The sequence below is a fragment of the Lithobates pipiens genome, unplaced genomic scaffold, assembly GCF_037356315.1.
Source record: "Lithobates pipiens isolate NorthernLeopardFrog02 unplaced genomic scaffold, aLitPip1_a1.2 Scaffold_8, whole genome shotgun sequence".
In the NCBI taxonomy this organism is placed as follows: domain Eukaryota; kingdom Metazoa; phylum Chordata; class Amphibia; order Anura; family Ranidae; genus Lithobates; species Lithobates pipiens.
Window position 1 is genome coordinate 560,880,745 of NW_027507903.1, and position 72,089 is coordinate 560,952,833.

General features: G+C 45.4%; 1 protein-coding gene across 2 annotated transcripts; it reads right to left on the reverse strand.

The window, feature by feature from the left end:
• Positions 1 to 849: 849 nt before the first annotated feature.
• On the reverse strand, positions 850 to 59,770 carry MAP2K7 (mitogen-activated protein kinase kinase 7). 2 transcript variants are annotated; one of them, XM_077470055.1, is made up of 12 exons: positions 59,599 to 59,770; positions 44,997 to 45,044; positions 42,297 to 42,435; positions 39,103 to 39,169; positions 34,208 to 34,321; positions 30,778 to 30,897; positions 24,063 to 24,170; positions 18,915 to 19,094; positions 18,727 to 18,807; positions 18,478 to 18,620; positions 15,314 to 15,359; positions 850 to 2,835 (listed from the first exon to the last, which is right to left on the reverse strand). In XM_077470055.1, exons 1-12 carry the CDS (start codon positions 59,714 to 59,716, stop codon positions 2,698 to 2,700), a joined length of 1,302 nt encoding a protein of 433 aa, XP_077326181.1. In that variant the 5' UTR covers positions 59,717 to 59,770; the 3' UTR covers positions 850 to 2,697. The 2 variants fall into 2 exon arrangements, with proteins under 2 accessions (XP_077326181.1, XP_077326182.1); XM_077470056.1 differs by lacking the exon at positions 44,997 to 45,044 and having other exon boundaries at positions 59,599 to 59,766.
• Between the last annotated feature and the right edge of the window lie 12,319 nt (positions 59,771 to 72,089).

Sequence of the window (72,089 nt, forward strand, 5' to 3'; positions counted from 1 at the left end):
GTGCCACTTTGTATTGGTCTATCACATAAACACCCAATAAAATAAATTTATGTTTTTGGTTGTAACATGACAAAATGTGGAACATGTAAGGGGTAAGAATACTTTTTCAAGGCACTGTAAAATGCCTTGCATGGCTCCTCACACTGTCCTGAAATAAAGAACCATCCTTTTATTTTTTGAATATGATGAAATGAGACACATGGATATCTTCTGTTCTAAGAAAGCTTTAGCCCTTGTACACACGGTCGGAGAATCCGTCGGAATGTGTCCCATCAGACCGTGTTGTCGGATATTCCGACTGTGTGTGGTATGCATCGGACTGTTTTAGTCGGAATATCCGTCGGACCAAATTTTCCAACTTGTTGGAAATATTTTCTGACAAACTGGTCCGATAGGACATACTCCGATCATGTGTAGAGAATTCCGATTGGACAAAGTGCCACGCATGCTCAGATCAAATTCCTACATCAAAGCTATTGGCTACTAGCCTGAACGTAGTCCCATCGTAACGAAATTACGTCATCACGTTCTGAAAGATCAGATTTTTCGACAACTTTGTCCGACGTGTGTATGCAACAGTTTCGGACACAATCCGACGGACAAAATCGGATTTGGTTGGCAGAATGTCCGACCGTGTGTACAGGGGCTTACTGTGCTGTGCTCCGATTCAGTTGGAGGGTTTTTGGATTCTTTCCGTAGCTTTCTCAGCACAACTTGTAGAGTTATACTGTCACCATTAAAGTGACTACTCCAAAGAGGAGCAGTAAACAAAACAGTAAAACAATTATACCAGCTGAATGTTTTAAAAAAAAAACAAATAAAAAATCATCAAACCCAAAGTGCACAGAGTGTTGTAGCAGAGTTTATTTCAAACATGGCTTTACCCACAGAAAAGCCAGCTGGACACATGCAACAGGAATAGTAAAGAGGATATACGGAAGCAGGATGGGGGGGGGAATAGAGGATAAAGTGGTGGGGATAGAAAGAGAGGATCAAGCAAACACACATACACACACCCACACTACAATGCGGAATAGCAGAGTGCCCGCTACACCGCAGAATATATCATTACAGACATTAAAACCGGTGGGAAATCCCCCAGCAGCCCCCCACCCCCCATTTCACCATGTAGCTTTGGTACAGTCATATTAAGCCCCTCCCACACATTGAACCACTCCTGGCTCCACCCTTATAGAGAAAGGGGGCAGTCACATCATTAACGTTTAATTAACGGATAATGCATTAAAACTGCATCTATAGACCCATTTATAAAGAATTCTGAAGACAGGCAGAGCATCGCTTGACTGCTTCAGAGAAGAGCAATGAATTGCAGATACTTTCTCCTAGGAACTCCTCTTCAAACATACATACGCCCTTCTCGACTCATCTCACTTCCACATGCACTTAAACTCCTCCTGGCAGGAACAGAGTTGCTCCTGCCCCTCCCTTTTTCACATGCAAACTTCCCATCTACCATCTCTAAGGGCAGCATATAAAAAAAAATGCCCAAATGTCCAACAACATACCACTGTCACCAACTCATTGGAGTTCCAGAGAAGTCCCATTCTTCATGGGTTTTCAGTCTTAAGCTTGCTCCCACTCCCTCACCGTGTGCCAAGCCTTGGGTGGTTCTTCCACTTCATCCTGAGCCAGCAGAGGACCTTTGTGAAAGCAGTTCCTCTACCTCCATTGTAGTCTGTGTGGTGGAAGCACCAAGGAGTCAGCTTGACTAGATCCTAACATCACCTTAGGTAGATGTCTCCGATAAGTCCAGCAACACGTCGTTCCCACCACGGAACAGATCTCTGGAGACTCCCTGCCGAGTTTTGTGACCATGCTCCAAAGCTTGGATTCTAAGGTGCCATTTAGACAATCATTTTAACAATGCTGGAGGAGAAATCAAAAAGTCCTGGTGATGGAACTAAGCTCTAGTGTTCCTTATCCATGCATTCAGGGACAAAACTTGTTTTAGAGCACTGATCATGAATTCAAGTCCCTGACAGTAGCCGTAGCTACAGAAAATAAGTGAGAACTTGATTGGTAAAGTCAAATTCATCTTCTTGCTGATTCACTGTGTGTTGTCTAAAACTTTGTGGTTATTTTCTTGAAACCTCTTTCTGATCACAAGGCTGCCCTCCCCATCAAGACGTCAGTGACAATATGTGCTGGAGGTATTCAAAGTGTACAGGAAACAAGCCAACTATAGTGTGACTTATTATAACACTCTAAGCATGATGAAAATTAAATACAGTCTCCATTGTGAACCATGATGGTGCTACCACATGACTGAACAGAGCTAACAGTAAACAGTTAACAGAACTTGGTGTAGGACAACTTGCATACAAGATGTGGTATATTCAGGTCTACAGTAACCATAAAGTCTGATGGACATCTCCAACTCTGATGCAGAGTCCTAGTTAGAGGAGGGCAGTAATGTGCTGATTGACAATCTCTCGTAACAATAAGGGAATTATGCAGTATCGGGATCACATGTGAAGGATAATGAAATATCTCCAAAAGAAGAATGGTGAGGGAGTGGGAGTTGACCTCCCCTTGCAAGGAGAAATGTTCAGAAGAAGCCCCCCTCCCGCCCTCCCCATACACCACGTAATACACGATTATCCACTTTTGAGTCTGAAAGCCGCATCTGCAGATAATGTTGGGGAGGGGTATGTCCTCCCCCTCCCTTGCCAAATGCTACCTGCCGAAGAAAGGAAGATTCTGAGGACTGAGGAGAGTGCTGCTCCTTGGAGACTCTGTCCGAGCCATGACATCCTGAAACCACGAGGCTACATCTACCTCTTGTGTCTCGTATTGACGCAAGAACGAATGTTCCTACAATGAAAGGACAACGTGTTACAAAGATTTCATTCATAACTGCACAAACTAAAATCTAAAACAGATCCTGAAAGACACATACGTATATACAGCTTTTACTAAAACAGCCAAACAGTAGCTAGCTTATTTTAAAGTGGTAGAAAAGTTGTATCTGACATTTTTATTTACATGTAAGATTATAATAAAGCTAACCTGTAGGTAAAATTAATATCTCCTAAATATGCACCATTTAGGAGATATTCCATGGAGCAGCAGCAGGTGATGTCACGGTACGCCGGTCTTTCATAAGTCTGTCCTTTAAATGTGACTCCTGTGCACATGCACAGGAGTGACTTCTTTGTGGCTCGGGCCAGTCAGATGGCTAGAGTCCGCAAACACGCAAGGAAGATGGGGTGGTGGTGGAAGCCCTGTTAGCGGTGACAGTGCTTCGTTTTAAGGCAAGTCTTTCAAAATGTGTTAGTATGTAATTATGACATTGCCTTGCAGGGTGATTTTCTTATTTTACAAACTTTACATCCGCTTTAATTCAGGGGGCCCGTTTATCTAAACACACCATATGTGGGTATTTTCTCCTACACTGCCTCTGAACAAGGTTGAACATGAGGGTATCCCTTTCAATTTTCCCACATAAGGGAGCAGATTGGATAGTTCCTCAGGTGTTGGAAGATTTCACTTAATCTCCTATTCCAGTAAAATTAGTATTAGTAAAAATATTTTTACTTTTAGTAACATGTTAGACCCCTTTTACACCACACTGCCCTTTGCGTCGGCTGTAAAACGCCGCTATTTTTAGCGGCGTTTTACCGCTGGATTTGCGGCGCATTTTGTCCGCTAGCGGGGTGCTTTTACTCCCCCGCTAGTGGCCGCGAAAGGGTTAAAACCGCCAGCAATACGCCGCAATAGCGGCGTTTTGCTGGCGGCATTACAGCACTGCCCCATTGATTTCAATGGGGAGCAGCGGTGGAGGAGCGATAAACACACCGCTCCTTCACCGTTCCAAAGAAGCTGCTGGCAGGACTTTTTTCTGACGTCCTGCCAGCGCACCGTTGTAGTGTGAAAGCCCTCGGGGCTTTCACACTACACACAATGGTGCAGCTTCTTTAGGGCGGATTGCAGTTCGCTATTTTCGAACATCTTCTTGTGGGGTCACTCGTTTGCTATCTTGTCTTCTCCTCTTCTGTGTGTACACCCATAGAAAGAGACGCTCCATAGACACAGAGACTGTGGGCACTTGGTGCCATTCCCTGCTTCCTCCTCACTGTGTTTAGTTGACAGCAGCAGGAGCCAATGGCCCCTGCTAGAGTCCTTGTGTGAAGAGGAAGAGGGGAGAAGAGATGCAGCTGTGCACAGTGCTGGATCTCTTCTCTACTCAAAGGGAAGGGGGAAGGACAGAATTCTTTAAAACATTTTTTTACTTTAATGCAGGGTATACAATTAACCTCTTCACACCAGCGGTATGCTTATATGTAGCCTCTATGTAGGGGGACCTTAACCCCGAGTGACCTTATAGATGCATACCAGAATGTAAACAAATCTGTGCCAAGCATGTGCCCTGCGTGCTCCCGGCACGGTTAATGGACAGCTCGCGGAGATTTCCAAAAATGTGACCGCCAATCGCGGTGGTCCCATGATCAGGGGCCGCCCCTGGCACCAGAAACCCTGGCCAGGAGGTACCGGCGTTAGAGGGTTAAAAAGGGGGGGGGGGGGGAATTGGATTTTTTGATTTACCGTAAAATCTATTTCTCCAAGTTCAATGACAGACACAGCACTCCATTATTCAGAACCCCCCTCTCTTCTACACACCTTCAGTTTAGTAACAAGCAGTGTCAGAAGCATCAAAACTCCTTGTAGGGGTGGGTGCAGTGTCTGTCAATGAACTCAGAGAAATGGATTTTACAGTAAGTCAAAAAATCCAATTTTTGTCTTTCGTTCATTGACAGACATAGCGCTCCATTATTCAGAGCCATAGGGATGTCCCAAAGCAGTGCCAAACATGAGGGGTGGGACAACGAAAAATCCCAAGACTAACACAAGAGCCAACCAGATAACAGGCATTCAATACAGAAACAAACTGGAGCCCAACCTGAACAATACCCCTTCAAGAGGGAATAGACCCTCTAAACAGCAGCTTGCAACACCTTGTGGCCAAAAGAAGCATCCTTAGATGCCAGCACATCCACGTTGTAGAATTTTGTGAAAGTGTACATTGACGACCAAATGGCCGCCTTGCAGCTGATGCCTGATGATGGAAGGCCCAAGAAGCAACAAGCAGCCAAGTAGAATGCGCCGTAACGGGGAAAGGAGGAACCCAACCCCTGATAGAATAGACCAGAGTCATCGTCTGTCTGATCCATCTAGAAAAGTCGCACAAGCAGACAGCCTCTTTTTTGACTCCTCTGTGCTCACAAACAAACAGCGAGTCTGATCTCCGAAAAGGCCCTGTGACTGCCAAGTACACCCGAATCGCCCAAACACATCCAGGGTATGCAAGGTAAATTCCCTTAGGACATTTTCATCAGGGACACAAGGAAGGCAATACAACATCCTTAGTGAAAAGGAATTATGAGGGAACAACAGACAAAGGGCGAAGAAACACTTCATCTTTGGGGATCACCAGGTAAGAAGTATGACATGGTAATGCCTACTGTCCCGACACTCTACGAGTAGAGGTGATAGCAACCAAAAAAGCCACCTTCTGGGACAGAGCAAGCAGAGGAACCTCGCAAATAATTTCCAACGGGAGGCTCCTCTAGAACCGAACGTACCCAGAGTAAGATGCCACGGCGGTAGAAGTGACCGCACCGGTGGAGGCAGATGTCTAACCCCTTGATTAAGAGTTTGCACCATGGAGTTTGAGACCAGGGGATGCCAAAGAAAACCACCAAGACCGACACCTGGCCATTGATGGTACTCAAAGCCAAGTTCTGCTCAAAAATCCCACCGTGAAGTAAGGTCGAAATCTGAGCCACCGAGAAAGAACGAGGGTAAATGGTAAGCGCCTTACACCAGGATATGTATACTATCCATGTCTGGTGGAAGGCTTCCTAGCCTTCAGCAGCGTTGTTAACTTCTGCACCTGGCCAGGCCTTCAAAACCAGCGACTGGAGGAGGGAAGATCAGCCCTTGGGATAGAAGAACCTCCCTGAGAGGCAGTCGCCAAGGGACGTCAGCGACCACGAGCACCAGGTCGGCGTACCAAGAGCGACAAGACCATCTGGGCCCATTAGAATGACCAGAATCCAAGCCGCGGCAGAATCTTGAGAGGAGGAGTGGCGTAGATCTGGCTATACCGGCCCCCACGGGGCAACCAGACCGTCTGCAGTGCCAGAAACCTCAGTACCGTTAAGCTGGTATGCCAGCAGGTCTACCTCAGGGGGTGCACCATCGGAGACATATCCGATGAAGCATGTCCTGGTGAAGTGACCACTCCATGGAACAACACTAGCTCTTTTTCGACTACTAGAATGCATACGGCGGAGAGGGCTGGAACAAGGCATTCTGCCCACCGGAGGATGCTGGCTACTGCTAGGGCTAACACTCTTCACTCCACCCTGGTGATTGATATAGACCACTGCAGTGGCATCATCTGACTGGATCCATACCATGAGCCCTCAAAGTCAACATCAATGATCCATACATAGTCTGATTGCTCAAAGTCCATGATATTTGTTGGCAGTTTGGATTCCTCCAGCATCCAACGACACTGAGCAAAAACCAGTCCCAGGACACCTCCCCACCCGGACAGACCGGCATTGGTGGTGACTACTGTCCAATACAAGGGGAGAAAGGATGTGCCCTGCCGAAATCCCGGAGAGCGAAGCCACCAGACCTGGGACTCCCCAGTTTTCTGGCTCAGACGAATCGGATAATCCAGAGACCTTGGGCACTTTATGCCAGGATCTCACTTGAAAGAAGCTCATATGGAACTGTGCAAATGGAACTACCTCGAAAAGGTAGATAGCAGCAGGCCCAACACCCACATGCAGGACCACAGGGGGGCCCACCTGTGAGACAACAGTAGTTGAAACGCAGCATGCACCTTCTGGAGTTTGTCCAGAGGAAGAAACACTCTGGCCAGAGATGAAACCAGAGTGAGGTGCTGATAATCCAATTTTCTGGAAGGAGCCAGAGCAGTCTTCAGGTAGTATAGAAGCCAACTGAAATCGAAAATCTGTATAGCGCGCTACGTCGCCCCTCAGGGTAGCTGAGGAAGATTGTCCAAGCAGCCCAGGACTCAAATACCCCGCTGACGTAACCATGCCAGAACTGGGGCAAACAACTTTGTGAGTACACGAGGGGTGGAGACGAGACCAAAATGTCAACACCCCAAGCTGAAAATGACCAGTTACACTTACCGGTAACGTCTTTTCTAGGAAATCTTCCAGGACGGCACACCTGAGATGACTGGTCCACCTGACAGGAAACACAATCAACAACAAATTTAAAAGTCCCCACCCCTCCCTCAGACCCCCAGTTATGGTAAAGAAAATCCCACACCAGTGTCAGAGGGAACATTCTGTGAAGAATTAATACATCACACCAATAAAACAAGGGTAGGGAGTAGGCCTGCCGTCCTGGAAGATTTCCTAGAAAAGACGTTACCGGTAAGTGTAACTGGTCATTTTCTCCAGTCATCTTCCAGGACGGCACACCTGAGAGGATAAGCAAGAAGTTCAGGCCTACCTTTAGGGCGGGACAACCGCTTGTAGGACCTTCCTGCCAAATGCCAAATCCTGAGGGGACAACAGCTCCACTCTGTAGTGCCTCAGAAATGTTCTATGGCTCGTCCATGTTGCTGCTTTGCAGATCTGGTCGATTGAGGCGCCTGCCCTCTCTGCCCAGGAGGTCGCTAGGGATCTGGCTGAATGCGCCTTAAGGCGGGTTGGTACTGGTTTACCTGCCTGTCTATAAGCGATGGATATGGTTTGTCTAACCCATCTAGCTATCGTAGACTTAGATGCTTGAAGACCCTTTTTCTTCCCTGAAAAAGTGACCAATAAATGACTGGATCTCCTAAAGTCTTTCACCCTTTCTAAATAGACTAGGAGACAACGCCTGACATCTAAGAAATGAAATCTTTCCTCTTCCTTATTCTTAGGGTTCTGGCAAAAAGACGGGAGAATAATCTCCTGTGTTCTGTGAAATAATGAAGCCACCTTTGGCAAATAAAGAGGATCCTGAGTGAGGATTACCCTATCCTCTAGGATGCGCAAAAACGGCTCTTTAATCGACAGAGCCTGTATATCACTCACCCTCCTGGCCGTAGTGATAGCCAGGAGGAAGGCCAACTTAAATGACAAGAGTTTAACCGAAATTTGAGCCACCGGCTCAAAAGGCCCCCTTGTTAGGGCATCTAAAACCAGGGACAGATCCCATGGAGGGCAACTGACCGACCTAACTGGAACTACCCTTTCCCTGGCTGACAAAAATCTTTTTATTAGCGGCACCTGTCCTAGCTTCCTATCAAAAAACACGGACAGGGCTGCCACCTGGACCTTTAGGGTGCTAACTGCCAAACCCTGGTCCACCCCCTCCTGAAGGAAGTCTAGGATGGTAGGTATCATCTGGAGAGCCCCCTCCTTAGACTGTAGCCAGTGGGAGAAGACTTTCCAGACCTTTGCATACATTTTTCTGGTGACGCCTTTCCTACTGAGGAGAAGAGTATCTATCACTTTTTCCGAACAGCCCCTGTCTCGGAGTATTTCCCTCTCAATAGCCATGCTGTCAGAGAGAGACGACCCGGGTCGGGGTGAAGGATTGGACCCTGACTGAGTAGGTCTCGTTGCACCGGCAGACGCAGTGGGGGAGCTATCGCGAGACTCTGAATGGTGGGAAACCAAACTCTCTTGGGCCACCAGGGTGCTATCAGTATCAGGTCTGACTCTGAGTAGGTTAATTTCTGTAGGACTCTGGGAAGGAGAACCAATGGGGGAAAGGCATAAGCCAGCCTGAAATCCCACACTTGTACAAGAGCGTCTATCCCTTCTGCTTCTTGATCCTTGTAAAGGGAGAAAAACCTGAGAACCTTCGTATTCTCCCGGGAAGCGAACAAATCTATTTCTGGTTTGCCAAAATTTCTGCACACCAGGAAGAAGATCTCTTTGTTCAATCCCCATTCCCCTTGAAGGATGGGCTGTCTGCTTAGAAAATCTGCTTGCAGATTGAGTGAGCCCTTTATATGAATCGCTGACAGTGAAAGTACCCTCTTTTCTGCTTTCACAAGGATCTGTTGTGCTAACCGTCTTAGCTTGTCTGACCTTGTCCCCCCTTGGTGGTTTAGGTATGCCACCGTAACCAGGTTGTCCGAGAGGACCTGAACCTCCTTGTCCTGCAGTTCCTCTCGGAAATAGTCTAGGGCTTTGCCTACTGCCAGAAGCTCCCTGAAGTTGGAAGACTCCCTGGCTTGGCTGTGGTTCCAGGACCCCTGGGTATATCGGTCTCCCAGATGAGCCCCCCAACCCCAAGCGCTGGCGTCCGTGGTTAAGACCAAAGGGTTTACCTGAGACCAGGGGGCGACCATTCAACAAATTCTGTGGGTCGAGCCACCACCGCAGAGAACGAGATACCTCCTCTGTGATGGCTACTCTGTTCTCTAATGTTTCTCTTTTTCCTCCCCATGAGGCAAGTAGAAAAGCCTGAAGCTCCCGAGAATGGAGTTGTGCCCAAGTTACTGCCGGAATGCAGGCCGTCATGAGACCCAGCAGTCTCATTATACATCTCAGAGAGGCTTCTCCTCTTTCGAGAAGGGTGACAACCGCATTCTGGACCTTCGTTACCTTCTCTGTTGGTAAGAATACCTTCTGTGCCTGCGAGTCTATCAGGTAACCTAGGTATAGTTTGGACTGAGATGGAGCCAGTGAGGACTTCTCCCGACTGACCATCCAGCCCAAAGTCTCCAGAGTTTCTAACACGATGTCTCTGTCTATTACTGCTTGCCTCTGGTCCACACTGTAGATCAGCAAGTCGTCCAGATAGGGTATTAACCCTATCCCCTGCAGGTGTAGGTATGCTACTACTTCGGCTAACACCTTTGTGAATATCCTTGGACTTGCCGCCAGCCCAAAGGGAAGAGCCCTGAACTGCCAGTGTTGTATCCTCTGCTGTATGCAAACTGCGAAGCGTAGGTACTTCTGGTGTTCGGGAGCAATGGGTACGTGTAGATAAGCGTCTTTTAGGTCCAGGGTGACAATAAAGACTCCTCTCTGCAGATGCTTTCTTACTGAGTATATACTCTCCATCCTGAATCTTTTGTGAAGCAGGTAACGGTTGAGTCTTCTCAAATTTATTATCAACCGAAATTTCCCTGAGGGTTTTGGAACCACAAATACGTGTGAGTAAAAACCCTGGGTAAGCTGATTGGTTGGTACTGGAGTAATAACCCTTTGCTCTGCTAGCTCCTTTAGATTTTTCAGTAACCCTTCTGCCTTGGTTGGGTCCCTGGGAGGAAAAGTAACCAGAAATTCCTGTGGGGGATGAGTCTGAAATTCCAGTCTGTACCCCACTTCTAAAAGGTTTAAAATGTACGGACTCTGCGTAATCCTTTCCTACTGTGGAAGGAAATCGCTGAGTCTTGCGCCTACCTTTACGGTGGCGTCATTTGCCTTCTTTCTGAGAGGCTCCGGAGCTGGAGAAAAGAATTGCACTTTTTTCTTTTCCTTTTCCCAAGTTCCATTTCCTCCTTTGTTCAGCTTTCCCCTTATGATGGGTCTTTGAATAGGGGCCTCGAAAAAATTTCTTACCCCTTTCCTTCTTGGGCCTTACAGGAAATTTCTTGCCTTTCTCCGTAGATCGAGACAAAACCTGATCTAGGCCTGAACCAAACAGCAAGGAACCCTCAAAGGGGATGCCGCATAGGCGAGACTTGGAAGTAAAATCCCCATCCCAGGTCTTGACCCATAGAGCTCTCCTGGCAGAGTTCAAAAGTGCTGCTGCTTTAGCTGTGGTCCTAACAGTCTCTACTGCTGCATCTGCCACATATGCTACTGCTCGACTGATTACCTCCAGCGAGTCTACGATCTCTTTAGCCTCCCTACAGCGGGAAACATGATCCATTAATTTGCCAAGCCAGGTATCAGCATTTCTGGCTACACAGGCGGAAGCTAGGGCAGGCGCCATTGCTGCCGCATTCGCCTCCCAGGCTCTTTTGAGTAAAGTTTCCGACTTTCTATCCATCTGATCCTGGATATTTCCGGAATCTTCAAAGGATAAATCGGACCTCTTAGATACCTGCGCTAAGGCTGCATCCAAGCGAGGAGCTTTAAAAAATTTTTCCTCCTCCTCATCTTTAAAGGGACACCTCCTTTTCCAAGCTTTCAGTTTGAGAAGCTTGCGTTCAGGTTCCTTCCATTCTCTGAGGATTATCTCCTTCAGAGACTGGTGGATGGGAAAGGTACTGGACTGTAACCTTCCTAAACCTCTATATACTCTATCCTGAGCTGAGACTTGAGCAGAGGGAACCTGAATATCTTCTGAGGTGTAAATGGCTTTTAATAAACCTTCCATGTCCTCACTCGAGAACAAAAAACCCCCAAGCTTAGCCTCCCCCTGGCTATCTTGGTCTGAATCTTCCTCTCCAGAACTACAATCTGGGACCTGGCCTTCCTCCACCTCCGATAATAGGGAAACTTGGCCCTGGGAACTTTCCGCATAAGATGTGGAAAAGTTTTCCCGTAACTGAGAAGTCTCTCTCTCTGATGGTACTTCCTCCAAACCCTTCACAAGGGTGGATTGAAAAGATTGAAGGGTAGCCAACATTTCTGCTTGTAAGGCCCTACATTCTTTCACGACCTGAGCGGTCTCCTTGCCTGCGAGTTTGATGATACAACGATCGCAGAAAGGTTTGGAGTGGTCTGGTGCTAACTTAGAGTTACAATAACCACAACGTCTGGACTTTGAAGTAACCTTCCCCTTAGACCTAGCAGCTGACCCCTGGGCAAAGCTTTCGGTCCCTGGGAATAGTCAAAAAATAGACAATTTAGCTACACAAGTCCTAAAAGGGGCACAGGAGCTCTTCCCAGAGAACCCTGCCCCTAAATAAAGTTGGATCACTCACCCCCAGTGGCGACCTCAACGACTGTCTGCTCAGACGGACCTTCCTCTTCCATGGCGATTTGCTGCCCTGCAGGATCGCTGGATCAGGTCTCGAGCGTCCCCTTGTTGTCTCTTTTTTCCAAGTGCCGGGAAAGCGTCTTGCCGTGCGAGGAGACAGGGTGTATCACAGCACCCCCGTTCTATTTGAAAAACGCGCCGATCGGCGCCATCTTAAGGAGGTCCGCCGCCCGGAAATGACGTACGGCCTCTTCCGGTCCTGCGCACTGAGGGTGGAACGCACGCCGGTGCGTCCAGCCGTCCCACTCCGGAACTCGATACCCGGAAGTGACGCCCCTGGACTTCCGGACATGCGCTGTGGCGTTGGAACGCACGCCAACCGCGTTCCGCATAGGGAAAAGGCATCACCTCACCACTCCACCAACGAAAGTGCAGGTAAGCCAAGACAACAGGGGAATAGCCTACTGGGACAACTCCCCTGTCCCACGAGGCTCATACAAGGCTCCCTAAGGAGACCTTGAGTGAGGAATACCCCCCAAGATTTCTCCTGGGGGTATACAAGGGAGCACCACAGACCCTGTCTGTTTAAGTCCCAGGAAAGGAACCTCACGAAAAAAAACACGGGGTCCCAGACCCCAAAGAAAAAACTTTAGAAAGAAACTTGGTTTCGCTGCCATCCTGTGGGAAACACAATCAAGAACTGAGGGTCTGAGGGAGGGGTGGGGACTTTTAAATTTGTTGTTGATTGTGTTTCCTGTCAGGTGGACCAGTCATCTCAGGTGTGCCGTCCTGGAAGATGACTGGAGAAAATGCTCTTTTTCCACAGTAAATGGTCAGTGTAAGGCACATATTGGAGTGCGTACTGTGCATCCTTGATGTTGACAGAAGCCCGAAAGGGCCCATAATGAAGGGATGCCACCACCGTGCGGATGGACTCCATTCTGACATTTTGCACCCACTGGAACCGGGACAAGCACACCCTAAAGCAACAGGGCTTGCACAGCCCCAAGGAGAACTGCCAACAGTCCAGTGACAGATGCCAATTGGGAGGAAAAAACATTTTCGGGGTTCAAGGCCGGAATACTAGGACATAGTTGAGGGCATGCCTTCATGCTGAAGGGGCCTTGTCTGTGGGTCTAGGGAGCCTTGTTCTCGGTTCGCCAGACCAGGTCCATTGTGTGCCGAGAAGGACTGCATTCGTTACAAGGGCCTTTTCCCCATTTCAGATCGTGGAAGACATGTACACTTCCCTCCTGTGATACTCGTAACAATGTCATCCAAGGTAGCCCCAAACAGACATTGCCTTGAAATGGTAACCCAGTCGGAGCTTTTTTTTTTTAGAAGCCAAGTCCGCAGAACAACACTTAAGCACCAATACATGTCTAAGCCCCACTTCCAAAATAGAGAGCTTAGCAACCAAGGGAACTGCATCCAAGAGCATCGCATACAAACTGCAGCCCCCAGACCAACTGGTCCACCAAATCAGTGAAATCAGAGGAAATCTGCTCCCCATCCAGGTATGTCAGCCAGATCCTTAAAAGCCAGAGACTCCTCTACCAGAGTCATGGTCGCCTTGCGCAACCTAGAGAGAGGGGGATCCACTACTGGTGGACCAGTCTACTCTTTAAGGAGGGACCCCACAAGGGGTTCTTCACAGCGGAGCGCCTTTGGAACCACAAAGGGACGCTTTGGACACTCCCAGTCTATACGAACAAATATTCCAAAATAGGAGGGAGAAGGGAACGCTTTTGCCGTGCGAGACAGTTTATGGGTGCCAAGGGGACTGGCACCTCTGCCACAACCACATACTTCATCTTTAAAGTTTCCCCCACAGATTTAATAAGGGAGAGCTTCTTGTGCACCACTGCAGTTGTGGAGGAAAAACCTCACTGATGGGACAGGGAGTGTAGCCACCAACCCCACAAGGTGGGCCACATCCACGACAGCAGAGCCAGACATAGAATCAGTTGAGACCGATGAGGAAGGCGAGAGCGGGGTGCACCATTTACTAGACTATATGCCTAACCGCCACCTGTGAAAAACACAAAGAACCGCACAGGGCCATCACCAAGGGCCAACACGGGGAGCGTTGACCGAAGCACAGGGGGCACCATTGGACCCCTAACAGGGGCACTGGCTGAGACACCGCACATTGGGCACCACTGGACCCCCCTCACAGGAGGGCATCCACTAAGGGCCACTCAAACATCCCCCCAAAAAAGGGGTCGGCCTCAGAGCCCCCATAGCCCCATCCCTCTGGAAGAAGGCGTCCGGCGTGGCCGTGCGGCCTAGTAGGCCACAAAAGCCATGACCTAAGACTAGGCTAGAGCTGGGGAAGGAGGGCTGATACCCGCAACAGAAAGCGTCAGCCTTGCCGTCCCACACGTCTCTTGTTGGTAGGCCTAAAAAATTTCAGCTGCCCGCCGTAAGTGCTCGGTAAGACGCAAAGCCGCAGCCTAAATTACCTTTTTCCTTGTCACCCACCAAACCATCCAGCAGATGCCAAGGTGTACCCCCCCCCCCATAGTGACAACCCTGGAGGGGGAGGGGGGTGGCGGGAAAGAGTGACTGACCACCCCAGGGAGTACCTGCGCCCCACACCACTCCAGAGAAGGAGAGGAGGGGGTTCCTTACCACTCCAGCAAGTGCACGGGTAACACTCCCAGACAGATCCTCCACACCACCCAAGTGTGTGTGTGTGTGTGGGGGGGGGGCTGTTGGCCATGAGGAACGCTGCGACAAGCCAAGACCTAGTCATATGTGACCTCAACAATAATGGAGGACTGTGTGTCAATGAGAAAAAGAAAAAATGGTTTTAGCTTTAGAACCACTTTAAGTTTCCCCTCACTTTCTGTCTAGGAGAGAGCAGTACAGATAAAAAAAAACACAGCAAAAGTTCAAGAATATTTTTTCATCGCAGAAGTCCAAAAACAAGTTAGGTTAGTTAAGGGGTAATAGGGATCTACACAGCTGCTGAAGCATGCTTTTGTGTATGCGTTTTACTTAATCTCTTCCCGCCCGCCACCCGGGTGGCTCGACTCTCGTTCTGGGTGGACGTCATTTGACGGCTGCCCAGAAGGGCCGCGCCTTGTTGCTAGGATGCAGCGCGGGCCCCAATCTGTGTAAAGAGCTGCAGCTCTTTAACCATGTGACCTTAGAACTAGACCTTTTTTGATTATCATGTTGGTTTTAAACAAATAACTTTATTGTTCAAGATGTACATTTTTGTAATAAAATGTATTTAAATATTTTACATATGACTCCATTTCAGTTGTTGTACAGTACCACTAAAGTCCATATAGCTTCTCCCCCTCAATTTCTTTCTCTAAGTTTTTGTGTTATTTGGATCAGAGGAGTACAATCTAGATATAGCTCTAAAAAAGTGCCATCACATCATCTGACTAGAGGACAACATCCAGCTACTTACCAAAAGCTTATTATACTTTGGCCTTTTTCTGTGATCCTTAGTGAGACTACAGGGGGGAGAACAAAAACAAGCATTAGAAAGAACAGAGCTATTGTCAGGTCACAAATCTAGTTCAAAATCATGGTGCAACAGTCATAGTCTGCCTCTACAAAATGTGTCTTTATTTACAAAAGTGTCTAAAGCGGCCGTACATTACTCTGTTCTTTTTCCTTCGGCCAGCTGGAGGAATGAAAAAAAAAACAAAAAAAAAGACAATTTCTCCATCCACACACACTTTATGTGGAGGAGGGAATCCCCCCCACGGGGTCTTTGTTTTTTGACCCGGAAGACTGTGCGGACATTCACTGCAGCACAAGCAGATCAGCGGGTACCGGTCAGTGATTTATGGGCGGAACCTACCAATCAGCTGAGTGAACAACAGAAGAAAGCAACAACATATGCCTTTTTTTCCTCCTACTATAAGTCTCTGATCGTTGTTACTAGTATATAAAAAAAAAAAAAAAATTACAATTCCAGTATCTATACCATAGAAACAGAAAAGTGAAGGCAGAAAAAGAAAGGAGTAGGAGTAGTCCATCGAGTCTGCCCTTTTTTTTTTCTGTTAAATCTAGGTTTATCTCAAGCATGTTTGAAGCCATTTACTGTTGACTGTACTACCTCTGCTGGTGGTTTATTCCAAGCATCAACTACCCTTTCAGTAAAAAAAAAATACTTTCCAAGATTAGTTTTAAACTTCTCTCCAGTTAGTTTGAGGTCATGTCTTGTCATGGAATCCCATGATTAAGTCTGGTATGACGAAACATGTCGGGGCGTGGCTATCTGGCAACTAACATTGGAGAGACTAAGCTTATACATGGTGGTGGAAGGTGGTGCTGGACGAAGGGGATGGTACAAGCAAGCTAAGGCGCCCTATTCAAATCACGGACCTGCTGTGTGGGACCAGGCAGGAAACGTGAGGAAGGGTGAGAGAGAGCGATCCCGTTACCTGTTAAAGAGGTCCGCTGTGACCACCAATGCCCCGGCGTATTTAAAGCACTTGTTGAAGTTGGAGTGTGGAGTGATTTGACTTTCTTTGAAGTGGCTTTTTTTCATATTGTTCACGTGAGTGCATAAAGAGTGAATTATTTTAAGATTAAAGTGTGTTTACGGTATTACACTATTGGAGGTCTCCTCTGTGATTTCTTTTGAGGCACAGATACAGAGATTTCCGAGTGGAGAATATCCAGTGATCTGCGACATAGTACTGAAACCATTTCCTGAGAGGTTTAAAGCTCTACTAGCCTAGCATGCGAGTGCAAGGCTCAATAGCTTGCGAGTGCTCTCACGAAGGGTGGGGGGGGGGGGGGCACAATCACGGATGGTGTGGTGTAGGAATTAAGAAATTGTTTTGGACACTGAAGACTAGTCCCGCACTTATAGAAGGACTATTGCTGGAGTGTTTTAATTATAATCACTTTTTGGTGATGGACTATTTCACTTTTTGTTAGGGGATGATGAATTTATTTCAATAATTCTTTTTTCACAATGTTTTACGTATAAGTGGATACGTATACCATTTTCATATTCACTTAAAGGTGGTGATATATGTAATTGATGCGATCTGTGTTCACTGTATTAAGCACATTGATTCATGTAAAAGTTATGAATAATTTTATATTATTGTAGGTAGATTGTGGGGAGTAATATTCACACAGGATTAGCGCTACAGGGTATTATTTGTTTACTATTAGCTACAAATTTTGATGCACCTATTTTTTGTTAAAAGCAATTTTAGCAGCCGACGAGCCGCTGGATTGCTTTTACAAGAAGCGAGAGGGGACATTCTCCCCCCCCCCCCCCTTAAAGATCTCCCATCCCACCCGGAGTCCCTATCGACCAGTCGGCTAATCGGAGAGCCAAAGACTAGATCAGCTTTTATTCAGCTCTTGGCTATGGTAACCCAGAAGCGATAACCTGACATCACTTGCAGTTTATCTGGATGTCATCGGCACCATTTTTAAAAAAATCAAAAGGCATTCCAACACATCGATCTTGTGGAGGGAAACAGTACCTGTCACCATGGATGTTTACAATCCTTGCGACATCAATAAAAATGAAAAAAAATAAAAAATCTCAAGCGACAATGTAAAAAAAAAAAAAAAAAAAAACACCCAAAAAAAAAAAAAAAGGTGAACACACGCATCAGTCCTGCAGGGACACAAACAGCCATCAGCCTATACATGAGGTATCCCCACGAACATTAGATCACAGGCAGTAATTCTAGCACCAGACCTCCTGTGTAAATCTTAAGTGGGAAGATACTTAAGATTTACACAGGATAGTCTATGGCAGTGATGGCGAACCTTGGCACCCCAGATGTTTTGGAACTACATTTCCCATGATGCTCATGCACTCTGCAGTGTAGTTGAGCATCATGGGAAATGTAGTTCCAAAACATCTGGAGTGCCAAGGTTTGCCATCACTGGTCTATGGATAGTAAAATGTACGTAGTTTGTCACTGCTGCACAGGCGTGCTTAATTTTAAAGCATGACATGTTTGGCGTCTATTTACTTGACGTAACATCTTTTATATTTTACCAAGAAAGTGGGTTATGTATGATTTCTTTGCACTAAAATTATAAAAAAAAAAAAAAAAAACGTGTAAAAAGAGAAAAAAAAAAAATTGCGTTTGAAAAACCACTACACAAATACCATGTGACATACAAAATTGCAAAACCCAAAATGTTTGGGGTTTCCAACTAATTTTCTAGCAAAAAATACAGCTATATACACGTAATCAAAAAGTGCCATAAAAGGTCTGGTCTTCAAGTTGTTAAAAATAGCCTGTGCTGGATGTGCAGTGCAGTTCACATTTTGAATCCCTGTTCAAGCATGGGAGTTACATCAGTGGCCTACTATGAAAGGAGAGGAAACCCAGTAAACCAGAAGAGAAGAAGCATTAATGCATGGAGCAATGAGAAACAAGGAAGAAAAGGCAGAAAGTCTGCCACTAAAGTTTCACTTTATTGAGGTATGTGAGATTTCAATTGACCGTAGATCTATGGCCGAGATACAAGAGGTATAAACCAACTCCTGGTCCATGGCTTTACAAGTTCATTAATTAGTTAGCCACTACATTAATTTCAGTTCAACAATGGAAAAAGAAAAATCTTATTTAAACTCACCAATCTTTGACAAAAGACTGGAAAAGAGGCGAGAATCCCATATTATGAGGGAGAACCGGGGGTTCTTCTTGAAGGACTTTGGTGAGAACTTCAAAATCTGTCTTGCAGTTCTTGTAAGGGAACTGACCTGTGGCCAACTCCACCTAAGAGATATCAGGCATGAAGAGAAGACAAAGAATACAGTAAGTGCTAGTGTGAGTAAAATCATCGTAGACTGGTGGGTAATGGAGTACCGTGGAAATGGCTCACCAATGAGATCCCAAGACTCCACACATCTGCTCGGATATCATAGTCTGGCTTAGTGGGATCTGGAGGATCAATTCGCTCAGGCTGAAGAATACAAGATGTGTAAGCACCAATCACATTCCCATGAATAACACTAAATCTCATGGTTATCTTCCCCCATTCTTTTTACCAAAATCACCCAGTCTACTTACAGCCATATAAGCAGCACAACCCGCACTCCTGGTTTTGGCCTTTGAGTCCACAAGACGCCCACTGATTCCAAAGTCACATAGCTTTATCCGTCCACTAGCATCCAAAAGTATATTCGAGGGTTTGACATCCCTGTGAATCACCCCATGTTTTTCTTTCAGATAATACAAGGCATTTACAATCTGTGAGGATCAAAGAAAAAAAAAAAAAGAAAAATCAGGTTGCAGGAAGTTTTTTCAGACTACTATACTTAAAGTTTATGTAACCCCAAACAAAGAAAATATCTCATTTCTGTTCCTATTGGTCTGCTGACAGAACATCTTTTAGGGTGTTCTGTACTCCAGTCCTTAGAACGTTGCCCCCCCCTACAACAGGAAGTGTGTCACTGACAGGGTATTAGTGATTGTTGCAATTAACCAGCAGGTGATTGGCGATTAGAAAGCCGGGCAGTCGTAGCAACCAATCACCAGCCTGCTAATATGAAAAGTTAACACTGGCAGTTCCCACTCCTGCTCTCCATCCAGTACTCTGCTGCCTCCCTGCTCTGCTGTACACCTTACAACAGTTGGGAGAATGGGCAGAGGACACTGAAATAGGGGTGAAGAGCAGCAGACACTACAGTAGGGGATATGGTGATGCGAAGCGGGCGGGGACACTCCTATAAAACAGAGTATACTATAGTGGGGGGGGGGGGGGGATCTTTAATTTCCTCTGAATTGTCCAGGTAGATGTCAACTTCTATAAAAAAGGTTGCCTATCCCTGGGGTAACCATTGAAAGAGAAGGGAAATTTTTTTTTTAATAATATATATATATATATATATATATATATATATATATATATATATATATATATATATATATATATATATATATATATATATATATATATAATCACACACACACACATTTTTGTATTGTATATAATAATATAAATTGTTTTGCACAGAGCAGCCCCAATTTTCCTCTTCTTGTGTCCCCAGCCAGTGCTCCTGGCTGGCTCTGTTCCCCTGCCAAGTGCCCCCATAGCAAGTCACTTAGCCCTGGATGCACTCATATGTCTCGGCCCCACCCCGCTCACTCCTTAGTGGCTGTGATCGACCGCAACAGGAGCCAATGGCGAGAGCCGAGGAGGTAGAGAACTGAGAGAGCCCTTGTGCACATCAACATTGGCTTAAATATAAGGGGGAGCTGAGGTAACCCGCTGCCACTTCAGCTCGGATTGCCTAGGAGATCCAAGCAGAAATTCTCCTCTCCCCCCTTCCTCCCTGCAGTCACTTGGGACACATCACTGGTCCCAGAAGACTGCGGGACCATACACAAGCTGTCACAGCCAGGTGCCCACAGATGAGATGCCAGCAATGGGGACAGAAGACCAATGGAAGGGATGGCTCAGGTGAGCACATCGCTGGATCCTGGGACAGGTGAGTGTCTGTTTATTAAAAGTCAGCAGCTACCATTTTAATAAATACAAAAATTACTGGAGCTCCGCTTTAATACAAAAAAATGCATTAAGGTTTAAAAAAAATTAAATAAAAACCCTATGCCTACACAACAACTTTAACCAAGTTGTGTAGAAAAACATGAGAAAGTCCATACAGTGAGGGGGGAAAAAAAAAGTATTTTATCTCTGCCGATTTTGTAGATTTGCCCACTGACAAAGAAATGATCACACATATATACATATACACATATACATACACAGTGCCTTGCGAAAGTATTCGGCCCCCTTAAACTTTTCAACCTTTTGCCACATTTCAGGCTTTAAAGATAACATTTTTATTTTTTGTGAAGAATGACCAACAAGTGGGACACAATTGTGAAGTGGAACGAAATCTATTGGATATGTTAAACTTTTTTAGCAAATAAAAAACTGAAAAGTGGTGCGTGCAAAATTATTCGGCTCCTTTACTTTCAGTGCAGCAAACTCACTCCAGAAGTTCAACGAGGATCTCTGAATGATCCAATGTTGTCCTAAATGACTGATGGTGATAAATAGAATCCACCTGTGTGTAATCAAGTCTCTGTATAAATGCACCTGCTCTGTGATAGTCTCAGGGTTCTGTTGAAAGCGCAGAGAGCATCATGAAGACCAAGGAACACACCAGGCAGGTCCGTAATACTGTTGTGGAGAAGTTTAAAGCCGGATTTGGATACAAAAAGATTTCCCAAGCTTTAAACATCCCAAGGAGCACTGTGCAAACGATCATTTTGAAATGGAAGGAGTATCAGACCACTGCAAATCTACCAAGACCTGGCTGTCCCTCTAAACTTTCAGCTCAGACAAGGAGAAGACTGATCAGAGATGCAGCCAAGAGGCCCATGATCATTCTGGATGAACTGCAGAGAACTACAGCTGAGGTGGGAGAGTCTGTCCATAGGACAACAATCAGTCGTACACTGCACAAATCTGGCCTTTATGGAAGAGTGGCAAGAAGAAAGCCATTTCTCAAAGATATCCATAAAAAGTCTCGTCTAAAGTTTGCCACAAGCCACCTGGGAGACACACCAAACATGTGGAAGAAGGTGCTCTGGTCAGATGAAACCAAAATCAAACTTTTTGCCCACAATGCAAAACGATATGTTTGGCGTAAAAGCAACACAGCTCATCACCCTCAACACACCATCCCCACTGTCAAACATGGTGGTGGCAGCATCATGGTTTGGGCCTGCTTTTCTTCAGCAGGGACAGGGAAGATGGTTAAAATTGAGGGGAAGATGGATGCAGCCAAATACAGGACCATTCTGGATGAAAACCTGTTGGAGTCTGCAAAAGACCTGAAACTGGGACGGAGATTTATCTTCCAACAAGACAATGATCCCAAACATACAGCAAAATCTACAAAGGAATGGTTCACAAATAAACGTATCCAGGTGTTCGAATGGCCAAGTCAAAGTCCAGACCTGAATCCAATCGAGAATCTGTGGAAAGAGCTGAAAACTGCTGTTCACAAACGTTCTCCATCCAACCTCACTGAGCTCGAGCGAGAGTTTTGCAAGGAAGAATGGGAAAGAAATTCAGTCCCTCGATGTGCAAAACTGATAGAGACATACCCCAAGCGACTTGCAGCTGTAATCGCAGCAAAAGGTGGCTCTACAAAGTATTAACACAAGGGGGCCGAATAATTTTGCATGCCCCACTTTTCATTTTTTTATTAGTTAAAAAAGTTTCAAAAATCCAATAGATTTCGTTCTACTTCACAATTGTGTCCCACTTGTTGGTGATTCTTCACAAAAAATAAAAATTTTATATCTTTAAGTTTGAAGCCTGAAATGTGGCAAAAGGTTGAAAAGTTCAAGGGGGCCAAATACTTTCGCAAGGCACTGTGTGTATAATTTTTAATATATATATATATATATATATATATATATATATATATATATATATATATATATATATATATATATTATATTATATTATATATATATATTTTTTTTTTTTTTTCCTAAATTGGTGGATTTTAACAGCGAGACAGAACAACAAAAACATCCAGAAAAACGCATTTCAAAAAGTTATAAATTGATTTCCAATTTATTGAGTGAAATAAGTATCTGATCCCCTATCAATCAGCAAGATTTATGCATCCCAGGTGTCTTACATACAGGTAACGAGCTGAGATATGGAGCACTCTTGAAAGGGAGTGCTCCTAGTTTCATGTTACCTGTATAAAAAAACACATCTGTCCACAGAAACAGATTCCAATCTTTCCACCATGGCCAAGAACAAAGAGCTGTCCAAGGATGTTGGGGACAAGATTGTAGACCCACACAAGGCTGGAATGGACTACAAGACCATCGCCAAACAGCTTGGTGAGAAGGTGACAACAGATGGTGTGGTTATTCGCAAATGGAAGAAACACAAAATAACTGTCAATCTTCCTCGATCTGGGGCTCCATGCAAGATCTCACCTTGTGGAGTGTCAATGATCACGAAAACGGTGGGGAATTAGCACAGAACTACATGGGAGAATCTTGTCAATGATCTCAAGGTAGCTGGGACCATAGTTGAAGAAAACAAATTGGTAACACACTACGCTGTGAAGGACTGAAATCCTGCAGCGCCCGCAAAGTCCCCCTGCTTAAAAAAGCAGGGGGACGTCTGAAGTTTGCTAATGAACATCTGAATAATTCAGAGAACTGTGTGAAAGTGTTGTGGTGAGATGAGACCAAAATTAAGCTCTTTTGGCGTCAACTCAACTCGCTGTGTTTGGAGGAGGAGCTGCCTATCACAAAGAACACAATCCCCACCATCAAACATGGAGGTGGAAGCATTATGCTTTGGGGGTGTTTTTCTGCTAAGGAGACAGGACAACTTTAAAAAAGGCACAATAGACAGGACCATGTACCATCAAATCTTGGATGAGAACCTCATTCCCTCAGCCAGGGCATTCAAAATGTGTCATATATGGGTATTCCAGCATGACAATGACCCAAAAAACACAGCCAAGGCAACAAAGGAGTGGCTCAAGAAGAAGCACATTAAAGTCCTGGAGTGGCCTAGCCAGTCTCCAGATATTAATCACATAGAAAATATGTGGAGGGAGTTGAAGTTTTGAGTTACCAAACGTCAGCCTCGAAACCTTAATGACTTGGAGAGGATCTGCAAAGAGGAGTGGGTCAAAATCCCTTCTGAGAGGTGTGCAAACCTGGTGGCCAACTACAAGAAACATGTGACCTCCGATTGCCAACAAGGGTTTTGCCACCAAATACTAAGTTATGTATTGTGATGGGGTCAACTACTTATTTCACTCATTTAATGCAAATCAATTTATAACATTTTTGAAATGTGTTTTTTTGGATAGCTTTCATTGTTATTCTGTCTCTCACTGTTAAAAAAAACCTACTATTAAAATGATAGACTGATCATTTGTCAGTGGGCAAACGTACAAAGTCAGCAGGGGATCAAATACTTTTTCCCTCACTGTACCACTCAAATATGAGTTCCTGTTCCTACATCCTATAATCCAACAACCGCTTCAGCCCAAGATCTTCTCAAGCCCGTCTTCTCTTCACCTCCTCAGTCTAAGCAAACTCTAGGGAAATCTGACAGCCAAGTAAAGAAATTGGGATGTAGACCTACAGCTACAGATACACAGCAAAGACATTTAGAAAAGTAAACCAGCTGAATAAAAACAAAACAATTTTACTCACTGCTACAGTCATCTTTCCCAAAATTCTCTCTGGTATGGGACCCTGGATCCTTTTCTTCAGTTTTTCTGCACAGGTCCCCATCAGCTCCATGGCTATGAACACATCAGTCTTGAATTAAAACAAAGAAAAAAGGTCATTTTTTTTTTTTTTTTTTAATCAAACACCAGAAAATGACAGCTCAATGAACACAGAGGCTCCAGTCTACTTTTTATTGCACTAACCCCAATGAAGAGTAATCTTACAGCATGCAGGTCATACCAAGATAAAGAGACGAGTGTGAAAGGGAGGCAGGATTAAGAGAAAATCCAGCTTATACCATGTTTTTATACAAAAGAGTCCACTCTCTTTCCAAATAGAGTGGAAGTTTAATCTGATTATATTTTGCCTTTCTTGGTTCATTCCCACCCGAGTATTCAATATGCTAATGAAATGTTGAAGTAAAACCATTCCGTTCTCATAAAATACCTTATTTTGGACCCAATGATCTCAACATTATGATGTGGTTGTCTCTGTGCCTCTGTACAATGCAAGCAGGATCACGGCTGGTGGGGAGGGACTGCATATAGTTAATTATAAAAAGAAAGGGAATTTGGCTCTGCCTACAACAAATATTTTAAAAGCGCATATAAAATTTTAGCTGTGGTGTCAAATACAAAATTTTTTTTATATAAAATATACGTGAATAACCCTAATCTCATTGTATCATAACTAAAAGCAAACTGAAAAAATGATGAACTTGTGTCTGTTGTATAAATCAAGTAACATAAAAAAAAAAAAATACACAAACCAAAACCAATGTAACCCAGCCCCCCCCCCAATAAAAAAAATATATATAATATTATATATAATATATTAGATATACATCTAGATATCTAGATATATATCCAAATCTGTGATAAAGAACTAGCCGCAATAAATGTCCACAATTCAAAAAATCTCAGCAGAAGTCCCACCTTACGTGCGTCGAGACGACCAATGACGAAACGCGCAAGTTAGGACTTGGCACGCTATCACATCACTTTCCGGTTTTTGCACTGTGGTCTGTGGAACGCACGGCGTCCAGAACCCAGGAAACTGTTGTATGCCTATACGAATTGGGGCAATTGGAGCTCCTTCCTCTTAAAAGATTTTACTTTTGGAAAATAAATTTAGTTAATACCGGATAGGAGCTATAAGTGCCCGTTTCTACTATTAATTTTATGTGGACATGCTATATTATACAAGCAACGCCACAGAGTAGGAGGTCATATTGATCATGGGGACACCAGGACCAGAGGCATATCTGACTGCATGCTCTTCATGCGTGCAGGGGTAGGGTTTTCTGGTGAGTGCATAAAACAAAGGAGGAGCATGGAAAGGTCACCATATTTCTCTGCACAGAAATTGTGATAAAGTGTCATCTGGATTCTGCACAAGTCACGCTGGGATTTTTTAAAAATAATTATGGACATTTATGCAGATAGTTCTTTATCACAGATTTGGACTTATTGTGTGTGTATATATATATGTATATATATATATATATATATATATATATATATATATATATATATATATATATATACACACACACACACACACACACACACACACACACACATACACACATTTATATATTTGCATTGGTTTTGGGGTGTGTATTTTTTTATGTTACTTGACTTAAGGATTTTTTTTTCCCAGGTATCATATACTGAATACAGACACATGTTCATCATTTTTTCAGTTTGCTTTTAGTTATGATATAAGGAGATTTGGGATATTCATGCATATATTTTATATAAAAAAAATCATTTGTGCCAAATTCTTTTCCTTTTATAATTAGCTACAAACTGCAGGGAGGCTGCAGCTTAGCACACACCTAAGCGTGGAATTTTAGTTAAATACAGGAATGCATATTTAGCTCATATTTAGCTTCCTAAAAACAGCAGAGCACCCTCGTTAACACCCACATGTGTTGCTGAGCCTCCATGATTGGCAGAACTGAAAGCCAATGAATGAAACGGGCAGGTAAGGAGCAGCTTAGCAAGGGATGAAACAGTTAGATGAAGCTGGATGTTCTGCAACTAAGAAAAAAAAATGCCAGGCTCTGTCTGGCTTACTGTAAATTCTAATGCACATTGTTAGACGCTAACAGTGTGCAGGAAAATCAGAGTAAGGGTTTTAAGTACAGGAGAGGAGTCTGTACAACTGTACAAGACTGAAGATAAGGCTGCAGACATTGTACTGCTGAGTATACACTTCACACTGAGCTAAACCAAGCTGGGGTTCAACTGTGCAAGGCTAAAGGCAAGTTGGAGCACAGCTTTAGTTTACAAAAGAGCTGGCATATAGAAAAACTGTATAGTTTATGAAGGCAGAACTGTTTAGATATAGAGCTATGACCCATCACAACTGTGTTTCTAAACTAGAATGATACATCTGTGCCCACTCTGCTTTGAAGTTAACCTACTAAAGAATATGTAAACGCAACATTTCATATTTATTACATGTGCCTGCTTTACCATGCACTTGTATGAAGTATCCTGTTCTCTTTGGATTGCTTCCTTTGTGTGAAACACCTGATGTTCCTGCCAGCCCCCCTCTACCTTCCAATCAAAAACTGACCACACTAGGCATGAGGGCACAGAGTGGTCAGACAAGACAATGTGAAAGACTAATGTGTTGCTGTTTCGCTCGCCTCCCCCAGCTCTCGGAGCTCCTTAGAAACAATTGGTCTGTGATGTTTTTTTTCTATTTGCACTAACAATCAATTTTTCAGGACAAGCTTTTGGTATGTCCCCTTCTACAGGCTGGGGTCACACTTATGCAAATTGGATGTGGCTTTCTCCGTATCCAATTTGCATGACAGGAGATTGTGACCGGTTCTCAATGGAGCTGGTTCACACATCTTCGGAGACGGCTGCGGAGTGGATTTCACAAGAAACCTGTGCGCCTTTGGCTCAGTTTCAGGTCAGAATTCAGGTAAAAATTTGGGCCCAATTCGTCCCCGAAACAAAGCGGCAACGCACCGGACCCCTGCTGTGAGCCGCATCCAAATTAAAGTAGATGTAAACCTGAATTGTGTTTTTTTTTTGTCTGGCACAATATAGAGTATGGGATTTCAGATCAGCTGTACCCAGTCTTGCCACAAAGAGTTAATCTAGCTCTGAGGAATCCTCATATCTTTTTTCAGTGTGATTGACAGGTGACTTACATATCTCGTGTACTAGCCTAAGACATGCCTAAGACATGCATTATTTTTTAATTCATACCCCCACTCCTTTCTTCAGCAGCTCTGCAAAGATTGGCTGTTCCACACTTCAGAATGATATGGCATGCTAAAGTCATGTGGGGACTTTTCTGGGTTTTGACTGGATGTTAGTGATCATAGCAGAAGTTCAGTGTAAGAAATACACAGGAGAAAATGCATGTTGATAAGGGGAGTGTAGAGGTGGGTGGGGAGTCTGATATCACGACTCCACCCACTGAGCCCTGGAAAACAGACCCACCCACAAAATCTCTATTTTTCGGTCTCATAGCAGACAGAGGGGAGACATTTGACAGATAAGTATACATGCAGGAGGCATGTATATCCTTCTAGATAACCAATATTGCAGTAGTTTAGAAAGAATGAGAGTGGGTTTACATCCACTTTAAGTGTGAACCCAGCCTCAAGATCCGAGCAGTACTTGAAGGGGCCACAACCCAAAAGCTTGTCCTAAAAAATTGTATATTAGTGCAAATAAAAAAAAAAAAAAAGTAAAAAAATAAAAATGGATCATGAACAGTACTCAATTGTTTCTGTCGCAATTGCACCAATACGATTACAATCACCTTGAGGGCCTTATGCAGCTGAGAACAGAGGGAATGTGATCACTTATAAAAAGGGAAAACAAGGTATTTATAAATGTTTATTACATCTATGCACAAATGTTTTGCTTTTTACTTCTATTTTAAAAACTTAATGTTTTTTTGTATTACAGGGTGACAGTTTACATCAACCTTAAATCTTCACAGAATCCAAAGAAATTAGATTGTGTAACAGGAATCATAAGGCGCCACATTCTACCTTAAGGCTGGGTTCACACTGCTGCGGGGGGAGATACGGATGTGATTCGCACCGCAAATCACATCCGATCTCCGTAGCGATGCGAGTGCAGCCATACAGATAGTATGGCTGAATTCGCATCGCTCCCGCAGCAAACTCGCACGGGACCCTTTTTTTGGTCTGCAACAGAATCGGATCGCATGGGTGTTCACACCATGCGATCAGATTCCTGTGCGAGTCGGCAGATCGCACTGCGATATGCGGACGGATCTGGGGGTGTCATTAACATATCATTGACACTCCCAGCCATCCGCATAGGACAGTGTGAACTGCCGGCGGGAGTAATGTGATGCGGGAAAACGCCGCGGATTCGCGGCGTTCCCGCATCGCAGCGGTGTGAACCCGGCCTCATAGTGTCAGCCTGTCTCCACAGAACACTCACTGACAGTCATCAGGAGCCAGGCTGTATCATGACAAATTTAAAAGTCCAGATGTTGCAAAAATAAAATAAAGACACATATGTTTGCAGAAAAATAAAAACGTGCATTTATAACTTTTTTTGCAAATGAGTGGATCGTGGGTGCAAGGTCAGGCTCTTCCTCCAGATCTGTCTATACCAACGTACATATCAGTTAGAGAGCCGAGGGCAGTGTCAATGGACTACGAGTGCAGTAATCACAATGGGTGGAGAGCAGCTGCAGGGGAGAAGAACCCCTACTAGCTGTCAGAGAGGCTGTTTTGGGATTGTAGGGGTCTGCTTGGCACCATGTTATACCCTAAATATGAGTTTAACATGGTCTTAAAAAGGAGGAGGGTGAATTTACAAATCAACGAGAAATATTGACAGAGCAGGGACTGCATCCTATCATTTGCAGTCACCATTTAACAGCACTGATGTAGGCACCACAGCTGCTTTAATACAATAGCCAGCAGTGGAGTTTTTTTTTTTTTTAGACTGCATGCCGCCTATTTCTGAACACTTTTAGGAAGGCTCTTTTTGCTCCAGAATGACAGTGCTGGAGTACAAATCAGCTCCATGAATGGTTTGTATTAGTTTGGTGTAGGAGACTGCACAGAGCCCTGACCACAACCCTACTGAACACCTTCAGGATGAACTAGAATGCCAACTTTGAGCCAGGTCTTCTGATCCAACATAGAAGAAAAATGAACAGCAGAGCGCTGAAGTCAGGATCAAATAAAAATCACTTTATTAAAATAAGCAGCACACTTATATTGAAGTTAGCATGAAACAGCATGGGTAGGGAACACCTGGGACCAAGCAGCTGTGATCAGTGTGATGATGAAGGCATCAGTGAGCAAACAAAACGGACAGGGAGCCAGCCAGCTCAAGGTATGGATATTAGCGACGCTTTTCTCAGTTGCACACAAGGATGACAGCTGTCAAAATGCCTGGTGGATGTCGGAGAGGGGGTGTTTATGATGCATTTCTAGGGACTTTGTCCTCTTATTTATATGCATTTGAATAACTCCAATGTAAGTGTGCTGCTTATTTTAATAAACATTTTTATACCTCAGCATCCTGCAGCTTCTTCTACATTGAGATGTATCCCGATCTTCTGCGGAAGCTGCAGAGGTTCCAGTAGCGGTCCCTTCTGCTCAGCCATCCATCCAAAAATTACCCTTTCATCCATGCATCCATCCAGCTGCCTCATCCCTGTTGATGGTCTACAGATACAGATGAAAGTTCCAATGGACCAAGCGACTCCGCACTTCTCCTAGGAGTGCCATTTGTACGGTGTATCTGTACACTCTTTGGATTTGCTACACTTCTGACCCAACATCAGTATTTGACCTTACACATGGTCTTTGTGTTTAATGAACAAATCCCCCCCAAAACACTCAGAAATATTGGCAGGTTTTAGTTGGGGGGGGGGGGGGGGGAGAATAAAAGCTGTAATATCTCCAGGGAGGAGGGAGTTTTAACCCTTCCCTGTTCAAAGCTTAAAAACAAAAAAAGTATCTATAGATCAGCCGCTAAACGTTTTTAACATGAAGAACCCCTTGAAATAACTTTCTGATCAAAGGGAACGCCTGCTAATAACTACTATATCTACAGCTCACTGCACAATAGTGGTATTGTCAGGTAAAAACATTCATATCTTGTCAGTGGGAATAATTCCCACCTTTCCCGATAGCTTTAGGCTGCATTCACGCCTGAGCGTTTTCAGCTGGTAAAACGCCCGAAAAAAAACACACACAACAAGCAAAATCCCATTAATTTCAATGGCACTTGCTCACATCTGATTGTTCGGTTACCTGAAGTAAAATGCCTGAAAAATGCCCCAAGCTCAAAAAAATTAAAAATAAAATGAAAATCAGCTTCTTGGGGCAGATCACAGGTGTTTTTCTGCCTTTTACATTGGTGACCTGAGCAAAAACTCAGCAAAATCAGCCAAGTTTGAAACGCTCACGTGTGAATGCAGCCTAAAAGATCATTGGTTACTTATCTGAGAGATAGAAATTGCTTCCTGCTCAATAACCCCCAACAACCTCTGGAGGTACACTAGGGTTACACAGAACCCTTGGTGAGAAAGGCTGCTATATATACACATTTTAAAAAACTGGAGACAATGTGAACGCAATCTGGATCATTGTTCACAACACAAATGCACTGCAGATTCAGATGAGCTCTGCTCCAGGGTGTATACATTAAATCGATAAACTTACATTTGTGATGAAAGTGCCATAACATTGTACTATGTATGGGCAATCATGGCTCTTAAGTACAACATCCAAATCCATCAAAATACGTTTGTTCTCCTCTTTGTTTCCTGAACGCCGCATTTGCTGAAAGACAAAAAAAAAAAAAAAAGTTATTAGGTTTTCAGAATTCAATCAGATATTACCATGCTCCCTGTAGGTCTGAAGGAAAGACTTAGGTCAAATCTTGCAGTACATCCAAAAGCTGTAATCTATTTGTTTTTGTTATTGATAGCATTTAAACCCCTGATAAAGTCACGTGAACGTGACGCAACGCGTAGGGCTGGAATGGAGGCAGATACGGACTGGAAGCAACCAAGTCCTGATATCTCGTGGTTTATATTTGATTTGTACAAGTTTTAATACTCAGAGTGCATTTCTTATATAATAAATTAGGTTATCTGGTTTTACTATACAATGTGAAGCTTGTTGTATGTATTTTCCTAACATGGGTATGACCGCATGAGATTTGGAAAGCCTTAAAAGGGACCTTACCCCTAATATATTGGTGGATATTGTGCAAGACGGCAGGAGAGTCCGTAGTGAACTGGAGGCTTAAGACTAGTGCACACTGGGAGGCAACACCCCCTGCCCATTGCAATTAATGGGCTGCACCGCTGGAGCGGGCGTTTTTAACCCTTTTTCGCCCGCTAGCGGGGGATTAAAATTGCCGCTTAAACGACTGGTAAAGCCAACGCCTCAGTGTGAAAGTGCCCTAAGAGTGTCTGTAAAAGTGAAGATACCTTGCTGAATATTGAGCACAATTGTTATTGGAGGTGAGAGGTGTTTTAAGAAAAAAAACACACACACACACACACACACACACACACAAAAGTGATTACAACCCTCACATTTTTGTAAATATTCTATTATATCTTTTCATGTGACAACACTTCATGTGACACACCCAATTAGCCATTTTCCCTCTCTGGTGGCATGTGATTCGTTAGTGTTACAAGGTCCCAGGTGTGAAAGGGTAACGGGTGTATTAAATTCAGTGTTATCGCTCTCACTCTCTCATACTGGTCACTGGAAGTTCAACTTGGCACCAAATGGCAAAGAACTCTCTGGGGATCTGAAAAAAAGAATCTGAAAAAGCACAAGAAAACCTGCAAACAGTTTGCTGAAGACAAGCAGACTAAGGACATGGATTACTGGAACCATGTTCTGTGGTCTGATGAGACCAAGATAAAACTTATTTGGTTCAGACGGTGTCAAGCGCATGTGGCCGCAACCAAGTGAGGAGTACAAAGACAAGTGTGTCTTGCCTGCAATCAAGCATTGTGGTGGGAGTTTCATGGTTTGGGGCTACATGAGTGCTGCCGGCACTGGGGAGCTACAGTTCATTGAGGGAATCATGAATGCCGATATTTACTGTGACATACTGAAGCAGAGCATGATCCCCCTCCCTTCGGAGACTGGGCCGCAGGGCAGTATTCCAACATAACCCCAAACACACCTCCAAGACAACCACTGCCTTGCTAAAGAAGCTGAGGGTAAAGGTGAAGAACTGGCCAAGCATGTCTCCAGACCTAAACCCTATTGAGCATTTGTGGAGCATCCTCAAACGGAATATGGAGGAGCGCAAGGTCTCTAACATCCACCAGCTACGTGATGTCCTCAAGGAGGAGTACTCCAGTGACAATCTGTATGTGAAGCTTTGGTGATCTCCATGCCCAAGAGGGTTAAGGCAGTGCTGTAAAATAATGGTGATAGAGAGAATAAATTTATATATATATATATATATACACACATACACACACACACACACACACACATATTATATATATATATATATATATATATATATACACACACATACACACATATATATATATATATATATATATATATATATATATATATATATATATATATATATATATATATATATATATATATATATATATATATATATATACATATATATACACACACACACATACACACACACACACACATATATATACATACACACACACACATTTATATTCTGTGTCTATTTAATCATCACTATTAGCGTGTCCATTATGAGATTTTGAACATATTTATTGGTCAATTCATGGTGTATATATTATACCACTGGTACACATAGTGTGGTGCACTTTTCAGTCTTTTATGCACATATACATTTATTCACTCATTAATATTGTTTAATATCCGTTTAGCGTCGCAACACCCATTTCTTTGTAATTTTGCTAGCATAGCAAAGGGTCAATATGCCAGTTTTTTTTTTTTTTACTTATTTTTATTTTTTTAAGACTGTGTTCTCCAATGTGAGGGGGGAATCCCCATTAAAGCTGGCCATATATGGATCGCAATTCAGCTGGTTCAGCAGGTAACGGACGAATTTCAATCAACGTATGGGCATCTTGGTTGTACAAAGTCGATCTACCAAATCGATTTCTTTATAACCAGCCTGTTGGGTTTTCCCAATCAAATTGGCTATAGGTGGCGGGACTAATCATTGTATTCTGACAGCGGGGAAGACTCCCCACCATAAGAACACAATGGCACAGCTACAGGGATTCCCCCCCATCCACCTTGAATGTGTGGATGGGAGGAACCTGCTGGTTGAATGAAAAAGAAAATAACTCTCTCTCTCTCTATATCTATATACACACACACACACACACACACACACACACACACACACGGGCTGCCTTAAGCTGCTGTCACCTGTTCTGGGGGTTCACTCATCTCACCAGGTTACACCCAGTATAACTAAAATTAAGGTAGCCGGGATGGATTTGTGGAATGTACCGCTTTTTCAACGGCAAAAATTACCTTCGCTGGAATCTCCTAATAAACCTCGGCCTATGTGTTGCTGGAATCTGGGTGGCAAAAAAAAAAAGAAAAAAAAGAAGGAGGGCTGACATTGACCTGATGGCTCCTCAGCCAGGCTGTAGAGGACCAGTAATGGCAGGTGTTCCATGGCTATCAAATACCTTTGTGTGTGGGCCAGCGGGATTGCAGTGGTGAGATGGACTGGTTGTTGAAGTGGAACATAAGCAAAGACCTTTTTTTTTTCCCCCTAGTAATGTTTAGTTTGCAATCTCTAAAGTGTAATACCATAAACTGAATTGCATATAATATATTCCACATACTAATAATCCTTCTATGCCTGTTTGGAATGTTTTTATTGCAACTATAATCAAGCTAATTTGTGCACAAAAGTGAGAATTTGTAGACAAAAAAAAATAAAAAAAATGTACAGACCAAAAATAACTTTTCAGTCACTGCAAAAAGTACTCCTATATGTACTGTGTTGATTATATCATGAAAAAAAAAAATCATCATTGTAAGGTCAAAGATAAAACTGTCCAATATTTTCTGTGGTCTTTCAGATTAGTCATAAGCATATTATTCGCAGTCCATACAAAAAACAATCACATACCTTTACAGCGATGATAGGTCCGGTCTTCTTAAACCTCATCTTCCAGACTTGTCCACAAGTTCCACTGCCTATTTCTCCCAAATTCTCCAAGTCATTTATATCTGCCTGGTATTTCTGAGAAAAAGAATATGGCGAGAGCTGTGATTAGGCAACTGTCATATATAATGTACAAGGTAGGATTTAATTATTTTTTTTTATATACTTCTAACAGGCAGCAAGAGTACAGAAAATGTAGTCACGTCAAATCCATACAGTCATCACAGGTCCTTCATACAATAATTAGTCTGCATCAGAATTATGATCTGACCCCAGTCCAAGCGCCTTTACTGTCCCATCCCACTGATAGAGAGATCCTATCCATCTCTATAGACACACACACACACACACACACACACACACACAAAGGTGGGGCTGAGTCGCGGCTCCTTGTCTGAAAGGACACACACAGCATTGGCTCCGCTTGAGTGCCCCCAAAGCAAGCTGCTTCCTGTGGGGGTACTCGACAGGAGGAAAGGGCCAGGAGCACTGGTGGGGGACCCTAGAAGAGGAGGATCTATACTGCTCTATGCAAAACCACTGTTCAGAGGCGGCAAGTATTCCAGGTTTGTTATTTTTAAATTAAAAAAAAAAGCAAGACTTTAGTATTTCTTTAAGTATTACAAAAGGTTTTCGTTTGTACTTTCTTCTCTCTCTTTTTACATTGTACTGAAAGCGGAGTTCCAGGCATTTTATCAACTCCCCCCTGTGTTCATCACAACTGCCTGCAATTTTTTTTTTGCAGCGAAAATATATTTTTTTTTTGTGGTTATCCTCCGCTTCCGCCTACATCATGTCCGGCCATGCAATGGCTCCTGGAATATAGGATTGTCATCAATCCCAGGAGACAACGTGCCAGCGCTTGCAGCATCACTGTTTATTCACATGCATGCAATCGGGAGGTGCATGCTGGGTATCCAGCAGCACCATATCCGGAAGGACATACCAGTGGGCTTCGGCTGCCCACTTCAGTGGGGACTGCCAAGTAAGCATTTTAAAATAAATAACTCTTAAAAAAACTACATATAATAATTCTGCTTGATATAGTATTAGGTGCATACAACCTGGGAGCATTTTTAAAGAAAAAAACAAAAAAAATTCACCTTAGGAATTACCGGTAACTTGTCTTCCAATAGTCTTTCAGGACAGCAACTGGGAGATTATGGCTCCTCCCACAACAGGAAAAACCTCATCAAAATCTTTAAAACAGGAAGCCTCCAGCCAGCTTCCTTCAGTTGTCTGTAGAGAACCTCTAGTCCCAGCTGAAACATATAAGCAAAAGTCACATCATAGTATACAGCAAAAAAAGGGCAGGTCATTGCTGTCCTGAAAGACTATTGTAAAACAAGTTAGCGGCAAGTCTAACTTGAATTTTCCCAAAACGACTTTCAGGACAGCAGCCGAGAGGATAATCGAGACCTACCCCATTAAGATGGGACGCAAGACTTTCCTAGTGAAAGCCTGGGCCCCTGCTGTCATGATGTCAACCTATAACGACGGGCAAAGGTCGTCAGACTCGCCCACGTAGCTGGTTTACAGATTTGTTCGGGGTGGCACTAACTTTCTCTGCCCAACTCACTGCGAAAGCTCTTGTAGAATGAGCACAAATACCAACTGGACTATCTTAACCTGAAAAGGAATACGCTTCTGCAATAGCCATTCTAAACTATCTGATAATGGTTCCCCTGGTAGCTTATAATACGTCTGTATGAAATTCTTCTTCTTTCGTTCCCAATGGATTACGTAGGAAGTATAATCTCCTGAGCACAATTTTGGAGCGAAGCAACCGTCGGTAAAAAATTAAGGTCTATTTTCAGAACAATTCTATCTGTAAAAAGAGTGATGAGGATTACTGTCGTATCCACTTTCTGGATTTTTCTTATGACTTTAGGAATAAGCTGAAGGGGGGGGGGGGGGGGGGGAGGTGTAACAGAGGTGAAACTTCCAACTGTGTGCCAGAGCATCTAACCGCAGGGATGGGCCGGTTCTGTTCAGGGAGAAGAGAGGCACCTGTGCAGTCTCCTGAGTCGCAAAGAGATCCACCTGTGGCTGCCCCAATTTCTTGACAATTAAAGCTCTCTGGGTTCAATTGCCACTCTGCTTTGTATACTTAGTTTCCACTGAGAAAATCCGCTACCTTGCTTAGAGTCCCTCTTAAATGGGCCACGAACAAGGATAGATTTTAGAGCCCTGCCCAATTCCAGAATACTTCCTGCTAGACCCTGAAGAACTCTGCTTCTGGTGCCTCCCAGTACGTTTATGTAAGCCACCGCTGTGGCATTGTCCCACAAGATCTGTACATGAAATCCCTGAACTTCTTCGGTAAAGGTCAGCATGGCCATCTCTATTGCTTTCAGTTCCCTCCAACTTGAGGATCTTACTGCTTCTTCTGCGGACCATGAGCCCTGTGCCCATTGACCGCTCATGTGAGTCCCCCCAACCGCAGGAGCTGGCATCTGTCGTTATCCTTACTTGGACCAGGATGGACCATAACAGACCCACTGAAAACCTTGTCTGGTTCTTCCACCACCAAAGACTCCTTTTTACAGAGATTGGGATCTTTACAAGCAAGTCCAGAAAATCCTGCTAGGGGAGCCCAAGCTCTCAATAAGAAACTCTGCAGAGGTCTGAATTGAAGTTTTGCCCACTGAATTGCAGGTATTGAAGAGCTCAGGGTTCCCAAGGTTGACAGGACCTTCTTGACCGTAACAGAGACACTACTTCCAATAGCTTTTTCTCCTTTTCCTCTGGGGAAAAAAAAAAATCTTTGCTCCACTGAGTTGATACGGTACCCCAAGTATAACACCTTCTGCGAGGGAATCAGATTTGACTTCTGAAGGTTTAAGATCCATCCTCTATGACAACCAGCTTATCTCTGTAATATACCTGAGGCCACTACAGCGGATGCACTATTACCTCAATAATCCCACGTTAACACAAATGGTTATATTTTGTAACTTATTGTTTGTGCTGCCTACCAACTAGCCTATGTTTTTTAGAGCTGCATTCCCTTTTCTTTTAATGCTCAAAATCGACACCTCTGTTATGTTATGTTATGTTTTGTATTGAAAACTCAATAAAACTAACAAGGAAAAAAACCCTGGGATTCTTCTCCGGCTCCAGCCATTTTTTTTTTTTAATCACACCTGCTATAATCAAATGGACCAGAAAGTTGAGGCCTTTGGAGTCTCTTAGACCTGCGTACATATGGTCATGAAGGAGAGCTCCCTTTTCTCTTCCTCTATCCACCAAGGTAGCGTGCATTACTTTAAGGAATCACCCCCCCCCCCCTTCAAGGAACATGTTATACTTAGGGTATGACTGATTTCAGAAGAGGATGAAGAAAAATCAGGCAGATGCCACCTCAGAGGGGGAAAAAGGTTCTTGGGAAACATCCTGATACAGCCGGAAGCCCGGCTTCTCAGAGAAGCATCCCGAGACTCTGGGGTCAGCTGTAGTGTAATGGATTCCCCTGAGGACCCTGGCTCTTCTCTCAGATTTGACCAGAAAAGTAGCATGGAGTTCATCCTTAATGGTTGTAAAAAGATCGCCACAATTGGATGATATAATCAGCACAAAGAGGCTTTGTCCAGGATTCGCCTAACTTTTCTTTGCAAGCAGGACACTTTCTTTACTGGTTGAACAGAGCTCTTAGCCTGGACAAAAAGAAGAAACACAATAGAACTACACTGAAAACTGCTGAACACAGCAGGTTACAAAATGTAAAAACACCCAGGTGCACTAGGAAAGGACCTCCTAACTTCCCTGTGCCCAAGCAAGCTCCACAACAAATTTATTTTCTTAAAGAGGGACTGATAACCCAGAGGAGGAAACGGCCCGCAGTGAAACAGAAACCCAGCCCCTTACCTTGGCCTTGCAGGTGACTATGCTTGCCCCCTTATTCGCCGTACTTTCCTCCATTGCAGAGCACACTATGTTCATGTGGCTGAAAAAAAGCCGGTTCCAGAATATAAATGCCGCCGCAACCAACCCGGAAATAAAGGCACCAGGTGACCCTGCCCCCCAATTTGATGCGCGCTCGACCCGGAAGTGCCGCCTTTTCCTGTGCACTGCACGTGGTCAAAGGCTCTCCCTGGCCACTAGAACAATGGCGGTTGCTCAGCATTACACCACCGCTGTCCCACGACACGGGAGGCAAACAGGGGGCTCCCATGCGGCCACCATGTACTCCTTGGCTTGTTTGAATTGGAAAAAAAAAAAAAAAAGGAGAGCGCCCACAGACACAATCCAACAAAAGGCAATTGAGAGGATCACAGTCTCCTTGAAACAAAAACGGAAAAACACAAGCGAGAACCTGTCTCCCAGGATAGCCTGGGAGACAGTTAATGGCGCTCATCAGAGGTGTTCCTACCGGCTGGAGAAAATATAAACAAATAAAATAAAAATAAATAAACTGAAGGAAGCTCGGTGGATGCCTCCTGTTAAAGATTTTGATGAGGAGTTTCCTGTTGTGGGAGGAGCCATGGTCTCTCAGATGCTGTCCCGAAAGACATTTTGGGAAACAATGCTGGAACTCTGCTTTAAAGACGTCATCCAGGTATAGAAATGTTATACATGGTCGTATCATATGTATGTCGTAAGACACCACTATGCCAGTGATCTCCACTTGCTTCCAGTCCCACGCCGTGTAGCTGCCTTGCTGCATTCTGAACACAGGAGGGCAACATTTAGAGAATGCTTTGCATTTTCTGAATAGATGCAAAGTATTCTCCGATTGGATGAGCTGAGCTATGAACATGTAATAACCAAGTTATTCTGCAACTAATACAGTTCTATGGGCTTCCTAACCTACAAGTAAAGCAATATCTATAACAACGATCTTCACGTCTTTATCTCACCTGTCCATCAATTAACAGATACCCAGTCTGCTTAATGATTTCTTGCAGCTTCTGGTCAATTTCAGTGCTGAAAAGAAAGAAAAAGGATTACCATAGTCCCAATACCCTGGCCATCACAACCTATTCTGTAGTCCGATGCAGTTTGTACATAAATATACATAAAAATTGAAGATCACAAATATAAAAAGGGCAGGGATATAAAGTTTCAGAAGAAACAGTGATCTTCAGCAACAAAGACTGAGATATATAGTAGATTTGTTTTCTCCATGCAGGTTGAGTCCCAGGTGGGATTCAAACTCTGGTCCCAAATCTCAATGAAAACCGTAATAGCCATTTAGATAATCACAATGTTATCCCCCCGCAAAGGTTAAAGGTTTATTTTTGTCTGGGGTACCATTATAAAGCACTTTTACTAATCTTATCTTTCACACCCTCAGCAGCCAGCGCTTTCCTGGAGAGGGGCTGTAGGTATTAGATGTGGATTATGCAGAAGGGGAAAAAAATAAAAAAAAATGTGGCTGGAGTTTCAGAATCAGACATGGGCATGATTCGGTGAATCGGACATTCAAACATGAAGGCGACGGATCTTCCTGGTGCATGTGTATGAAAGACACTAATTTATCACCACCAATAAATGTTTGATGAAAGTCACATTCACTGCTTTATAACCAATGTGCCCCATCGTGTCTTGCAAAGCTCAGTTGTATTGGCATATTTGCCAATTGAGCCAACTTACCATTAGCTCATCTAAGGGACAGCGGCTAAAAGATTTGTGAACTTTGGTTCTCAGATGCGGGGAATGCAGAAGTGAGACTTAACTGGTGGGTATAGAAAAGGGAACTCCAGTGTCGGTATTTTGATTCAAAGTCTCCAAAAAAAAATGAAGCGGGTGATTTAGCCAACCAAATTCACACCAAAAACAGATTAACTTTGGAAATCAGACTTTGTATTTTTTTTTTTTTTTTTTTTTTTTTTTTTTAAATGAAGGAGTTTTTTGCAATTTAAAGGGTTGGTTCACTCATAGTTCTCTGAGCAATAAAGGGACCCCAGTATTAAAAAAAAAAAAAAAAAAAATATAATAATAATAATAATAATAATAATAATAATAATAATTGTTCAGCAGAGACAAACTCAGTCTATTTTAACCACTTGCTGACCACCCTATAGCACTTTTACTGCTACAGGGTGGTAGCTGAGCACAGGATCGCATTTATACACACGTGATGCCACACTTCCGCCTGCAGGGGGCACGTGTTGCTGCTGTCATAATTCTCTATCAAGCATCAAAACACAGAGAACGGAGATATATCTCATTTCTGACAGCGGGGAAGGGATATATTCTGTGTCTCTGAAAAGCAAAGGCTAGAATCGATCCCTTCCCCTATTAAAAGCAACACACTGCGTACACAAAAAACACTGGCTAGGCACACTGTTAACCCCTTGATCACCCTAGATGTTTAACCCCTTCCCAGCCAGTGTCATTAGTACAGAGAGAGCATATATTTAGCGCTGATCACAATATTAGCGTCACTGGTTCCCGCAAAGTGTAAAAAGCGCCCGATTGTCCACCGCAATATCACAGTCCCGCTATAAGTCACTGTTCGCCATAATTACTCGTATAAAAGAAAAAAAATCCATATCCCATAGTTTCTAAACACTAGAACGTTCACGTAAACCAATCAATATAGAAATATTACCAAAAATTATGTTGCAGAATACATATTGGCCTAAATTTAAAAACGCAGTAGTGATCAAATACCGCCAAAAGAAAGCTCTATTTGTGGGGAAACAAATTTACTAAAATTTTATTTTGGTACAGTGTGCCACAACCGCGCAATTGTCAGTTAAAATAACGCTGTGCAGTAACGCAAAAAATGGCCTGGTCGTTATACATTTACCTGTAGGTACAAGTGAAAAAACAAGCTTTACTACTGCTTTACCACCATACCAGGGCTCACCAACCCCCAGGCACCAGGTCGCAATAGCAACAAGAAATTTCATCCTGGCGCTGAATGCTCCACACACCCTGCGTGCACCCCCACTATGTGTATCCCAGGCTCAGCTTGCCCATTTTGTCACCATTTCACGGGGAACACAAATTTAAGGTTTGACATGTTGGGTATCCCATTTACTTGGTGAAACCTCGGCTTTTATATTTTACCAAAAAAAATAGTAATTAATAATGCTATTTTGCAACCTTTGTGGTAAAATACGTGTGGCATAAAAAAAAAAAAAAAAAAAAAAAAAATTGGAACTACCACCATTTTATTCTCTAGGGCAGTGGTCATCAACCTTGTCCTCAGGACCCACTAACAGGCCAGGTTAGCAAGATAATTGAAATACATCACAGGCGATATCATTTGCTGCTCAGTGATTGCAGTATTCTAGTCTGCATCTCCCCAAGGTAACACATAAAACCTGGCCTGTTATGCCGCGTACACACGATCAGATTGTCCGGCGTACTTAGTCCGCCGAAACACATTTCAGCGGACAATTCGATCGTGTGTGGGCTTCAGCTGACTTTTCCAGCGTGAAGTCTGGCGGACTAAAAGTATTTTTGCACTCCAATCTTCCCGTCGGACTTGGGTTTCAGCGGACAATACGTTCGTCAGTATGCTAGTACAGCGGACTAAAAATGACGCATGCTCAGAAGCAAGTACGAAAAAGGAAGCTATTGAACTTCTTTTCTAGTCCCGTTGTACGTGCTGTACGTCATCGCGCAAGCGAACGTCAAACTTTGTGTGTCCGTGTGTGGCCAAGTCCGTTCGGTAGAAAGTCCGCCAGACTATCCGCCGGATTGTATGTTGGACTAAGTACGCCAGACAATTCGATCGTGTATACGCGGCATTAGTGGGCCCTGAGGACAGGGTTGATGACCAATGCTCTATGGTGTCCGCTTTGAGAAAATATATAATGCTTGGGGGTTTTATGTAATCTTCAGGCCTAAAATTATTTTTTACATTTGTTAAGCCCTGGTCATGCACGTTGGGAGCTCATGAAGAACATTACAAGGTGCCAGAAAAACAATTTCATAAAAAATTCTATTAAAATTACAGGGACAATAAGTAGTGGATGTGTACAGATTGTTTTTCTGGAGAATAAAGATATTGTTTAGTGTCAAGGTGTCTGCACAAACAATACAATATTTAAACAAAAGAGAGTTACACCGCAGTGTGACAAAGGCATGTTCTCACCTCTCCAAGCTCCGCTGCGTCAAGTAGTTGGTTTGCGGTATGTTTAACATGTGCCGTGGTCGGACTGGCAGTGACGGGTGAGGATTTGCGGAGCTGTCGGAGCGAATGTGTCCATCATTGGCCAGAGGAAGTTGTAAGGCTGGACGAAAAGAGGGTGGTACACAGAGAAGGGACAAAGATTGGGGAACAGAGATAAGCTACGAGCAACAGCAGTGCCCCATTATTCCCTGAACACCCCATTCAAAACCCAATACCTTCTCCTTACAGTAAAGCAAACCTGTCACTTCTCTGAATTTATTGATTTGGCCCGAGATCTTAAGAGCAAACATCTAGAGGCATCTGCACAGACATGTACTTCTGTTAAGTCTTTAGCGCACATAAGGAGCGTCCAAAACATGGAGGACTCAATATGAAAACGGCAACTTCCCAATTAGGAATCAGAATTTGGCTCCAATGCCCAATCTTCAACAAAACATGCTGCGTCTGACCAACATTCCAGAGCCGAGTCAGAGCTGGCACCTTGGTTTTGGGCTCCCAGGGAACTCTGGAGGCACCTCTACAATCCTGCTCTTAGCTCCTCGTTTCAATTCAATAACTTTAAATCAGATGACAGAATTACTAAGCTCCATATCTTACAAACTGAACATCTCTAAGTCAGTAATTTGCATTCTGGATCCTATACAGCAAAGCCCATTAACTTTGTTATACCCCATGCAATGTGCCCTGTGCACATCTGTCGGCTTGTTATTGATGTTGCAGCTCTGCTTTCCAGGCAAAGGTTGATCTTGTAAGGCATGACAGTGAACAAAGGAAACAACTTTGTAGATTTCTTATTCCCTTGTGTTAGTAGAGGCTCCACATCATCCAAAATAAATGTAGAAGTCTAAGCCTACTCAGAACTGGTGACTTGGGTGAACACTAATGGGATCGATCACCATTTGATTTCTAATAGCATTTTGGGTTCCCCAAGGTAAGACCTCAACTTCAGTAGGTATAACTTGGCATGCTTGGCTGAAGCCGGTTACTACGGGGGCCCTTGTGCAGGCTCGATCCTGAACCAGACTCAGTGTGTTCATTGACAAACATAGCATGGCTCATCCCCATCCCTGCTGTCTTCCTACAGGCTGTGATTGACAGTAGCAGGAGCAATTGGCTCCCACTGCTGCCTCTGTGCCCTCTGTGATGGGTGAGAGCAGAGAAACACTGCTCTGACACAATGCTGGCTCAAGATCAGGCTCCAGGGTGTTGGGGATCTAAACACAGAATGGCATTTACCTTATTGTAGAGGATGCATTAAGGTAAAAAAAGCCACATCCAGCAAAACACAGTTTGGGCGTGCACAAGCCCTGTATCAATAGATGCAGAAAGACTGCGTCACTCTTCGTATTCTCAGAAAATTCCAAAACATATCTTTATATAGAAGTTTCTATGTCCTCTCCACCTGCCATATCAATTTTTAAATTTTAAAGGAAGCCCCGTTTTCTAACAGAATGAACACCTTTAGTCCAAGGGTTTATTGACATCCATTCATTACACCTGAGTTTGTTGGACATCCTAATAAGGTTATACCCCACCTTTCTGGCTATACCAGCCTCTACTCTTCTAAGAAGGCTTTCAGCAAGATTTTGGAGTGTGAGAATTTGTGTCCAGCACAAGAGCACTGGTGAGGTCAGGTACCAACACTGAACGAGAAGTCCTGGTTAGCAAATTAGCATTCCAATTCTATCCAAAGGTGTTTTAGTAAGGATGGGCTCTGTGCAGACCACTTGTGTTCCTCCATACCAAACTCATCAAACCATGTCTTTAAGGTGCTGGCTTCATACACAGGGCACAGTAATGCTCAATCAGAAAAGGGCCTTCTCCACACAGTTTCCACAGGGCTAGAAGCACACCTTGTCTAAGGTGTCCACAAACGTATGGCAATATAGTGAAGAGGGAGCTAGAGGCAAGAAAATGGTTTAGCCCATCAGTATTCACCCAATTTATAAGACCAGCAATTCGGAGTAGGTAAGGCAAGATGTGTACATTGCCACAGGGCAAGATTTAGGCTCAGTTCTCACTAGTGTGACTTGTCATACGACTTTGTGTCCAACCCATTTATTCCAATGGCCCCCCAATCCAATCTATGCAACTTTACTCACAGCATCTTTCAAAAAAAGGTTTCTTGCACTACTTTGTTACGACTTCGAGACTTGAGTGCAAAAGAAGCATGAAAGTTGCACTTCAAAGTCACACTGGGAGTTGCACTAGTGTGAATTGAACCTTAAGAACATATCTTTTAATAGTTTCCCCCCACAGGTAGAAACCTATAAAGACATAAAGGAACACAATACACATATAGTAATTCTTAAGCCATCTCTATCTTACCTTACAGTACCATATTTGCCATAAATACTACCTTTTGTTCTCTAGCCTTAACCGGTTTGTTAGGTTTCCCTGAGCTCATGCTCCATACAAAGTCTACATGCCAGATCCACACTGCATGCAACATTCCCCATCCCATGCACAAAGACAGGTGGGAGAGCAATGCCAAGCATGAGCAGAAGACTGAGGGAGAGGGGCTGTAGATACACATGAAGGGGCAGATTAAGAAAACACAGTAAAATTTATTTAAAGGGAAGGGGTGCAAGTTAAGAGTGACATAAGGGGAAGTTAGCTGCGCCTGGAGCAAGTAAGGAGTTGAGAAGGGCGATCTGATACCTGCTCGCTGGGATGGAGCGGGCGTGGGGCTTAGAGTGATGAGAATAACTGGGGGAGAAATAGGGGAAAAAAAATAAAAAATCAACATAAAATACAAAGCAACCCAGGAGAGAACAGGAAACGAGAGGAGATTATGGTCTGAAGAGGAAAAAAGGATATATGAACAAGAGAACACAGGAAGGAGTCACATGGGAGGGACAATGACAAAATAAAGAATACAGCAATGGAGACTGGATGGCAGGGAAAAGGTCAAATGAAATGGAGAATATGAAGATATAAAAACACATTTCCCATACACATAAAATGAAGAAAAAAAAAAAACAATTCTCTAGCTCAACACAATGCTGAAAATACTTCAGGAGCCACCTTTGTACTCCTAAAATGAACATGGCTCCTGCCGAATTTTTTTTGCCTTGCGTATCATTGTCAAGGAATGTACGTGATCCTTGGCTACATAAAGACCTTTTGTAGGTGGGTCTCTGAGGAGCACCAAGCCCACTGAGCTTTACGTGTTACTAAACCCTACTGAAAATCCACTAGAGCAAGTGGTATCCACTCGCATCAACCCAATTCCCCCTGTGTGCCTACATAAACAGCAGGTGGACAGCCTTTCGGCTAGGTTCACACTGCTGTGATGTCCAAGATCGGATGTGATTCGCACTGCACTGCAAATCACATGCGATCTCTGTGCAATGCGAATTCAGCCATATAGATAGTATGGCTGAATTTGCTTTGCATCCGTCCCAAACTCGCACAGGACCCTTTTTTTGGTCTGCAGCAGAATCGGATCACATGGGTGTTCACACCATGCGATCCGATTCCTGTCTGAGTTTGCAGATCGCACTGCGATATGCAAACTGATTTGGAGGTGTCATTAACTTTTAACGGACACTCCCAGCAGTTCGCAATAGGGCAGTGTGAACTGTCGCTGGGAGACATGCGATTCGGGAACCCGCAGTGGATTCGCAGCGTTCCCGCATCGCAGCAGTGTGAACCTAGCCTTAATCTGGAAAGCAATCACCATGCCTTTTGATTACATTTTCCTTCAGTAGCAAGACAAAGGTGTTGACAGTTCTCAGCCCGATTAAGATTCTGATGGGAAAGAAAAAAACAAAAAAAAAAAAAAAAAAAAAAAAAAAAAAAGGGTTCCTTTAGCTTTTCATTTAACTAATTTCCACGTTCTAATGCTGGTTAAAACATGTGACATGCTTCCAGCAATTTCATGCACATTTTGATCAGAAATAATCAAACGGATCAATGCAACCAGCCAAAAACAGTTTGTATATCTATATTCAAATGCTAGGGATGGTGGCAGGTTGCCTTAGGCTGGCCATACACAATGCAGCGCTGTGGTGGGGGTGATATGTGCAGGGGGGCAGTGCTGTGGGGTATGTGAAGGGGACCAGCAGCTGCGCACAAAATCAGGTGCTGCACAGAAAACGCGCAGGGGTACCATTGACTCCTAAGCACAATGAAATACAAGGTGCAATTTCCCGCACATGGAAATTGCATGGTACAAACGCACCATGCAGTTTCCATGCGGCTGCATTTTTTAAAAGGTGCCAGGACCCTTTCTCAGCAGAAAATGCAGGCACAGCAGCCCATTTAAATGAAAGGACTGGCGTGCCTGCACACCTGGGCTGCGATGTAAAGAATCTGAGTCATCACACAAAACTGCGATTCGGATCTCAGCTGGAAGAAAATTGTACTAATCGGACCTCCATGAATTTTAATTCGATACCCCCTGCAGTATATAAATGTGAAGACAGCAGATATACATGTAAAACTTAAAGGGGTTGTAAAGGTTCGCGTTTTTTAACCTTAAAGCGGAGGTCCACCCTAAAGTGGACCTTCCGCTCATCGGAACCCTCCCCCCCCTCCGGTGCCACAATCGGCACCTTTCAGGGGGGAGGGGGGTGCAGTTACCTGGATAATCCAGGTAACTGCACCCACTTCCGGGATAGCTCTCTCCGGAAAGGGGCGTAACTTACGCCCCTTTCCGCAAGTGCCCGCCCCTTCCCGCAAGTGCCCCGCTGCCTGCTGGGAAACACACAGATCCCAGAGGCAGCGGGGAGCGTCCTTATTGCGCAGCGCGATTCGCGCATGTGCAGTAGGGAACCGGTAAATTAAGACGAAAGGCTCAATTTCCTGATTCCCATACCCAAGATGGCGGCGGCAGGACCCGACAGACGACCTAGAGATCGGCTTCGGGTGCCGACATCGCGGGCGCGCTGGACAGGTAAGTGTCGCTATTTTAAAAGTCAGCAGCTGCAGTATTTGTAGCTGCTGGCTTTAAAAGAAAAAAAAAAAAAACGCGGAGTCCCGGTGGACTCCCGCTTTAATGCATCCTATGCATTAAGGTGAAAAAACATCCGACAATACCAGCCCCCCCGTTTTACTTACCTGAGCCCGTTCACCTGCTGCGCATGTCCCCCATGTCCTCTTCGCCGCTCAGCCTGGCCATTGATTGGCTAGAGTGGATGGATGGAAAGCAGCACAGCCATTGGCTCGCGCTGCTGTCAATCATATCCAATGAAACAGCGCGCCGGGGGGGGGGGGGGGGGGGCAAGTAATACAGTGAGCGGCTATAGCCGCCGGCTGTATCACAGGAGCGCGCCCGCAAACTACTATCACCATGCGAGAGAGCTCGCATGAAGGTGCTTAGTTCTTGCGGAGAGGAGCCCAGACAACTGCCGAGGGACCTCAGAAGACCAGGTTCAGGGCCACTCTGTGCAAAATGAGCTGCACAGTGGAGGCAAGTATAACATGTTATTTAACCACTTCAATACCGGTCTATAGTCACATGACATCCACAGATGGGATCTCCCATCCTGGGCGGGTATCATATGACGTGATCCGTATCTCACCGCTCCTGCAGGCCTCCGGGTGCCCTCAGAGCGGCGATCGTGGATGGAGGTGTGTCCCTCAGACACAGCCCATCCCTGATCCTGGTAAAGAGCCAATAACAAATGGCTCTTTACTATGTGACCATACCAGTCACAGTCCATCCAAGTACCCGAGTACCAGTCACAGTCCATCCGAGTACCCGAGTACCAGTCCCAGTCCATCCGAGTAACCGAGTACCAGTCCCAGTCCATCCGAGTACCCGAGTACCAGTCACAGTCCATCCGAGTACCCGAGTACCAGTCACAGTCCATCCGAGTACCCGAGTACCAGTCACAGTCCATCCGAGTACAAGTCCCAGTCCATCCGAGTACCCGAGTACCAGTCACAGTCCATCCGAGTACCCGAGTACCAGTCACAGTCCATCCGAGTACCCGAGTACCAGTCACAGTCCATCCGAGTACCCGAGTACCAGTCACAGTCCATCCGAGTACCCGAGTACCAGTCCCAGTCCATCCAAGTAACCGAATACCCAAGTACCCATCACAGTTCATCTGTGTACACGAGTACCCATCACCAGGCCATCGGCGCGCCCGAGTACCCGTCACCAGGTCATCGGCGCGCCCGAGTACCCGTCACCAGGCCATCGGCGCGCCCGAGTACCCGTCACCAGGCCATCGGCGCGCCCGAGTACCCGAGTTCCTGTCACCAGGCCATCAGAGTACCCGAGTACATGTTACCAGGCCATCAGAGTACCCAAGTACCTACCTGCAGCCCATGCCTTATAGAACATATGTTGGGGTGTTTGCCCACAAAATTACCCCATTTTGGAAAGCAATTACACTGCCCTGGTGCTCAAGGGCCTTCAAAAGTGCAATAGGTCGTTAGGAAATTAGAGGTGTAATTTATGCTCCTAGAACACCCGATGGTGCTCCCTGCATGTTGGGCCTCTGTATATGGTCAGGCTGTGTAAAAGTCACACACCTGTGGTATCGCCATACTCGGGAGGAGTAGCAGAATGTATTTTGAGGTTTCATTTTTTGCTATATACATGCTTTGAGTTAGAAATATCTTATAAAAAACTGACCACTTTGTTTAAAAAAAAAAAAAAAAATGTTTTAATTTTCTTTCTACGTTTACCGAAGACTTTTGAAAAAAAAAATCAACCATTCAAAAGACTCATTATGCCTCATAGAATAGACATTGGGGTGTCTGCTTTCCAAAATAGGGTAATACCACTATCCTGGGGCTCCGGGGCCTTCACAAATGTAATAGGTTGTTAGGAAATTAGAGATGTAATTTATGCTCCTAGAACCCCTGACGGTGATCCCTGCATGTTGGGCCTCTCTGTGTGGCCAGGCTGTGTAAAAGTCACACACGTGGTATCACCATACTCGGGAGGAGTAGCAGAATGTATTTTGGGGTGTAATTGGAAGTATGCACATGCTGTGTGTGAGAAATAACTTGTTATTATGACAATTTTGTGGGAAAAAAAAAAATCTTAATTTTCCCAAAAATTGTGGGAAAAAATGACAACTTCAAAAAAACTCACCATGCTTCTTGCTAAATACCTTGGACTGTCTACTTTTTTTAAAAAGGGGTAATTTAGGGGGCATTTGTACTTTCCTGACATTTCAGGGTCTCAAGAAATGAGATAGGCTGTAGGTGCATCAGGTGTGATCAATTTTCAATGATTTGCACTATAGCTTGTAGACTATAACTTTCACAGAGACCAAGTAATATACACTAATTTATGTTATTTTTACCAAAGAGATGTAGCTGTATACATTTTGGCCCAAATTTATGAACAAAAGTTACTTATTTGCAAAATGTTATCATAGAAACAAAAAAAAAAAAAAAAGTGCTCATTTAGGTCGCAAAAAATAAAAAACCCAGTGGTGATTAAATACCACCAAAAGAAAGCTCTATTTGTATGAAAAAAATGATAAAAAATGTGTTTGGGTACAGTGTTGCATGACTGAGTAATTGGCATTCAAAATGTGAGAGCGCCGAAAGCTGAAAATTGGTCTGGGAAGGAAGGGTATATAAATGTCCTGTATTGAAGTGGTTAAAAAAAAAAAATAATAATTTACCTTTACAACCCCTTTAAAGGGCTTGTAAAGGTAAATGTTTTTTCACCTTAATGCATTCTATGCATTAAAGTGAAAAAACATCTGACAGTGCCTGCGCCCCCAGTCTTCTCGTTTTACTTACCTCACCCCTCGAAAATCCTGTGCTCGCCCCCGACGTCCTCTTCACCACTCAGCCTGGCCGCTGATTGGCTGGAGTGGATGGATGGAAAGCAGTGCTGCCATTGGCTCGCGCCGCTGTCAATCACATCCACTGACGCGGAGCGCCCGGGGGGTGGGGCCGTGTGATACAGCGAGGGAGCTTGCATGAACATGAGAAGTACTTGCAGAAGGAAGCAGAGACAGCCGCCGAGGGACCCCAGAAGAGCAGGTTCGGGGCCACAAGTATAACATGTTTGTTATTTTTTAAAAAAAAATGTTTTACTTTACAATGACTTTAAGTAGGGAGATTTGTTTGATCCCTGTGTATCATCTGTTCACTTCACTGGATGTATGGAGAGTTTACAGCCATTTTAATTTTTGGTTTCAGTACCAAAATATTCATTACGGTGCATCTCTAGAAGAAACTGTTCAGCCCACTAATCCACATACTGTATTGTAGGACCAGCTTCTGGAGTCCGAGCACAAACATTAACCTAACCACGGCTCCCTGTTGTCCCCGATTTGTAAAACCTGTCCTATCCCCTCAGCTGCCCCATTTTTGGTGATGCACAGACCATTGTAGGAAAATGTAAGACTTAAAATGAAAAAATTCCAACTCACACTTAACTAGCCTTGAAGGCTGAATTCACTTAAAAAAAATAAAAAAAGGGAGCACATCGATTATAATCTTTTTTTTGAAATTTTTTTTTTTTTGCATTATTTATTTTCTTAGAAGTGTGCAGAGCATTGCATCTGCAATGAGAAGATTGCGGGTGCAATGCCAGGCTCCTGCAAACACTCAGTACAGCTATCTGGCCCTACCTCCCATACAGGCAAACTAGGAGACTGCTCAACAGCGCCTTTGCAGTTAATTGAGAACTACAAGCCGCCTGCCACGGTGGAAGATGGGACTTCTAGTCCATTCAATTTGCAGATCTTTTTAAAATGCAATAGTGAGTGTGGGGAGGGGAGGGATCCCCCGCTCACTGTCACAATGGGAAATGGGGGATCCGGGGTCCACTAATGCATTAGTAACATGTTACCTGTTGAACATATTAAATACACCAGTATTTAGAGGGTGTAACATGTTACTAAAGGGGAACCCATTCTTTAAAACTGTCTCCTCCCCCTCCTAATGCCTATGCGAACTAACCTGTGTAGGGAAGATGTATATACTTACCTATTTTCAGGCCGCTCTGGTCACGTGATCTCCCCGTGTCAGCAGCAGCTGCAGGGCAGAGGTAAGCGTGCTCCGACAACGGCTAGTAAAGCTGGCAGCGGTGAGGTCACTACATCTGCACCAATACCGATATCGCTGCAGACACTAAGCATTTGCATGAGTGCTGGTGCGCCGATACCTAAAACCGTTATCTTTGCGGTGCAATTTAAGCTCACATAAAATGAATGGACTCAAATCGCACTACAAAAGCATCGCATGTGATTTGAACAGGAATGTGGCACAATTCCTGTCAAAATCACATGCAGTTTCCCACATTGCTCGTGTGAACCCAGGCTTGACAGTGACTTCAGCCTGGCTTCATACAGGAGCGGCGCAGAAAACTGCATGCAATTCTTGTCCAAATCACATGCGATTTATTTTGCAGTGCGATTTGAGCCCATTCCTTTTGTATAGGTTCAAATAGCACCACAAAAGGTACCGGTAATTGGTCTAGGCAAGTACTGGAGTACGAGTATCGGTACTCGCATTTTCCGGTTAAAAAAAAAAAAAAAAAAAAAAAAAAAAAAAAAAAACACACAGGTATTGGTACATCCCTAGACGTCACCCATAGGCTTCAATGACCCTTATGTTGTCAGCATTATATGCATGCAATACGGTCAAAATGCCATCTATTAAACAGCTGATTTACACTATATTGCCAAAAGTATTGGGACGTCTGCGTTTACATGAACTTTAATGGCATCCCAGTCTTAGTCTGTAGGGTTCAATATTGAGTTGGCCCATCCTTTGCAGCTATAATAAATTCAACTCTTGTGGAAAGACTGTCCACAAGGTTTAGGAGTGTGTCTATGGGAATGTTTGACCATTCTTCCTGAAGCACATTTGTGAGGTCAGGATCTGATGTTGGAGAAGGCCTGGCTTGCAGTCTCCGCTCTAATTCATCCCAAAAGTCATCAGGTTGAGGCCAGGACTCTGTGCACGCCAGTCAAGTTCCTCCACTCCAAACTCGCTCATCTATGTCTTTATGGACCTTGCTTTGTGCACTGGTGTGTAGTCATGTTGGAACAGGAAGGGGCCTTCCCCAAACTGTTCCCACAAAGTTGGGAACATGAAATTGTCCAAAATGTCTTTGTATACCGACGCCTTAGAGTTCCCTTCACTGGAACTAAGGAGCCAAGCTCAACCCCTGAAAAACAACCCCACACCATGATCTCCCCTCCACCAAATGATTGGACCAGTGCACAAAACAAGGTCCTTAAAGACATGGATGAGCGATTTTAGGAGGAACTTGACTGGCCTGCACGGAGTCCTGACCTCAACCTGACAGAACACCTTTGGAATAAATTAGAGGGGAGACGGCGAGCCAGGCCTTCTAGTCCAACATCAGTGCCTGACCTCACAAATGTGCTTCTGGAAGAATGGTCAAACCTTCCCAGACCCTGTTAGGGAGATTCCTTCCCATCACTTCCTATGCTGGTGACACTACGTTTTGGTAGATTTCCGGTTTAAAAAAAAAAAATCCTACACCACCACCCTTGATCCAATATACCAACATAGTAAAATAAAATAAAAAAAAAATCAGCATAAACAAACCAGTTGTCTGCCTCAAATCACCCCATTTCCGTCATCTGTGATCACGTCCAATGCAGCGGCATTAGGTGACTCAGTAGCCAAGGGAACCCAGAACTGCATTTATTTTCCCAGGAACCAAGTACTGAAGCACACTTGTCATTATTGATTAATAAACATCCCCTCCAACACTGCTACATGTATCAAGGAAATTAACAGTCAAAAGATTTTAGGGTTTCCACAAGTGATGCAAAACTAAAAAATGGATTGTTTAAAAAACATTTACATAATGAAGGTGAACTTTAAATAATGAACTATATCTGTCAGGAGGTATACAAGGCAAGTTCACCTCAAAAAGAAATACCTGGTAAGTGTCAGCATTCCCAAACAGGTACACCCATACATTTTGGGGACAGTTGTAACCCTGGTAAGTAACCTCTTGGTAGAGAATGATCCCATTCTCCCCAAGGGTTTTCCTACAGAGACCATGCCCAAGTCCACCATCCTTCCATGCATGTGCATCACTCCACCTTTCTATGGCTTTCTCTGTAGAGCCAATCCTTTCCTTACCTTCAATGTACTTGCATTGAGTCTCCTCCCCAAAGTTCTTTCTGTACTGCCTATTCTTCCATGTACCTGCATGCACAAAGCCCTTTCTGTAGAGGCCATACTTTCATGTGTCTACATGTTCTCACCTCCCATAGGATCAATTTATAGAGACCATTCCTCCATGTACCTGCAAGTCCGTGCCTGCGCAACACCTTTCTGCAGAGACTGTCTTTCCGTGTCTTTCTCCACAAGCAGAACCTCCCAAGGTTCTGCTTATGGAGACCATCAATCCAAAAACCTGAATGTCCTTAGTCGGCCATAACTCTTTCTGTGGAGACCATCATTCCATGTACCTGCATGTTCTCACTTGTCAATACTTCTAAGGACTATCCATCCATGAACCTGCATGTTCTCAAAGCTCTTTCTTCGGAGACCAATTTTCATACACCTACATCTTCCAGCTCCCTCCAAACTCTTTTTGTAGAGAACATGCTTCTATGAAAATGCATGTCCTCCTTTGCACAAGGCTCCTTCTGTAAAGACCATTGTTCCATCCTTCTGCATGTCCTCTCCACCTCAAAGCTCTCTTTCTCATGAGACCACCATTACACGTTTCTATATCTCCCACCTCCCAAGGCATTTTTTCTGTAATGATCAAATGCACTCCTTCCATGTACCTACATTATCACCTCTCCGAGGCTATGTTTGTAGAGACTATCCTTCCATTTACATGCATGTCAACACCTCTGCAGTGCTCCTTCTGTGTACTTGCATGCCCCCCCGCACAATGCTCACTTTATGCAAACCATCCTTCCATGCACTTGCATGTCCCAACCTGCTCAAAGGTCTATAGAAACAATCCCTCTGTGTACCTACATGTCCTCATTTGTCCACAGCTTCTTCTGCGAAGGACATCTTCCAATAATCTGTATTTTCTCACTTCCTCGTAGCTCTTTTTTTAAACAGCAAAGCTACAAATCCTTCCATCTACCTGAATGCCCTCACTTCCTCAAAGTTTGCTCCCTAGTCACCAACCTTGAAGCCCCTATACTTTATGTACCAGCATGTTCTTTCTGTACAGATCATCCTTTTGCACCTGCATGTCCTTACCTTCTCAAGGTATAGCCCATCCTTTCACGTATCTTAATGTCCTCACACCCGCTTTTTTTTTCTTTAGAGATTAAAGCTACAATTCTTCCACAAAACGTCCCTGAATGTCCTCACTTCCTCAAGCTTCCTTTGGTACTGACTAGCCCTGAGCCTGAGATTCTTCCATGTGTCTACATCTCCCACCTCCCCAATGTTTTGTTATTGCAATACCCATCCTTCCATACACCTACATCCCTTACACCTCAAGCTCCTTTTGTAGAGACCATCCTTCCAGGTATGTGCATGTTCTCACCTGTCCATCCTCCCATGAACCTACATGAACCTACATGAACCTACATGCCGTCACTTGCCTGAAGCTCTTTTTGCAGAGATAACCCTTCCCTGTACATGTATGTCCTCACCTGACCGAGCTTCTTTCTGTCCATTCTTCCAACAGCCTGCATCTACCACCCCTCAGACCTTCCGGTAAAGGCCATCCTTCCATGTACCTACAGTACCTTGAAAAAGTATTCACACCCCTTGACATTTTCCACATTTTGTCATGTTACAACCAAAAACGTCAATGTATTTTATTGGATTCTATGTGATAGACCAACACAAGGCGGCAGATAATTGTGAAGTGGAAGGAAACCGATAAAAGGTTTTTAAATTTTTTTACAAATAAACATCTGAAAAGAGTGGCGTGCATTTGTATTCAGCCCCCTTTACTCCAATACCTCAAACTAAAATCTAGTGGAACCAACTGCCTTCAGAAGTCACCTAATTAGTAAATAGTGTCCACCTGTGGGTAATTTAATCTCAGTATAAATACAGCTGTTCTGTGAAGCCCTCAGAGGGTTATTAGAGAACCTTAGTAAACAAACATTATGAAGTAGAAAAGGAACACACCAAACTAGTTAGAGATAAAGTTGTGGAGCAGTTTAATGCAGGGTTAGGTTATAAAAAAATATCCCAAGCTTGATCATCTCACAGAGCACTGTTCAATCCATCATCTAGAAATGGAAAGAGTATGGCACAACTGCAAACCTACCAAGACATGACTGTACACCTAAACTGACAGGCCGGGCAAGGAGAGCATTAATCAGAGAAGCAGCGAAGAGGCCCATGGTAACTCTGGAGGAGCTGCAGAGATCCACAGCCCAGGTGGGAGAATCTGTCCACAGGACAACTATTAGTCGTGAATGCCACAAATCTGTCCTTTATAGAAGAGTGTCAAGAAAGCCATAAGAACAACCTGTTTGCAATTTGCGAGAAGCCATGTGGGGGACACAGCAAACATCTGGAAGAAGGTGATCTGATCAGATGATGCTGTGTGGCAATAAACTAACATTGCACATCACCCTGAACACCCCATCCCCACCATGAAACATTGTGGTGGCAACATTATGTTGTGGGGATGCTTTTGTTCAGCAGGGACAGGAAAGCTGGTCAGAGTTAATGGGAGGATGGATGGAGCCAAATACAGGGCAATCTTAGAAGAAAACCAATTACGAGTCTGCAAACGACTTGTGACTGGGGCGGAGGTTCACCTTCCAGCAGGGCAAAGACCCTAAACATACAGCCAGAGCTACAATGGAATGATTTAGAGTAAAAGCATATTCATGTGTTATAATGGCCCAAAGTCCAGACCTAAATCCAATTGAGATCTGTGGCAAGACTTGAAAATTGCTGTTCACAGACGCTCTCCATTCAATCCGACAGAGCTTGAGCTATTTTGCAAAGATAAATGGGCAAAAAAAGTCACTCTATAGATGTGCAAAGCTGGTAGAGACACCCCCAAAAAGACTTGCAGCTGTAATTGCAGAGAAAGGGGGGTTCTACAAAGTATTGACTACAAATGCACACCACACTTTTTTTTTTTTTTTTTTTTTACAAATGTGAAAAGTTAAAACCCATTTATCATTTTCCATCCACTTCACAATTATGTGCCACTTTGTGTTGGTCGATCACATAAAATACATTTATGTTTTTGGCTGCAACATGACAAAATGTCAAGGTGTATGAATACTTTTATAAGGCACTGTTCATCTCCCACCACTCCAAACTCTTTGTTTACAGAACATCCTTCCATATACCCACACATCCTCGGCTGCCCATCCTTCCATGTACCCACACATCCTCAGCTGCCCATCCTTCCATGTACCCACACATCCTCAGCTGCCCATCCTTCCATATACCCACACATCCTCAGCTGCCCATCCTTCCATATACCCACACATCCTCAGCTGCCCATCCTTCCATATACCCACACATCCTCAGCTGCCCATCCTTCCATATACCCACACATCCTCAGCTGCCCATCCTTCCATATACCCACACATCCTCAGCTGCCCATCCTTCCATATACCCACACATCCTCAGCTGCCCATCCTTCCATGTACCCACACATCCTCAGCTGCCCATCCTTCCATATACCCACACATCCTCAGCTGCCCATCCTTCCATATACCCACACATCCTCAGCTGCCCATCCTTCCATGTACCCACACATCCTCAGCTGCCCATCCTTCCATATACCCACACATCCTCAGCTGCCCATCCTTCCATGTACCCACACATCCTCAGCTGCCCATCCTTCCATGTACCCACACATCCTCAGCTGCCCATCCTTCCATATACCCACACATCCTCAGCTGCCCATCCTTCCATATACCCACACATCCTCAGCTGCCCATCCTTCCATGTACCCACACATCCTCAGCTGCCCATCCTTCCATATACCCACACATCCTCAGCTGCCCATCCTTCCATATACCCACACATCCTCAGCTGCCCATCCTTCCATATACCCACACATCCTCAGCTGCCCATCCTTCCATGTACCCACACATCCTCAGCTGCCCATCCTTCCATGTACCCGCACGTCCTCAGCTGCCCATCCTTCCATATACCCACACATCCTCAGCTGCCCATCCTTCCATTTACCCGCACGTCCTCAGATGCCCAACCTTCCATTTACCCGCACGTCCTCAGATGCCCATCCTTCCATGTACCTTCATCTCCTCATCTGCCCAGAACTCCTTCTGTAGAGACCACCCTTACATAAAGCTGCATCTCCCACACTCTCAAAGCTCCTTTTATAAAGATCCTCCTTCTGTGTACCTACATCTTCCATCACCCCAAGGTCTTTTGGTAGAGAACATCCTTCCATGTACAGTATATACATGCCATCACCTACCCAGAGTAATTTATAGAGACCATACTTCTATGAACCCGCATGTCCTCACCTTCCCAAAGGCTCTTTCTGTAAAAGGACATCCTTCCACCTACCTGAAAAAAGAACGGCCTAATGCGCTGGGCACGGCACATACCCCTAGGTACCCAAAACATGTCGGCATTACTCTCAACACTACACATGACTCAAGTCCTCGTCAAATCAGCATCGTGAAGTACTTTTTGTATATGTTTGATACTGTGTTACACCAATATACCTACTAGATAGATATACATATATATATATATATATTTTTTTTTTAACTACGGACTGGTCTATCTTACTGTAAACTTCCCTAGGGGTATGTGCCGTGCCCAGCGCACTAGGCCGTTCTTTTTTTCTTGTTGCAACTTATGGGAGATGTTAGACCAGCCTTTGACCCACCTTCATTCTGCACACAATTTTTCTGTCTTTCCACCTACCTGAATGTCTTTGCTTCCTCAAAAGTTTTCTGTAGTAGTCAACACAGAATCTATAATCCTCCCACGTTCCTACTCCCACCTCCTCAAGGTTCTTTCTGAAATGACCATACTTTCATATACCTACATCTCTCACCTCTCTAAAGCAGGACCATCCTTCCATGTCCATAAATGTCTATCCCATCAAATCTATTTTTGTTTTTTGGTTGCAACATGACCAAATGTGGAAAATGTCAAGGGGTATGAATACTTTTTCAAGGCACTGTACATCTCCCACCACTCCAAACTCTTTGTTTAGAGAACATTCTTCCATGTACCTGCATGTCCTCAGCTGCCCATACGGGCAGCCCGAGGGACGTGCGGCTACATGGAAGGACGGGCAGCCCGAGGGACGTGCGGCTACATGGAAGGACGGGCAGCCCGAGGGACGTGCGGCTACATGGAAGGACGGGCAGCCCGAGGGACGTGCGGCTACATGGAAGGACGGGCAGCCCGAGGGACGTGCGGCTACATGGAAGGACGGGCAGCCCGAGGGACGTGCGGCTACATGGAAGGACGGGCAGCCCGAGGGACGTGCGGCTACATGGAAGGACGGGCAGCCCGAGGGACGTGCGGCTACATGGAAGGACGGGCAGCCCGAGGGACGTGCGGCTACATGGAAGGACGGGCAGCCCGAGGGACGTGCGGCTACATGGAAGGACGGGCAGCCCGAGGACGTGCGGCTACATGGAAGGACGGGCAGCCCGAGGACGTGCGGCTACATGGAAGGACGGGCAGCCCGAGGACGTGCGGCTACATGGAAAGACGGGCAGCCCGAGGACGTGCGGCTACATGGAAAGACGGGCAGCCCGAGGACGTGCGGGTACATGGAACGATGATCTCACCATTCTACCTACCTCCATGTCCTCACTTCCACTATGTCCTACTCTGAGCCCTCCATCCTTCCACGTTCCTACATCCTTCACGTCACTGTGTATCCTCATCTCCCCAGAGCTCTTTCCATATAGCACAAAGCAACCAACCGTCCACCTACCTCCAAGTTTTTTACTTACAAAAACATACCCCAAGCCCTTCACCCTTCCATGCTCCTTCATCTCCCACCTCCCCCAAGTCTCCTGAGAATGACCATCCTGAGTCCAGCACTCCATTGCAGGTAGCTCCATGCCCTCCCGTCCCCCCAGGCTGTGCAGTGCCCACCCTGATCTCCCCATCCTTCTACCTACCTCCATGCCCTCACCTCCACCCAGGCTCCCCCCTCCTGTAATGGCCATGTCTGACTCGAGCACCCTCTCCTGTCCCTTCCTCCCCCTCCATGTACAGCACACAGCCAGTCCTTGTACAGAGCTCCTGACTCCACGCATCAGGGGGGCCCCATCAGACGTCTGGATGCCTACATGTAGGGGCCCCAGCATCCTGCCCCCCTCCCCCACACACAGGGCCCTCCATACTCCCTGCTGCCTCCCCCCCTCCCCTCTGTCGTCCTTACTAGGCCGTGGACGCTGCGGGCTGATCTCCAGCTCGATCCTTCTCCTGGCCTCTCGGTTCTCCTGCTTCAGCTTGGCCTCAAGACGAGAGAGTTTCTGTTCCAGGGAGGACGCCGCCATCTTCCCTCCGCGCACTAATAATAAACAAACAGGCCAGTGCGCGTGCGCGTGGGAGAAGAAGACTGACAGATCAGCTCTGCGCTTGCGCGGCGGCCTGACAGACGACAGCTTGACATCGCCGGGGGAAGACTGACAGCTGGCGACGCGTGCGCGCTCCCGCTACCTCCGTACTGCGCATGTGAGGGACGCCGCTCCGACCGAGGGGAGTCCGTGTACTGCGCATGCGTGCTGATGCTTGCTGAGGGTGAATAGTATTCTTTGGTCAAAAGCTCCAGTCACGGTGTAAATTGTCAGCTATTCATAAAGTGAATTTGATGTGGGAGTCTTACAGCACCTTATTCACTTAGCCACTTTCAGAAGATTTACCCCCCTTCCTGACCAATTAATTTTTTTTGCTATACAGCACTGCGTTACTTTGACAATTGCGCAGTCATGTGGTGCTGTACCCAAATACAATTCATGTCCTTTTTTCCCCACAAATAGAGATTTCTTTTGGTGGTATTTGATCACCTTTGCAGTTTTTATTTTTTGTGCTATAAACAAAAAAAGACCAACGATTTAAATCTATCTATCTATATCTATAGATAGATAGATAGATAACTACTTTCTGCTATAAAACATATCCAATAAAAAAATGGGAAAAATCGAATTTCTTCATCAGCTTAGCCCGTATTCTGCTACATATTTTTGGTAAAAAAAAATCCCTATAAGCGTTTATTGATTGGTTTGCACAAAAGTTATAGTGTCTACAAACTATGGGATAGATTTATGGAATTTTTATTTTTTTCTGCTAGTAATGGCGGCGACTAAGTCCCCTTTCACACTGGGGCATTTTTCAGGCACTTTAGCGTTAAAACAAATCGCCTCGACGCTGATGGGGCCTGGCTTGACGATGAAGCTGTGAGGCCGCACATCCTCGGAGCTCAGTGACTCGGTCGGGTAGGGTGAGCGATACAGCGCACGGACCGACATTCCGATCTATGTCCGCTACGGGCCAACACCCCAGCACACTGCTCGCACCAAAATCCGCGGACATTTCTGCCTATTTTCTGCACGGTCTCCCTTTTACAGCCGAGGGTTGCCGAATCCAATATGGTGCCGCCGCGCACACACGCGGGAGCCACAGCTCAGGCCAGGAAAACATTAAAGGGCCTTCTTCCTGCGCTACAGGAACCGCGCTCCTCGGGACACAAGGCGGACTCACCGATCCCCTCCCCAGACATCCCGCCAACGGCGGACATACAGAGAACCCTGGACCCGGACCCATCTGGCTGCCCGCCTATGGAGTCATGGCGGGAGATACTGGCACTGCTCCCCACCAAGCAGGACATCGCCGAATCCACCGCCACTATTGTGAGTACCCTCTCCAAGGAGATTAATGAACTTAACAATCGCATAGACTCAGTGGACTCCCGGGTGACAGCAGTGGAGGCGGTGACAGACACCTTAGAAACCAGGGTGTTAGCACTTGAGGGTGCCCAGCAAGGTTACAGACGCCATCTTAGCATGCTGCAGCTCTCTGTCGATGACGGAGAAAACCGTAGCCGCAGAAACAATGTACGGTTACGCGGTCTCCCTGAAGCCACATCTGGGGGAGACCTTAGAGCTACCGTCGCAGCCATCCTTAACAAACTGCTGGACAAACCTCCAACAGCAGAGCTTGAACTGGACCGGGTTCACAGGGTGCAGGGCCCCAGGGGTAGAGACGCCTCCGCACCTAGAGATGTCTTGGCCAGGGTCCATTTTTACTCCATTAAAGAGGAAATCATGCGGCGTGCTTGGGCCATAGACTTTGACGGGGCCACAGTGCAGGTGTTCCCGGACGTTTCTCGCCTCACGCTACAGATGAGGGGTATGTTGCGTCCCCTGTTGGAAGTTGTGAGAGACGCCGGGGCCACTTATCGCTGGGGGCACCCATTCCACCTTATCGTTCTCAAGGGGGGTGACACCTTCACCTTACGATGGCCAGACCAGCTCCCGGACCTGTTTGCTTTCCTCGGGGTGCCGGAGACCCCCATTCCAAACTGTCTGGATTTCCCGCTCACGTCGGACTTCCCAAGACCCCCACCGCCCAGACCCCAGAGACCCGGCAGAAGCAGGTACCGCTCCAGATCCAGAAGGGAACCCAGAGATGCCTTCGTCTCACCTGAACCGTGACCTGCATGCCGAAGGCCCTGCCCTTGGCGATAAGTGAACTTTTTGGTGCTGTCACTGCTGTTTCAGGGTTTGACCTGCAATTTAGACTAAGCATTACGCTGCTTTCAACACAATAGACAGTTGGTGAACTATTCTACCCAGTGACACGGTGTGGGGTTTGGCCTGTCAATCATTTGCTACCTGCCCTGACTATTTGATACTTGGGGTGCCTGACTTGGGTTTTGGGGCGGGGGGAGGACCGGCTTTTGGGCCCCCGTTCTGCCTCCCCTATACCCCGTCATGGGCCCGTACCCCCTACAATTGACTTGCTACTTGGTGAATTTTATGATGGGCAAGGGGGGGTGGGGGGTGGAAAACACCCGGCCGGGGCCGGGAGACTCAGAAACAGGATACTGGTCTCGGGGATAGGGATGAGCTTCGAGTTTGAGTCGAACTCATGATGTAACGGAAACCTGCGTTACATCAGAGGGGGCGGGGTCACCCACACGTCACTGGGGAACCCCTGGCTTCCCTCTCCAGCGTCAGAGGGGCGGGGTCAGGTGACGGGTGGCCCCGCCCTCCTAATATAAGAAACGTCAGCGCTGGGATCTCTGCAGTGTCTCCGCAATGGAGACAGAAGACGGATGTATGGACAGCGCTGGACTGAGAGATCCCCCGTCGCTGGATATGATCATCCATCGCTGGACCCCGGAGATCCGTCGCTGGATAGCAAGAGTGGATTAGCACCGCTGGAATCTTTTTTTTTTTTTTTTTTTTTTTTAATAAAGGAATTTTTCAAAAGTGTGTTTGTCTTATTTAACCATTTATACACTTTCTTTGTGAAATGGTAGGGGTACTTTTGTACCCCCTTACCATTTCAAACAGGGGGGGGCGGGATCTGGGGGTCCCCTTGTTAAAGGGGGCTTCCAGATTCTGATAAGCCCCCCGCCCGCAGACCCTCACAACCACCGGCCAGGGTTGTGAGGATGAGGCCCTTGTCCTCATCAACATGGGGACAAGGTGCTTTGAGGGGTCACAGACCCCCAAAGCATCCTCCCAATGTTGAGGGTACAGTGGTGTGAAAAAGTGTTTGCCCCCTTCCTCATTTCCTGTTCCTTTGCATGTTTGTCACACTTAAGTGTTTCGGAACATCAAACCAATTTAAACAATAGTCAAGGACAACACAAGTAAACACAAAATGCAATTTGTAAATGAAGGTGTTTATTATTAAAGGTGAAAAAAAATCCAAACCATCATGGCCCTGTGTGAAAAAGTGATTGCCCCCTAAACCTAATAACTGGTTGGGCCACCCTTAGCAGCAACAACTGCAACCAAGCGTTTGCGATAACGTGCAATGAGGCTTTTACAGCGTCCTGGAGGAATTTTGGCCCACTCATCTTTGCAGAATTGTCCTAATTCAGTTACATTAGAGGGTTTTCGAGCATGAACGGCCTTTTTAAGGTCATACCACAACATCTCAATAGGATTCAGGTCAGGACTTTGGCTAGGCCACTCCAAAGTCTTCATTTTGTTTTTCTTCAGCCATTCGGTGGTGGACTTGCTGGTGTGTTTAGGATCATTGTCCTGCTGCAGAACCCAAGTTCGTTTCAGCTTGAGTACACGAACAGATGGTCGGACATTCTCCTTCAGGATCTCTTGGTAGACAGCAGAATTCATAGTTCCTTTTATCATGGCAATTCTTCCAGGTCCTGAAGCAGCAAAACAGCCCCAGACCATCACACTACCACCACCATATTTTACTGTTGGTATAATGTTCTTTTTATGAAATGCAGTGTTCCTTCTACGCTAGATATACTTGGACACACACCTTCCAAAGAGTTCCACTTTTGTCTCATCGGTCCACAGAATGTTGTCCCAAAAGTCTTGGGGATCATCAAGATGTGTTGTGGAGAAATTGAGACGAGCTTTGATGTTCTTTTTGCTCAGCAGTGGTTTTCTCCTTGGAACTCTGCCATGCAGGCCATTTTTGCACAGTCTTTTCCTGATGGTGGAGGCATGAACGCTGACCTTAACTGAGGCAAGTGAGGCCTGCAGTTCCTTGGACGTTGTTGTGGGGTCTTTTGTGACCTCTTGGATGAGTCGTCGCTGCGCTCTTGGGGTAATTTTGGGCGGCCGGCCACTCCTGGGAAGGTTCACCACTGTTCCATGTCTTCGCCATTTGTGGATAATGGCTCTCACTGTGGTTCGCTGGATTCCCAAAGCTTTGGAAATGGCTTTATAACCCTTTCCAGACTGATAGATCTCAATTAGTGATGGACGAACTTCCGACGGGACGTTTCGCGAACGCGAAACGCGAACGGGCACAAACGTTCGCGAAAACGACCGTTCGCCGCGGGCTCCATTGACTTCAATGGGAGGCGAATTTCGCAAACCTTTAGGTCGAATTTGCGGCCACGGGGTAATTATTAGGGGGTAGCACGTAGTCCCACCACCTGGACAATAGCATAATACATGTATGAGGTGAATTTGGGATCGATAACTACAAGCATTTTTTTTTTATTTGGGAAATTGTTCTGACAATTCAGGACTATGGAGCTAATGAAGGCAATGGAGGAGAGGGAAGGTCAGGGACCAGGGTAGGCAAACAAGAGGGTGCAGGAGATACAGAGCACTGACAGCAGCACCGTAATACAGAGCACTGACATCAGCACCGTGACATACAGCGCTGACAGCAGCTCCGTGACATACAGCGCTGACAGCAGCTCCGTGACATACAGCGCTGACAGCAGCTCCGTGACATACAGCGCTGACAGCAGCTCCGTGACATACAGCGCTGACAGCAGCTCCGTGACATACAGCGCTGACAGCAGCACCGTGACATACAGCGCTGACAGCAGCTCCGTGACATACAGCGCTGACAGCAGCTTGACAGCAGCTCCGTGACATACAGCGCTGACAGCAGCTCCGTGACATACAGCGCTGACAGCAGCTCCGTGACATACAGCGCTGACAGCAGCACCGTAAGCAGCCCCAGGAGGAAGTCAGCACAGCACAGGGATGGTGTGATCCCCTCATAATAAGAACCCCCAGGAGGAAGTCAGCACAGCACAGGGATGGTGGGAGCCCCTCATAATAAGAACCCCCAGGAGGAAGTCAGCACAGCACAGGGATGGTGGGAGCCCCTCATAATAAGAACACCCAGGAGGAAGTCAGCACAGCACAGGGATGGTGGGAACCCCTCATAATAAGCAGCCCCAGTAGAAATATGACACCGCTCAACCTCTTCAAAGAGGAGGGTAGGGGCATATAGTACGGTGTGCTTTTTTGGGTCAGGGAAGTGAGCCAAATGAATTAAGAAGGTCTGTGTGCTTGATTCCAAAAATTGTTTATAGACATATACATGGTCTACTGATCACATGTGTTGAATTCCTCCGAGATCCATGCCTCATTCATTTTTAGAAATGTGAGGTAGTTAACACTGTCGTGAGCTAGGCGAGTACGCTTATCGGTCACAATCCCCCCTGCTGCGCTGAACGTCCTTTCGGACAGGACACTGGATGAGGGGCAAGCCAACAGTTCGATTGCAAATTGGGCAAGCTCTGGCCAGAGGTCAAGCCTGCCCACCCAGTAGTCTAGGGGTTCATCACTCCTCAGAGCGTCCACATCGGCCGTTAACCCAATGTAGTCGGACACCTGACGGTCTAGGCGTTCCCTGATGCTGGATCCGGATGACACCTGTCGATGGGTCGGCTGAAAGAATGACCTCATATCCGAAGTCACCAACACATCTTCAAACCGGCCTCTTCTTGCAGGCGCTGTTGGATTGGTACCCGCAAATCCTTCTCTGGGAGTGGGAATTGCTCCTCTGCCAGCGCACGCAAAAGCAGAATGCAGCATTTCTCGAAGCAAGGCCTGGAAGTGCTGCATTCTGACAGCCCTCTGCGACGGCGGTAACATTTCCGCCATTTTGTGTTTGTACCGGGGATCTAAGTACGTTGCCACCCAGTACTGGTCCTTGACCCTCATGCTTTTTATACGGGGGTCCCTATTAAAACACTGGAGCATGAAGGCCCCCATTTGCACTCAAGCGGAAGGTATGTGGTGGTGGTGGTGTTGTTGGTGGTAGTGTCTTTGGGGGTGCACATAGCAGAGAGTGAAGAAGAGGGTGCAGATCGAGAGGATGAGGAGGGTGCAGAAGAATAAGGCTGAGTGAGCCACTCAACCAAGTCTGGTGCGTCCTTTAAAGTAATTGAACGCACCTTCTGCAACTTCCCACTTTGGCTCAAGGCTGTTGCTCCTGCCCTACCCCTACCACCCCTGCGGAAGGGCCTGCCTCTTCCTCTGCCTGTCATTTTTTAAATCACCCTGTGACAAAACTCTTAGTCCCTATACCGCTGAAGGACTGCTGCAGTATAGGGCAGCGGTCAGCAGTAGTGCACGTCAACCCTATGTATTGTGGACCGATAGCGGTCCTTACAGAACAGCAGACTGTACTGCACTCAGGCCTATGTACCGTAGCACCCTATACCAAGTTACCAGTCCTTATAAAAACTTTTGTGGACCAAGCAGGTTGTGTGTTAGTGATTAGCAGACTGTACGTCAGTCCCTATACCAATGAAGGACTGCTGCAGTATAGGGCAGCGGTCAGCAGTAGTGCACGGCAACCCTATGTATTGTGGACCGATAGCGGTCCTTACAGAACAGCAGACTGTACTGCACTCAGGCCTATGTACCGTAGCACCCTATACCAAGTTACCAGTCCTTATAAGAACTTTTGTGGACCAAGCAGGTTGTGTGTTAGTGATTAGCAGACTGTACGTCAGTCCCTATACCAATGAAGGACTGCTGCAGTATAGGGCAGCGGTCAGCAGTAGTGCACGTCAACCCTATGTATTGTGGACCGATAGCGGTCCTTACAGAACAGCAGACTGTACTGCACTCAGGCCTATGTACCGTAGCACCCTATACCAAGTTACCAGTCCTTATAAGAACTTTTGTGGACCAAGCAGGTTGTGTGTTAGTGTTTAGCAGACTGTGCGTCAGTCCCTATACCGCTGAAGGACTGCTGCAGTATAGGGCAGCGGTCAGCAGTAGTGCACGTCAACCCTATGTATTGTGGACCGATAGCGGTCCTTACAGAACAGCAGACTGTACTGCACTCAGGCCTATGTACCGTAGCACCCTATACCAAGTTACCAGTCCTTATAAAAACTTTTGTGGACCAAGCAGGTTGTGTGTTAGTGATTAGCAGACTGTACGTCAGTCCCTATACCAATGAAGGACTGCTGCAGTATAGGGCAGCGGTCAGCAGTAGTGCACGGCAACCCTATGTATTGTGGACCGATAGCGGTCCTTACAGAACAGCAGACTGTAACGCACTCAGGCCTATGTACCGTAGCACCCTATACCAAGTTACCAGTCCTTATAAGAACTTTTGTGGACCAAGCAGGTTGTGTGTTAGTGTTTAGCAGACTGTGCGTCAGTCCCTATACCGCTGAAGGACTGCTGCAGTATAGGGCAGCGGTCAGCAGTAGTGCACGGCAACCCTATGTATTGTGGACCGATAGCGGTCCTTACAGAACAGCAGACTGTAACGCACTCAGGCCTATGTACCGTAGCACCCTATACCAAGTTACCAGTCCTTATAAGAACTTTTGTGGACCAAGCAGGTTGTGTGTTAGTGTTTAGCAGACTGTGCGTCAGTCCCTATACCGCTGAAGGACTGCTGCAGTATAGGGCAGCGGTCAGCAGTAGTGCACGGCAACCCTATGTATTGTGGACCGATAGCGGTCCTTACAGAACAGCAGACTGTAACGCACTCAGGCCTATGTACCGTAGCACCCTATACCAAGTTACCAGTCCTTATAAGAACTTTTGTGGACCAAGCAGGTTGTGTGTTAGTGATTAGCAGACTGTACGTCAGTCCCTATACCAATGAAGGACTGCTGCAGTATAGGGCAGCGGTCAGCAGTAGTGCACGGCAACCCTATGTATTGTGGACCGATAGCGGTCCTTACAGAACAGCAGACTGTAACGCACTCAGGCCTATGTACCGTAGCACCCTATACCAAGTTACCAGTCCTTATAAGAACTTTTGTGGACCAAGCAGGTTGTGTGTTAGTGATTAGCAGACTGTACGTCAGTCCCTATACCAATGAAGGACTGCTGCAGTATAGGGCAGCGGTCAGCAGTAGTGCACGGCAACCCTATGTATTGTGGACCGATAGCGGTCCTTACAGAACAGCAGACTGTAACGCACTCAGGCCTATGTACCGTAGCACCCTATACCAAGTTACCAGTCCTTATAAGAACTTTTGTGGACCAAGCAGGTTGTGTATTAGTGTTTAGCAGACTGTGCGTCAGTCCCTATACCGCTGAAGGACTGCTGCAGTATAGGGCAGCGGTCAGCAGTAGTGCACGGCAACCCTATGTATTGTGGACCGATAGCAGTCCTTACAGAACAGCAGACTGTACTGCACTCAGGCCTATGTACCGTAGCACCCTATACCAAGTTACCAGTCCTTATAAGAACTTTTGTGGACCAAGCAGGTTGTGTGTTAGTGTTTAGCAGACTGTGCGTCAGTCCCTATACCGCTGAAGGACTGCTGCAGTATAGGGCAGCGGTCAGCAGTAGTGCACGTCAACCCTATGTATTGTGGACCGATAGCGGTCCTTACAGAACAGCAGACTGTAACGCACTCAGGCCTATGTACCGTAGCACCCTATACCAAGTTACCAGTCCTTATAAGAACTTTTGTGGACCAAGCAGGTTGTGTATTAGTGTTTAGCAGACTGTGCGTCAGTCCCTATACCGCTGAAGGACTGCTGCAGTATAGGGCAGCGGTCAGCAGTAGTGCACGGCAACCCTATCTATTGTGGACCGATAGCGGTCCTTACAGAACAGCAGACTGTACCGCACCCAAGCCTATGTACCGTAGCACCCTAGACAGACCAAGTTACCAGTCCTGATAAAGAGCTTTGTGGAACAAGTGAGTTGTGAATGATTAGCAGACTGCAGCAGAAGGGCAGCAGTCAAGTATAATATTCTTTCTATATTTGGAAGAAAGAATATTATACGTGTACAAGCCTATTACCGTACCACTGATACCAGTCCTGAAAAGAACCTTTGTGGAACTAATAGTAACAGCAAGTCTTTAAAATTATCCTCACTGCCTGACACACTGCTTCCTGCCTGTCCCTATACAAATTGGCAAAAAAGAGTAGGCTGGAACGATTAGCTGGAACAGCTCTTTTGTGGACCTGATAGTAACAGCTAATGATGATGATGATGATGATGATGAAGAAAGACTAATCTGGCTGAGCTGTCCCTAAAATAGCAGCATACAGCGCTCTGTCCCTTTATCTAAACTGACAAAAGAAACTCAGGCTGCTGACCTAACACCTATACCAGTCCTGAAAAGAACTTTTGTGTACCAAATAGCTAGCGTTTTCTCTGTCCCTACTCCACACAGGATCCTTTCCCTACAGTGACAGAAGAAAGAATGTAAAATGGCCACCGGATCGGGTGTATTTATAGGTTAGGGGGAATGTCCAAGTGTCCATGAGCTGTCATGTCTCAATTGGTTGTCCTGTAACACATGATAAACGTGTCACGAAAGGTTAAAGTTCTTGTATACATTAAACACGTAAGTCCGCCGGGGCGAACGACGGAAAAAGGCGTTCGAACCCGCGGACGGCGAAAGTCGGAAATTCGCCGCGAAACGACCGCCGGGCGAACCGTTCGGCCATCACTAATCTCAATTACTTTCTTTCTCAATTGTTCCTGAATTTCTTTGGGTCTCGGCATGATGTGTAGCTTTTAAGGATCTTCTGGTGGACCTTACTGTGTCAAGCAGCTCCTATTTAAGTGATGCCTTGATTGTGAACAGGTGTGGCAATAATCAGGCCTGGGTGTGGCTAGAGAAATTGAACTCAGGTGTGGACAACCACAGTTATAGTATGTTTTAACAAGGGGGGCAATCACTTTTTCACACAGGGCCATGATGGTTTGGATTTTTTTTCACCTTTAATAATAAACACCTTCATTTACAAATTGCATTTTGTGTTTACTTGTGTTGTCCTTGACTATTGTTTAAATTGGTTTGATGTTCCGAAACACTTAAGTGTGACAAACATGCAAAGGAACAGGAAATGAGGAAGGGGGCAAACACTTTTTCACACCACTGTATGTGGCCTGGTACGGTTCAGGAGGGAGGGGGGGCGCTCTCTCGTCCCCCCCTCTTTTCCTGCGGCCTGCCAGGTTGCATGCTCGGATAAAGGGTCTGGTATGGATTTTTAGGGGGACCCCACGTCATTTTTTTTTTAATTTGATGCGGGGTTCCCCTTAATATCCATATCAGACCTGAAGGGTCTGGTATGGATATTTAGGGGGACCCCCACGTCAAATTTTTTTTTTAATTTGACACGGGGTTCCCCTTAATATCCATGTAAGACCTGAAGGGCCTGGTAATTGAATTTAGGGGAACCCCCACGCTTTTTTTTTTTTTTTTTTTTTTTTTTAATGAATGAATGAATGAATTGTCGGCTAATACAGAGAACACTCATTGAGTGTTCTCTGTATTACAGGGAGCCGACAGTTTAGCCGCAAGTGATTTTAAAAGACTTTTTTTCCTGCACAAATGACACTTTGTGCAGGGACAGTTATAAGCACCAGAAACATGCGCCCCTTCACAGGCATACTATAGATACCCCCCAGCTCCGAAATTTAAAGGAATATTACACTTTTATTGTTTCACTTTAATCATTATTAAAATCACTGCTCCTGAAAAAACTGCAGTTTTTAAAACTTTTTTTTGCATTGATCCATGTCCCCTGGGGCAGGACCCAGGTCCCCAAACACTTTTTAGGACAGTAACTTGCATATTACCCTTTAAAATGAGCACTTTAGATTGTGAACGTTCGAGTCCCATAGACTTTAATAGGGTTCTAAAGTTCACAAAAAGTTTAGGTCTGTTCGCAGGTTCTGGTGCGAACCGAACAGGGGGGTGTTCGGCTCATCCCTACTCGGGATAAGGGGGGTTACTGATCGGATCGGGTTGGTATCCAACTTGAACTCAAGGGCACAGTTAGCTGGTTTGCAGACAGCGACATAGGTTATGCACAGTTGTCGGTTTTTTATTTTTGCCTCCTGTTCTTGTATTTATTTATTTTTGTTGCTGTACAACTGTCGGTGGGGATGGGGACAGGTATTGGCCTCACATAAGTTTTTTTCGGTCATAGTTCACAGTGTTTTACTGGTTTAATGGGCTCCCTTGCTCGACCACATGGCTTCTATTGCTCTGACTACATCAGTCTTCCACGTACCATCCGTAGGCTGCGCTAGTGTGCGCGTTGTTTAATTCGCAGTTTAGGGCACCCTAGCAGTTGCCCCTGCAACTGTACTTGCTTTGGTGCCTCCTTTTCTCTCCTCTATACCTCCGTTTCCTTCTACTCTGCTCCTCTCTCCACTCTGCACCTCTGTAACCCCCGACCCGATTCTCTCTCTACTCCTCTACGGGTATCGCGGCGGGGTCTCTCCTATCCCTCTCTCCCACCCCCCCTTTTTTTTTTTGTATCCCTCCCATGTGACCATGCCACCCACGGGAGACAATGTATCCAGCCTTCCCTCTGGGAAAATTAAATTTACGTCCCTCAATATCAGGGGCCTCTCCACCCCAGAAAAGCGGTCCAGGCTCCTCTCCGACCTTAAAAAATCCCGCACGCAAATAGCGTTCCTACAGGAAATGCATTTTAAACAGCTGGCAGTGCCCAGGCTGAGTAACCGGTATTTTCCCACGGTGTACCATGCTCCCTCTCCTATTTCGAAATCCAAAGGGGTCAGTGTACTGATCGCAAAATCGCTCCCATGGACCTTAATAGAGGAAAGGGCTGACCCTTTGGGCCGGTTCATTCTACTGAAGGGCAAAATTGGAAATACCGTTGTGACCTTACTGAATGTGTACTTCCCTAACTCAGGACATCTCCATTTCCTTAGGACACTAGCTCCCATCATCCTTGAAGCCAGAGAGGGGGTGTTCCTCATGGGTGAAGACTTTAATTATGCTCAGGAGCCACTGCTGGATGTGTCAAGGGGGGCTTCGCACCTCTCTTTTTCCCTCCTCAAGAATTTGAAGATGGAACTGTTGGGTTTGAATTTGGTCGATCCCTGGCGGGTTGCACACCCGGACAGTAGAGACTACACATACTTTTCTACGGTACACCATACGTACTCCAGGATCGACTTCTTCCAAAGTCAGCATAAGGACTTTCCTTTGGT

Bases quoted from the DNA above. Each gene is read 5' to 3' on its own strand.
- MAP2K7 (XM_077470055.1), bottom strand. From the start codon at position 59,716: ATGGCGGCGTCCTCCCTGGAACAGAAACTCTCTCGTCTTGAGGCCAAG. The intron at 30,898-34,207 runs GTATGTGATTGT...TTTGTCTTTCAG, and splicing joins GACCTATCATCGCTGTAAAG to CAAATGCGGCGTTCAGGAAA. The intron at 18,621-18,726 runs GTGAGCCATTTC...GATATCTCTTAG, and splicing joins GGAGTCTTGGGATCTCATTG to GTGGAGTTGGCCACAGGTCA.